Below are 72,089 nucleotides of genomic sequence, written 5' to 3' on the forward strand. Positions count from 1 at the left end.
CAGGGCCAGTGATCCCCAGCCTCCAGGCTAGCCTGTACCCTCTGTAGGCTCCACAGGACTCAGGGTAGTGGTCTGTAGCCTCAGGCTGGCCTGCCCTAAGAACTCAGGGTAGTGGTCTGTAGCCTTCAGAGCTAGCCCTGTACCCTCTGTAGGCTCCACAGGACTCAGGGTGAAGTGGTCTGCTGGCCTGAGACTAGCTGTACCCTCTGTAGGCTCCCCAGGACTCCCAGGAGGTGATGGTTTGTAGCCTCCCAGGCAAGCCTGCCCTCTGTAGGCTACACAGGACTCAGGGTAGTGAGTTGTAGCCTCCAGGCCAGCCTGTGCCTCATGGGCTCCACGGGACTCAGGGTAGTGGTCTGTAGCCTCCAGGCTAGCCTGTACCCTCTGTAGGCCTACCCCTCAGGACCTCCAGGGGTAGTGGTCTGTAGCCTCCAGGCTAGCCTGTACCCTCTGTGAGCTACACAGGACTCAGGGGTAGTGGTCTGTAGCCTCGAGGCTTGCCTGGCCCTGTAGGCTCCACAGGACTCAGGGTAGTGGTACGCAGCCTTCAGGCTAGCCTGTACCCTCTGGGCTACGCAGGACTCAGGAGTAGTGGTCTGTAGACTCAGGCCCGCTGTACCCTCTACCACAGGACTGGGGTAGTGGTCTGGCCTCCAAGCTAGCCTGTACCCTCTGTAGGCTACACCAGGACTCAGGGGTAGTGGTCTGTCGGCCTTCAGGCTAGCCTGTACCCTCTGTAGGCTACCCACCTGGGACTCAGGGGGTAGTGGTCTGTAGCCTCCAGGCTAGCCTGTGCCCTCTGTGGCTCCCCGGGACCTCAGGGTAGTGGTCTGTAGCCTCAGGCTAGCCTGTGCCCTCTGTTGTTCCCCACGGGACTCAGGGGTGGTGATGCTGTAGCCTCCAGGCTTAGCCTACACCCTCTGTAGGCTACACAGGACTCAGGAGTAGTGGTCTGTAGCCTCCAGGCTGGCCTATGTACCCTCTGTAGGCTCCACAGGACTCAGGGGTAGTGGTCTGTAGCCTTCAGGCATGGCCTGGCACCTCTGTAGGCTCCACAGGACTCAGGAGTAGTGGTCATAACAGCCTCCCAGGCTAGCCTGTACCCTCTGTAGGCTTACACAGGACTCAGGGTGGCTGGTCTGGCCTCAGAGGCTGGCTGCACACCCTCTGTGGGCTACACACAGGACTCAGAGTGGTCTGTAGCCTCCAGGCTAGCCTGTACCCTCTGTGGGCTCCACCCAGGACTCAGGGGTAGTGGTCTGTGGCCTTCCAGGCTGGCCTGTACCACTGAGCCCACACAGGACTCAGAGGTGAGTGACGAGTGCCGCAGCCTCCAGGCTTGCTTTGCACCCTGTAGGCTCCACCAGGACTCGGGGTAGTGGCCTGTAGCCTCCAGGCCTAGCCTGTACCCTCACAGGCTACACCAGGACTCAGGGTAGTGGTATGTAGCCTCCAGGCTAGCCTGTACCCTCTGTAGGCTACACACAGGACTCAGGGGTAGTGGTCTGTGGCCTCCAGGCTAGCCTGCTTCACCCTCTGTAGGCTCCAACAGGACTCAGGGAGTAGTGGTCTGTAGCCTCCAGGCTAGCCTGGCACCCTCTGCTGGGCTCCCGGGACTCAGGGGTAGTGGTCTGTAGCCTCCAGGCTAGCCTGTGGCACCAGCCCTCTGTGGAGGCTGCACACAGGACTCGGGGGTAGTGGTCTCGTGGCCCACTCCCAGGCTAGCCTGTAGCCCTCTGTAGAGTCTGGACTCAAGTGGTCTGTCGCCTCCAGGCTAGCCTGTACCCTCTGTAGGCTCCACGGGACTCAGGGAGTGGTGGTCTGTAGCCTCCAGGCCTAGCCTGGGCCCTGCTGTAGGCTACACAGGACTCAGGAGTGAAGTGGTCTACTCAGCCTCCAGGCTAAGCCTGTACCCTCTGTAAACACAGGACGCTCAGGGGGAGTAGTGGTCTGTAGCCTCCAGGCTAGCCTGTGCTTGCCCTCTGTGTAGGCTCCACAGGACTCAGGGGGTAGTGGTCTGTAGCCTCCCAGGCCCATAGCCTGTACCCTCTGTAGGCTCCACAGGACTCCAGGGTAGTGGTCCTGTGGCCTCCAGGCTAGGCTGTACCCTCTGCCTAGAGCTCCCACAGGACTCCAGGGGTAGTGGTCTGTAGCCTCCAGGCTGGCCTGGCACCCTCTGTGGGCTCCACCAGGACTCCAGGGTAGTGGTCTGTAGCCTCCCAGGCTAGCTGCCTGTGCCCTCTGCTAGGCCCCACTGGGACTCCAGGGGGTGGTGGTCTGTAGCCCCCCAGGCTAGTTCCCTCTGTAGGCTACCCACAGGACTCAGGGGGTGGTGGTCTGTAGCCTCCAGGCTGGCCTGCACCCTCTGTAGGCTCACAGGACTCAGGGTAGTGGTCTGCTTAGCTCCAGGCTGGCCTGCCCTCTACACAGGACTCAGGGAGGTAGTGGTCTGTGGCCTCCAGGCTAGCCTGTGCACCCTCTGTAGGCTACACAGGACTCAGGAGGAGTAGTGGTCTGTAAGCCTCCAGGCTGGCCTTGTACCCTCTGTAGGCTCCACAGGACTCAGGGTAGTGGTCTGTGGCCTCCCAGGCTAGGCTGCACCCTCTGTGGGCTCCACGGGACTCAGGGGTAGTGGTCTGTAGCCTCCAGGCTGGCCTGTACCCTCTGTAGGCTACACAGGACTCAGGGGGGTGTGATGGTGCCCTGCCTCCCCTGGCTGCCGCCCCCTCCTCTGTAGGCTCCCACAGGACTCAGGGAGTAGTTTGGTCTGTAGCCTCCAGGCTAGCCTGTGCCCTCTGTAGGCTCCACGGGACTCAGGGTGTGTGGTGCCCTAGCCTCCAGGGCTGCTACTGACCCTCTGTAGGCTCCCACAGGACTCAGAGTGTTTGGTCTGTAGCCTCCAGGCTAGCCTGTACTACCCTCTGTAGGCTACACAGGACTCGGGGGGTAGTGGTCTGTGGCCTCCAGCTGGCTTCTGTGCCCTCTGCTTGGGCTGCACGGGACTCAGGGTAGTGGTCACGTAGCCTCCAGGCTAGCCTGTACCCTCTGTAGGCTCCCACAGGACTCTGGGGGTAGTGGTCTGTAGCCTCCAGGCTGGCTGACCCTCCGTAGGCTCACCCCACAGACTCAGGGGGTAGTGGTCTGTAGCCTCCCAGGCTGGCCTGTCCCCTCTGGAGGCTCCTCGGACCGGGTAGTGGCCTGTAGCCTCCCAGGCTAGCCTGGCATAGCACTCTGTGGGCTCCCCTACAGGACTCAGGTGGTTGTGGTCTGTAGCCTCCAGGCCACGGCCTGTACCCCTCTGTTGGACCTGCACACGGACTCAGGGGGGTAGTGGTCACCTGTAGCCTCCAGGCTAGCCTGTATGCCCTCTGTAGGCTCCACAGGACTCCCAGGAGTGAGTGGTCTGTAGCCTCCAGGCTAGCCTGTGCCCTCTGTGGCTACACAGGACTCCGGGGTAGTGGTCTGTAGCCTCCAGGCTAGCCTGTACCACTCTGTAGGCTCCACAGACTCCAGGGTAGTGGTCTGTGGCCTCCAGGCTGGCCTGTGTACCCTCTGTATGGCTCCACCCAGGACTCAGGGGTAGTGGTCTGTAGCCTCCAGGCTGGCCTGTACCCTCTGTAGGCTACACAGGACTCAGGGGGTAGTGGTCTGTAGCCTCCAGGCTAGCCTGTACCCTCTGTCGGCTACACAGGACTCAGGGGTGGCGTGGTCTCTTATGCCTCCAGGCTAGCCTGTACCCTCTTACACACAGGACTCAGGGAGTAGTGGTCTGTGGCCTCCAGGCTAGCCTGTACCCTCTGTAGGCTACCCACAGGACTCAGGGGAGTAGTGGTCTGTAGCCTCCAGGCTGGCCTGTATACCCTCTTTAGGCTCCACAAGGACTCAGGGGGTAGTGGTCTGTAGCCTCCAGGCTAGCCTTTACCCTCTGTAGGCTACACAGGACTCAGGGTAGTGGTCTGTAGCCTCCAGGCTAGCCTGTACCCTCTGTAGGCTCCACAGGACTCAGGGGGTAGTGGTCTGTAGCCTCCAGGCTAGCCTGTACCCTCTGTAGGCTACACAGGACTCAGGGGGTAGTGGTCTGTGGCCTCCAGGCTAGCCTGTACCCTCTGTAGGCTACACACAGGACTCAGGGGGTAGTGGTCTGTAGCCTCCAGGCTGGCCTGTACCCCTCTGTCAGGCTCTACACAGGACTCAGGGGTGGCGTGGTCCTGTGGCCTCTCAGGCTAGCCTGTACCCCCTCTGTAGGTCCACAGGACTCGAGGGGTAGTGGGTCTGTAGCCTCCAGGCCCTAGCCTGTACACCCTCTCGTAGGCTCACAACCCAGGGGCAGTGGTCTGTAGCCTCCAGCCCTAGCTCTGTAGGCTCCACGGGACTCAGGGGTAGTGGTCTGTGTCAGGGTGGCCCTGTACCCTCTGTGGAGGCTCCACAGGACTCAGGGTAGTGGCCTGTAGCCTCCAGGCCTAGCCTGTTACCCTCTGTAGGCTACACAGGACTCAGGGGTAGTGGTATGGCAGCCTCCAGGGCTAGCCTGTACCCTCTGTGGGCTACACAGGACTCAGGAGGTAGTGGTCTGTAGCCTCCAGGCTGGCCCTCGTACCCCTCTGTAGGCTACACCGGGACTCAGGAGTGGTGGTCACTGCGGCCTCCAGGCTAGCTGTACCCTCTGTAGGCTCACAGGGACTCAGGGGTAGTGGTCTGTAGCCTCCAGGCTAGCCTGTTTACCCTCTGTAGGCTAACCAGGACTCAGGGTAATGGTCTGTAGCCTCCAGGCTAGCTCTGTACCCTCTGTAGGCTACACAGGACTCAGGGTAGTGGTCTGTAGTCCAGGTTAGCCTGTACCCTCTGTAGGGCTCCACAGGACCAGGGGTAGTGGTCTGTAGCCTCCAGGCTCTTTAACCTCTGTAGGCTACACAGGACTCAGGGGTGTGGTCTGTAGCCTCCAGGCCAGCCATTGTCCCTCTGTAGGCTCCACAGGACTCAGGGGTAGTGGTCTGTAGCCTCCAGGCTGGGGGGCTGTACCCTCTGCTACACAGGACTCAGGGGTAGTGGTCTAGCCTTCAGGCTAGCCTTGTACCCTCTGTGGCTCCACAGGACTCAGGGGGTGTGTGGTCTGTGCCTCCAGGCTAGCCTGTACCCTCTGTAGGCTCCACAGGACTCAGGGGGTAGTGGTCTGTACCTCCAGGCTGTTGACCTCTGTAGGCTAACACAGGACTCAGGGGTAGTGGTCTGTAGCCTCCAGGCTAGCCTGTACCCTCTGTAGGCTACAGGACTCAGGGGTAGTGGTCTGTAGCCTCCAGGCTGGCCTGTAGACCCTCTGTAGGCTCCACAGGACTCAGGGGTAGTGGTCTGTAGCCTCCAGGCTAGCCTGTACTCTGTAGGCTCAACACAGGACTCAGGGGTAGTGGTCTGTGCCTCCAGGCTAGCCTGTCCTCTGTAGCTACACAGACTCAGGGTGACGTGGTCTGTGAGCCCCAGGCGCTACCCTGCTTGAGGCGCACACGGGACTCAGGGGTAGTGGTCTGCTAGCCTCCAGGCTAGCCTGCCTCTGTAGGCTCACAGGACTCAGGGTAGTGGTCTGTAGCCTTAGGCTGGCCTGCCTCTGCTACTCAGATAGGGTAGTGGTCTGTAGCCTCCCAGGCTAGCCTGTACCCTCTGTAGGCTACCCAGGACTCAGGGGTAGTGGTCTTTCAGGCTAGCCTGTACCCTGTAGTGGCTCCACGGGACTCAGGGGTAGTGGCCTGTAGCCTCCAGGCTAGCCTGTACCCTCTGTAGGCTACACAGGACTCAGGGTAGTGGTCTGTAGCTCAGGCTAGCCTGTACCCTCTGTAGGCTACACAGGACTCAGGGGTAGTGGTCTGTAGCCTCCAGGCTAGCCTGTACCCTCTGTAGGCTCCACAGGACTCAGGGGTAGTGGTCTGTAGCCTCCAGGCTAGCCTGTACCCTCTGTGACTACACAGGACTCAGGGTAGTGGTCTGCTAGCCTCCAGGCTGGCCTGTTTACCCTCTGTAGGCTCCACAGGACTCAGGGGTAGTGGTCTGTAGCCTCCAGGCTAGCCTGTACCCTCTGTAGGCCTACACACGGACTCAGGGTAGTGGTCTGTAGCCTCCAGGGCTAGCCTGTACCCTCTGTAGGCTCCACGGGACTCAGGGGTAGTGGTCTGTAGCCTCCAGGCTAGCCCCTGTACCCTCTGTAGGCTACACAGGGACTCAGGGGTAGTGGGTCTGTAGCTCCAGGCTGGCCTGTACCCTACAGGACCTTGGGTAGTGGTCTGGCCTCCAGGCTAGCCTGTACCCCTCTGTAGGCTACACAGGACTCAGGGTGTGGTCTGTAGCCTCCCAGTCCTGTACCCTCTGTAGGCACAGGACTCAGGGGTAGTGGTCTGTAGCCTCAGGCTAGCCTGTACCCTCTGTAGGCTCAGCACAGGACTCAGGGGTAGTGGTCTGTAGCCTCCAGGCTAGCCTGCCTCTGTAGGCTACACAGACTCAGGGGTAGTGGTCTGTAGCCTCAGGCTGGCCTGACACCCTCCTGTAGGCCCCACAGGACTCAGGGGGTAGTGGTCCTGTAGCCTCCAGGCTAGCCTGTACCCCTCTGTAGGCTCCACACAGGACTCAGGGTAGTGGTCTGTAGCCTCCAGGCTAGCCTGTACCTCTGTAGGGGCTACACAGGACTCAGGGTAGTGGTCTGTAGCCTCAGGCTGAGCCTGTACCCCTCTGTAGGGAACTACACAGACTCAGGGTAGTGGTCTGTAGCCTCCAGGCTAGCCTGTACCTCTGGGCTACACAGGACTCAGGGGTAGTGGGTCTAGGTAGCCTCCAGGCTAGCCTGTACCCTCTGTGGGCTCCACAGGACTCAGGGTAGTGGTCGTGTAGCCTCCAGGCTAGCCTGTACCCTCTGTAGGCTCCACAGGACTCAGGGGGTGGGTCTGTAGCCTCGCAGGCTAGCCTGCACTCTGTAGGCTACACAGGACTCAGGGGTAGTGGTCTGTAGCCTCCAGGCTAGCCTGTACCCTCTGTAGGGGCTCCACAGGACTCAGGGTAGTGGTCTGTAGCCTCCAGGCTAGCCTGTACCCTCTGTAGGCTCCACAGGACTCAGGGGTAGTGGTCTGTAGCCTCCAGGCTAGCCTGTACCCTCTGTAGGCTACACAGGACTCAGGGGTAGTGGTCTGTAGCCTCCAGGCTGGCCTGTACCCTCTGTAGGCTACACAGGACTCAGGGGTAGTGGTCTGTAGCCTCCAGGCTAGCCTGTACCCTCTGTAGGCTACACAGGACTCAGGGGGTAGTGGTCTGTAGCCTCCAGGCTAGCCTGTACCCTCTGTAGGCTACACAGGACTCAGGGTAGTGGTCTGTAGCCTCCAGGCTAGCCTGTACCCTCTGTAGGCTACACAGGACTCAGGGGTAGTGGTCTGTAGCCTCCAGGCTAGCCTGTACCCTCTGTAGGCTACACAGGACTCAGGGGTAGTGGTCTGTAGCCTCCAGGCTAGCCTGTACCTCTGTAGGCTCACAGGACTCAGGGGTAGTGGTCTGTAGCCTCCAGGCTAGCCTGTACCCTCTGTAGGCTCCACAGGTACTCAGGGTAGTGGTCTGTAGCCTCCAGGCTAGCCTGTACCCTCTGGCACAGGACTCAGGGGTAGTGGTCTGTAGCCTCCAGGCTAGCCTGTACCCTCTGTAGGCTAGCACAGGACTCAGGGGTAGTGGTCTGTAGCCTCCAGGCTAGCCTGTACCCTCTGTAGGCTCCACAGGACTCAGGGGTAGTGGTCTGTAGCCTCCAGGCTAGCCTGTACCTCTGAGGCTCACAGGACTCAGGGGTAGTGGTCTGTAGCCTCCAGGCTAGCCTGTACCCTCTGTAGGCTACACAGGACTCAGGGGTAGTGGCCTGTAGCCTCCAGGCTAGCCTGTACCCTCTGTAGGCTACACAGGACTCAGGGGGTAGTGGTCTGTAGCCTCCAGGCTAGCCTGTACCCTCTGTACGTGCTCCACAGGACTCAGGGGTAGTGGTCTGTAGCCTCCAGGCTAGCCTGTACCCTCTGTAGGCTACACAGGACTCAGGGGTAGTGGTCTGTAGCCTCCAGGCTAGCCTGTACCCTCTGTAGGCTCCACAGGACTCAGGGGTAGTGGTCTGTAGCCTCCAGGCTAGCCTGTACCCTCTGTAGGCTACACAGGACTCAGGGGTAGTGGTCTGTGCCTCCAGGCTAGCCTGTACCCTCTGTAGGCTCCACAGGACTCAAGGGTAGTGGTCTGTAGCCTCCAGGCTAGCCTGTACCCTCTGTAGGCTCCACAGGACTCAAGGGGTAGTGGTCTGTAGCCTCCAGGCTGGCCTGTACCCTCTGTAGGCTACACAGGACTCAGGGGTAGTGGTCTGTAGCCTCCAGGCTAGCCTGTACCCTCTGTAGGCTCACAGGACTCAGGGGTAGTGGTCTGTAGCCTCCAGGCTAGCCTGTACCCTCTGTAGGCTCCACAGGACTCAGGGGTAGTGGTCTGGTAGCCTCCAGGCTAGCCTTGTACCTCTGTAGGCTACACAGGACTCAGGGGGTAGTGGTCTGTACCCAGGCGTTAGCCCGCCCCCTCTACAGGACTACCAGGGGTAGTGGTCTGTAGCCTCCAGGCTAGCCTGTACCCTCTGTAGGCTACACAGGACTCAGGGGTAGTGGTCTGTAGCCTCCAGGCTAGCCTGTACCCTCTGTAGGCTACACAGGACTCAGGGGGTAAGTGGTCTGTAGCCTCCAGGCTAGCCCTGTACCTCTGTAGGCTCCACAGGACTCAGGGGTAGTGGTCTGTAGCCTCCAGGCTAGCCTGTACCCTCTGTAGGCTACACAGGACTCAGGGGTAGTGGTCTGTAGCCTCAGGCTAGCCTGTACCCTCTGTAGGCTCCACAGGACTCAGGGTAGTGGTCTATAGCCTCCAGGCTAGCCTGTACCTCTCTGTAGGCTCCACAGGACTCAGGGGTTAGTGGTCTGTAGCCTCCAGGCTAGCCTGTTACCCTCTGTAGGCTCCACAGGACTCAGGGTAGTGGTCTGTAGCCTCCAGGCTAGCCTGACACTCTGTAGGCTCCACAGGACTCAGGGGTAGTGGTCTGTAGCCTCCAGGCTAGCCTGTAACCTCTGTAGGCTCCACGGGACTCAGGGGGTAGTGGTCTGTAGCCTCAGGCTAGCCTGTACCCTCTGTAGGCTACACAGGACTCAGGGTAGTGGTCTGTAGCCTCCAGGCTAGCCTGTACCCTCTGTAGGCTACACAGGGACTCAGGGTAGTGGTCTGTAGCCTCCAGGCTAGCCTGTACCCTCTGTAGGCTACCACAGGACTCAGGGGTAGTGGTCTGTAGCCTCCAGGCTAGCCTGTACCCTCTGTAGGCTACACAGGACTCAGGGGTAGTGGTCTGTAGCCTCCAGGCTAGCCTGTACCCTCTGTAGGCTCCACAGGACTCAGGGTAGTGGTCTGTAGCCTCCAGGCTAGCCTGTACCCTCTGTAGGCTCACAGGGACTCAGGGGTAGTGGTCTGTAGCCTCCAGGCTAGCCTGTACCCTCTGTGAGGCTCACAGGACTCAGGGGTAGTGGTCTGTAGCCTCCAGGCTAGCCTGTACCCTCTGTAGGCTACACAGGACTCAGGGGTAGTGGTCTGTAGCCTCCAGGCTAGCCTGTACCCTCTGTAGGCTACACAGGACTCAGGGTAGTGGTCTGTAGCCTCCAGGCTAGCCTGTACCCTCTGTAGGCTCCAAGGACTCAGGGGGTAGTGGTCTGTAGCCTCCAGGCTAGCCTGTACCCTCTGTAGGCTACACAGGACTCAGGGTAGTGGTCTGTAGCCTCCAGGCTAGCCTGTACCCTCTGTAGGCTCCACAGGACTCAGGGTAGTGGTCTGTAGCCTCCAGGCTAGCCTGTACCCTCTGTAGGCTCCACAGGACTCAGGGGTAGTGGTCTGTAGCCTCCAGGCTAGCCTGTACCCTCTGTAGGCTCCACAGGACTCAGGGTAGTGGTCTGTAGCCTCCAGGCTAGCCTGTACCCTCTGTAGGCTCCACAGGACTCAGGGGGGTAGTGGTCTGTAGCCTCCAGGCTAGCCTGTACCCTCTGTAGGCTACACAGGACTCAGGGGTAGTGGTCTGTAGCCTCACTAGGCTAGCCCTGTACCCTCTGTAGGCTACACAGGACTCAGGGGTAGTGGTCTGTAGCCTCCAGGCTAGCCTGTACCCTCTGTAGGCTAGCACAGGACTCAGGGGTAGTGGTCTGTAGCCTCCAGGCTAGCCTGTACCCTCTGTAGGCTCCACAGGACTCAGGGGTAGTGGTCTGTAGCCTCCAGGCTAGCCTGTACCCTCTGTAGGCTCACAGGACTCAGGGGGTAGTGGTCTGTAGCCTCCAGGCTAGCCTGTACCCTCTGTAGGCTACACAGGACTCAGGGGTAGTGGTCTGTAGCCTCCAGGCTGAGCCTGTACCCTCTGTAGGCTCCACAGGACTCAGGGGTAGTGGTCTGTAGCTCCAGGCTAGCCTGTACCCTCTGTAGGCTACACAGGACTCAGGGTAGTGGTCTGTAGCCTCCAGGCTAGCCTGTACCCTCTGTAGGCTCCACAGGACTCAGGGGTAGTGGTCTGTAGCCTCCAGGCTAGCCTGTACCCTCTGTAGGCTCCACAGGACTCAGGGTAGTGGTCTGTAGCCTCCAGGCTAGCCTGTACCCTCTGTAGGCTCCACAGGACTCAGGGGTAGTGGTCTGTAGCCTCCAGGCTAGCCTGTACCCTCTGCTCCACAGGACTCAGGGGTAGTGGTCTGTAGCCTCCAGGCTAGCCTGTACCCTCTGTAGGCTACACAGGACTCAGGGGTAGTGGTCTGTAGCCTCCAGGCTAGCCTGTACCCTCTGTAGGCTACACAGGACTCAGGGGTAGTGGTCTGTAGCCTCCAGGCTAGCCTGTACCCTCTGTAGGCTCCACAGGACTCAGGGGGTAGTGGTCTGTAGCCTCCAGGCTAGCCTGTACCCTCTGTAGGCTACACAGGACTCAGGGGTAGTGGTCTGTAGCCCTCCAGGCTAGCCTGTACCCTCTGTAGGCTCCACAGGACTCAGGGGTAGTGGTCTGTAGCCTCCAGGCTAGCCTGTACCCTCTGTAGGCTCCACAGGACTCAGGGGTAGTGGTCTGTAGCCTCCAGGCTAGCCTGTACCCTCTGTAGGCTACACAGGACTCAGGGGTAGTGGTCTGTAGCCTCCCAGGCTAGCCTGTACCCTCTGTAGGCTCCACAGGACTCAGGGGTAGTGGTCTGTAGCCTCCAGGCTAGCCTGTACCCTCTGTAGGCTCCACAGGACTCAGGGGGTAGTGGTCTGTAGCCTCCAGGCTAGCCTGTACCCTCTGTAGGCTCCACAGGACTCAGGGGTAGTGGTCTGTAGCCTCCAGGGCTAGCCTGTACCCTCTGTAGGCTACACAGGACTCAGGGGTAGTGGTCTGTAGCCTCCAGGCTAGCCTGTACCCTCTGTAGGCTCCACAGGACTCAGGGGTAGTGGTCTGTAGCCTCCAGGCTAGCCTGTACCCTCTGTAGGCTACACAGGACTCAGGGGTAGTGGTCTGTAGCCTCCAGGCTAGCCTGTACCCTCTGTAGGCTCCACAGGACTCAGGGGTAGTGGTCTGTAGCCTCCAGGCTAGCCTGTACCCTCTGTAGGGCTCCACAGGACTCAGGGGTAGTGGTCTGTAGCCTCCAGGCTAGCCTGTACCCTCTAGGCTCCACAGGACTCAGGGGTAGTGGTCTGTAGCCTCCAGGCTAGCCTGTACCCTCTGTAGGCACAGGACTCAGGGGTAGTGGTCTGTAGCCTCCAGGCTAGCCTGTACCCTCTGTAGGCTCCACAGGACTCAGGGGTAGTGGTCTGTAGCCTCCAGGCTAGCCTGTACCCTCGTATCCACAGGACTCAGGGGTAGTGGTCTGTAGCCTCCAGGCTAGCCTGTACCCTCTGTAGGCTACACAGGACTCAGGGGTAGTGGTCTGTAGCCTCCAGGCTAGCCTGTACCCTCTGTAGGCTACACAGGACTCAGTGGTAGTGGTCTGTAGCCTCCAGGCTAGCCTGTACCCTCTGTAGGCTCCACAGGACTCAGGGGTAGTGGTCTGTAGCCTCCAGGCTAGCCTGTACCCTCTGTAGGCTCCACAGGACTCAGGGGTAGTGGTCTGTAGCCTCCAGGCTAGCCTGTACCCTCTGTAGGCTCCACAGGACTCAGGGGTAGTGGTCTGTAGCCTCCAGGCTAGCCTGTACCCTCTGTAGGCTCCACAGGACTCAGGGGTAGTGGTCTGTAGCCTCCAGGCTAGCCTGTACCCTCTGTAGGCTCCACAGGACTCAGGGGTAGTGGTCTGTAGCCTCCAGGCTAGCCTGTTACCCTCTGTAGGCTACACAGGACTCAGGGGGTAGTGGTCTGTAGCCTCCAGGCTAGCCTGTACCCTCTGTAGGCTCCACAGGACTCAGGGGTAGTGGTCTGTAGCCTCCAGGCTAGCCTGTACCCTCTGTAGGCTACACAGGACTCAGGGGTAGTGGTCTGTAGCCTCCAGGCTAGCCTGTACCCTCTGTAGGCTCCACAGGACTCAGGGTAGTGGTCTGTAGCCTCCAGGCTAGCCTGTACCCTCTGTAGGCTCCACAGGACTCAGGGGTAGTGGTCTGTAGCCTCCAGGCTAGCCTGTACCCTCGTAGGCTCCACAGGACTCAGGGGTAGTGGTCTGTAGCCTCCAGGCTAGCCCTGTACCCTCTGTAGGCTACACAGGACTCAGGGGTAGTGGTCTGTAGCCTCCAGGCTAGCCTGTACCCCTCTGTAGGCTACACAGGACTCAGGGGTAGTGGTCTGTAGCCTCCAGGCTAGCCTGTACCCTCTGTAGGCTCCACAGGACTCAGGGGTAGTGGTCTGTAGCCTCCAGGCTAGCCTGTACCCTCTAGGCCCACAGGACTCAGGGGTAGTGGTCTGTAGCCTCCAGGCTAGCCTGTACCCTCTGTAGGCTACACAGGACTCAGGGGTAGTGGTCTGTAGCCTCCAGGCTAGCCTGTACCCTCTGTAGGCTACACAGGACTCAGGGTAGTGGTCTGTAGCCTCCAGGCTAGCCTGTACCCTCTGTAGGCTCCACAGGACTCAGGGGTAGTGGTCTGTAGCCTCCAGGCTAGCCTGTACCCTCTGTAGGCTACACAGGACTCAGGGGTAGTGGTCTGTAGCCTCCAGGCTAGCCTGTACCCTCTGTAGGCTACACAGGACTCAGGGGTAGTGGTCTGTAGCCTCCAGGCTAGCCTGTACCCTCTGTAGGCTACACAGGACTCAGGGGTAGTGGTCTGTAGCCTCCAGGCTAGCCTGTACCCTCTTACTCCACAGGACTCAGGGGTAGTGGTCTGTAGCCTCCAGGCTAGCCTGTACCCTCTGTAGGCTCCACAGGACTCAGGGGTAGTGGTCTGTAGCCTCCAGGCTAGCCTGTACCCTCTGTAGGCTCCACAGGACTCAGGGGTAGTGGTCTGTAGCCTCCAGGCTAGCCTGTACCCTCTGTAGGCTAACACAGGACTCAGGGGTAGTGGTCTGTAGCCTCCAGGCTAGCCTGTACCCTCTGTAGGCTACACAGGACTCAGGGGTAGTGGTCTGTAGCCTCCAGGCTAGCCTGTACCCTCTGTAGGCTACACAGGACTCAGGGGTAGTGGTCTGTAGCCTCCAGGCTAGCCTGTACCCTCTGTAGGCTACACAGGACTCAGGGTAGTGGTCTGTAGCCTCCAGGCTAGCCTGTACCCTCTGTAGGCTACACAGGACTCAGGGGTAGTGGTCTGTAGCCTCCAGGCTAGCCTGTACCCTCTGTGAGGCTCCACAGGACTCAGGGGTAGTGGTCTGTAGCCTCCAGGCTAGCCTGTACCCTCTGTAGGCTCACACAGGACTCAGGGGTAGTGGTCTGTAGCCTCCAGGCTAGCCTGTACCCTCTGTAGGCTCCACAGGACTCAGGGGTAGTGGTCTGTAGCCTCCAGGCTAGCCTGTACCCTCTGTAGGCTACACAGGACTCAGGGGGTAGTGGTATGTAGCCTCCAGGCTAGCCTGTACCCTCTGTAGGCTCCACAGGACTCAGGGGGTAGTGGTCTGTAGCCTCCAGGCTAGCCTGTACCCTCTGTAGGCTCCACAGGACTCAGGGGTAGTGGTCTGTAGCCTCCAGGCTAGCCTGTACCCTCTGTAGGCTACACAGGACTCACGGGTAGTGGTCTGTAGCCTCCAGGCTAGCCTGTACCCTCTGTAGGCTACACAGGACTCAGTAGGTAGACTCAGGGGTTTAGAAGGCTCAATGTTGCCTACACAAGACAAGACTCAAGGGTTTAGAAGGCTCGATGTTGCCTACACAAGACAAGACTCAAGGGGTTTAGAAGGCTCAATGTTGCCTACACAAGACAAGAGTAACTCTGAGTATGTGAAGGTTCTGCACGGGGTGCTGGGTCAAGCATTCAGATATAAAACAACATCTTTAATACAAACACAACTATACATGAAGCCATGACATTGCTTCATGTAAGTAACACATATCACAAACACACTTCACAATCAATGTTGCCTGTTGTAAACAGCATTTAAATAGCGTACAGCTTTAGTGCCCATTTTAAACAGCATTTAAACAGCGTACTGCTTTAGTGCCCATTTTAAACAGCATTTAAACAGCGTATTGCTTTAGTGCCCATTTTAAACAGCATTTAAACAGCGTACTGCTTTAGTGCCCATTTTAAACAGCATTTAAACAGCGTACTGCTTTAGTGCCCATTTTAAACAGCATTTAAACAGCGTACTGCTTTAGTGCCCATTTTAAACTGTTTTTTAAACAGCGTACTGCTTTAGTGCCCATTTTAAACTGTATTTTAAACAGCATACTGCTTTGGCTGGTTCTTGAGGCTCAGAGATCTCTCTGTCTGTGAGATCACATGTGCTGCTCTGTTGTTTAGCAGTCTGCATTCATGAAGCACATCTGTGGGAGACCAGAATGATCAGATTGTTTAGGTTAGTTAGTTACATTTTCTCCAAGATCGTCAAAACCCTAAATCAGGCATCAGAGTCGTTCCGTGTCATTTCAGCAAGCCATGACACCCACCATATCAGATTGTTCTGAAATCATTTCTGTAGTTAGAAACAGATAAGATTAGCATTCCTGCAACATTATTTTGTTGGAATATAATTAGATCTCTGAGAAATTAAGCTAATTGATTGCACCCAAATTGGGCATTTTAATTTATAGGATTCATATAATATTCAATAAATATCATACCTAACATCCAATTTGGACCAAATATTTTTCTTACAATGAGTTAGACATGAGGAATCCAAAGTAAAGCCACTTAAGGACCCCCCACATTCCACTCCAACACCACCCCAACAACGAGTATACGGTATCAGTTCTCTATGTCTGACAAGTAGTATAGTGGCTTGTGAAATTATTCACCCCTTGGTAAATTTTCCACCCCCAAAATTATTAATGCCCTCCTTGGTCCGGTGAGGTTTTGGTGGGCGGCCCTCTCTTGGCAGGTTTGTTGTGGTGCCATATTCTTTCCATTTTTTATAATGGATTTAATGGTGCTCCGTGGGATGTTCAAAGTTTCAGATATTTTTTTATAACCCAACCATGATCTGTACTTCTCCACAACTTTGTCCCTGACCTGTTTGGAGAGCTCCTTGGTCTTCATGGTGCCACTTGCTTGGTGGTGCCCCTTGATTAGTGGTGTTGCAAACTCTGGGGCCTTTCAGAACAGGTGTATATATACTGAGATCATGTGACACTTAGATTGCACACAAGTGGACTTTATTTAACTAATTATGTGACTTCTGAAGGTAATTGGTTGCACCAGATCTTATTTAGGGGCTTCATAGCAAAGGGGGTGAATCCATATGCACGCACCACTTTTCCGTTATTTATTTTTTAGAATTTTTTGAAACAAGTTATTATTTTAATTTCACTTCACCAATTTGGACTATTTTGTGTATGTCCATTACATGAAATCCAAATAAAAATCAATTTAAATTACAGGTTGTAATGCAACAAAATTTTAAAAATGCCAAGGGGGATGAATACTTTTGCAAGGCACTGTATGGAGCTGCTGCTTGGAGTATTGTTTCTTCATCCTATGTAATGTATTCTCAGTGAATTTGGTGATGTTTTTTTCCCCCTGTTCAGAGAAATTAGTCATTGTAGTTGTACTGTTTCAAATGCTAACTTTTTTGCATTTGTGGCACAAATCCAATGCAAGTCAATGGTACCTACACTGAATATACAAAACATTAAGAAGACCTGCTCTTTCCATGACATAGACTGACCAGGTGAATCCAGGTGAAAGCTCCAATCCCTTATTGCTGTCACCTGTTAAATCCAGTGAGTGACAGCTAACTTGGCTGACTTGACTTGGCTGCAAGTTGAGGACACACAGGCTACACCCCCTAACCCCTCAGCGCGCTGCTCCTAATCTGCAGCTTTTTTGCAGTGAGAACGTGCAGGGAGGTATTTTGCGAACATCTACTTAGGCATATTAAAACACTTAAGATGTTTCAGAGTATCATCCGATCCGACTATCAACTGTCAATTTACGGATACAATTAGGAATATGAGTATGACCATGTCGGCACAGCCCTACTACAGAGGACCATGTTCTACAGAGGACCATGTTCTACAGAGGACCATGTTCTACAGAGGACCATGTTCTACAGAGGACCCTGTTCTACAGAGGACCATGTTCTACAGAGGACCATGTTCTACAGAGGACCCTGTTCTACAGAGGACCATGTTCTACAGAGGACCATGTTCTACAGAGGACCATGTACTACAGAGGACCATGTACTACAGAGGACCATGTTCAACAGAGGACCATGTTCTACAGAGGACCATGTTCTACAGAGGACCATGTTCTACAGAGGACCATGTTCTACAGAGGACCATGTTCTACAGAGGACCATGTTCTACAGAGGACCATGTTCTACAGAGGACCCTGTTCTACAGAGGACCGTGTTCTACAGAGGACCGTGTTCTACAGAGGACCGTGTTCTACAGAGGACCGTGTTCTACAGAGGACCGTGTTCTACAGAGGACCATGTTCTACACACCCCTAGTATTCACCCTCTGAATGGCACACATACACAATCCATGTCTCAACCTGTCTCCTCCCCTTCATCTACACCGATGAAGTGGATTTAACAGGTGACATCAATAAGGGATAATAGCTTTCACCTGGATTCACCTGTTCAGTCTGTCATGGAAAGAGCAGGTGTTCATAATGTTTTGTATGCTCAGTGTAGGTACCATTGACTTGCATTGGATTAGTGCCACAAATGCTAAAATGTTAGCATTTGAAACAGTAAACAACTAAACCAAACCATGGATTGCTGTCATACCTTGTCCATAGACTGCTGACAGGGTGAGGAAACCAACGTGTTTTTGTCATGTGGGTGAACTATCCCTTTAACATGGGGAGGGGGACAGCACCATCTAGCAGTCAGAACCTTGTAATATCAGGATGTAGGAATGGACATAAACCTAATAACTTCAATGACTAATTTCTCTGAACAGGGGGGAAAAAAAAACCACCAAATTCACTGAGAATACATTACATAGGATGAAGAAACAATACTCAAGCAGCAGCTCCATATTATTACAAGGTTCTGACTGCTAGATGGTGCTGTCCCCCCAATACATTACATTGGATGAAGAAACAATACTGCTGCTCTTTAATTATTTCTTTTTTTCTTTTTTCATTTTCATTTTTGTAACTTATCTATTTTTTTACTCTAACTCATTGTTAGAAAAATGTTTGGTCCAAATTGGATGTTAGGTACTATATTTATTGAATATTATATGAATCCTATAAATTAAAATGGTGAATTTGGGTGCAATCAATTAGCTTAATTTTTCAGAGATCAAATAATATTTAAACAAAAGAATGTTGCAGGAATGCTAATCTTATCTGTTTCTAAAAACAGAAAAAATGTCAGAACAATCTGAGATGGTGGGTGTCGAAATCCACTTTCTTGTGCTTTTTGAGGTGGAATGACCCATTAGGAAGATGGGAAGCTATTCAAACGTACATTATTGTATTAGTTCCAGTTAAGTACAGTCTATTTAATATTCATGTAACGTTAATGTATGTAACATTTATAATAACACAATATGGACGTATTCTCACCATTGAATTGTTTGTAGGCCTCGTCTATAATGGCGTTGTTGGATCTCTTGATCTCCCAGAAGTCGTTGTCGACCCAGGGCTTACAGTCAGGCAGCTCTGGTAGCTGGCCATTCCTATAGAAACCATCTGAACAGGGACATAAGAGGACATTCTGGGTCAAACACTATTTTACAGTTTTCAAATATACCTTCAGCAAAGACCATATGGTCACTCCATTTCAATACATTTGGCTGCTCAAAAGTCCAATCTAGTTCTTCTCTGTTCTGAAAATGTAAAATAGTTGCAAGCTAGTAAGAAATACCTTTGATAGTTTCATCAATGTCTTTGCATAATTGATATAAATCGCTCCCACGTCCAACCACTCTTTCACCTAAAACACAACAGTGAGCAGGACAGATCATTGTAACTTGACAAACACTGGACTTTAAAACCTCTATTGAAGCATGTTATTAATACAAATGTCTCACCATCCAACACTGATGTTAGGGAACATCTCCAGCAGAATGTTATTAATATAAATGTCTCACCATCCAACACTGATGTTAGGGAACATCTTCAGCAGAATGTTATTAATATAAATGTCTCACCATCCAACACTCTGATGTTAGGGAACATCTCCAGCAGAATGTTATTAATATAAATGTCTCACCATCCAACACTCTGATGTTAGGGAACATCTCCAGCAGAATGTTATTAATATAAATGTCTCACCATCCAACACTCTGATGTTAGGGAACATCTCCAGCAGAATGTTATTAATATAAATGTCTCACCATCCAACACTCTGATGTTAGGGAACATCTCCAGCAGAATGTTATTAATATAAATGTCTCACCATCCAACACTGATGTTAGGGAACATCTCCAGCAGAATGTTATTAATATAAATGTCTCACCATCCAACACACTGATGTTAGGGAACATCTCCAGCAGAATGTTATTAATATAAATGTCTCACCATCCAACACTGATGTTAGGGAACATCTCCAGCAGAATGTTATTAATATAAATGTCTCACCATCCAACACTCTGATGTTAGGGAACATCTCCAGCAGAATGTTATTAATATAAATGTCTCACCATCCAACACTCTGATGTTAGGGAACATCTCCAGCAGAATGTTATTAATATAAATGTCTCACCATCCAACACTCTGATGTTAGGGAACATCTCCAGCAGAATGTTATTAATATAAATGTCTCACCATCCAACACTGATGTTAGGGAACATCTCCAGCAGAATGTTATTAATACAAATGTCTCACCATCCAACACTGATGTTAGGGAACATCTCCAGCAGAATGTTATTAATATAAATGTCTCACCATCCAACACTCTGATGTTAGGGAACATCTCCAGCAGAATGTTATTAATACAAATGTCTCACCATCCAACACTGATGTTAGGGAACATCTCCAGCAGAATGTTATTAATATAAATGTCTCACCATCCAACACTCTGATGTTAGGGAACATCTCCAGCAGAATGTTATTAATATAAATGTCTCACCATCCAACACTCTGATGTTAGGAACATCTCCAGCAGAATGTTATTAATATAAATGTCTCACCCATCCAACACTGATGTTAGGGGAACATCTCCAGCAGAATGTTATTAATATAAATGTCTCACCATCCAACACTCTGATGTTAGGGAACATCTCCAGCAGAATGTTATTAATATAAATGTCTCACCATCCAACACTGATGTTAGGGAACATCTCCAGCAGAATGTTATTAATATAAATGTCTCACCATCCAACACTGATGTTAGGGGAACATCTCCAGCAGAATGTTATTAATATAAATGTCTCACCATCCAACACTGATGTTAGGGAACATCTCCAGCAGAATGTTATTAATATAAATGTCTCACCATCCAACACTGATGTTAGGGAACATCTCCAGCAGAATGTTATTAATATAAATGTCTCACCATCCAACACTCTGATGTTAGGGAACATCTCCAGCAGAATGTTATTAATATAAATGTCTCACCATCCAACACTGATGTTAGGGAACATCTCCAGCAGAATGTTATTAATATAAATGTCTCACCATCCAACACTGATGTTAGGGAACATCTCCAGCAGAATGTTATTAATATAAATGTCTCACCATCCAACACTCTGATGTTAGGGAACATCTCCAGCAGAATGTTATTAATATAAATGTCTCACCATCCAACACTCTGATGTTAGGGAACATCTCCAGCAGAATGTTTTTGTACGATGAGTTCTTACAGACTGAAAAACAAAAACAACACATTATTAAACCATCTGTACTTCAAGCATTAGTAATTAAAAAAACCACCTAAATGTAATGGGATGACTGACCTGGGTTGGTGTAGTTATAGGTGTTGTCTTTCAGGCGAATATTCTCCAGCTTCCTCAACGACTGAAGGCAGTGGATGTTGTCAATGCTGTTGATAATTAAAAACAGACAACTTTTAATACCTCAAACAGTCTCTAGACTGATCATTCTACAGTGAGAGGTTAAGACAATACATTTAGTTTATTTGCAAATGTAATGCATACAAATTATGTTTACCAGAGCATTCACATTTTAAGAATGTGCACATACACTGCTAACCCAATACTAACCCAATGCTAACCCACTGCTAACCCACTGCTAACCCACTGCTAGCCCACTGCTAACCCACTGCTAACCCACTGCTAACCCACTGCTAGCCCACTGCTAACCCACTGCTAACCCACTGCTAACCCACTGCTAACCCACTGCTAAGACCTGTTAATAGACCTGTTATTAGACCTGTCCTGTTAATAGACCTGTTAATAGACCTGTTATTAGACCTGTTAATAGACCTGTTAATAGACCTGTTATTAGACCTGTTAATAGACCTGTTAATAGACCTGTTATTAGACCTGTTAATAGACCTGTTAATAGACCTGTTATTAGACCTGTTATTAGACCTGTTAATAGACCTGTTAATAGACCTGTTAATAGACCTGTTAATAGACCTGTTATTAGACCTGTTAATAGACCTGTTAATAGACCTGTTAATAGACCTGTTATTAGACCTGTTAATAGACCTGTTAATAGACCTGTTAATAGACCTGTTATTAGACCTGTTAATAGACCTGTTATTAGACCTGTTATTAGACCTGTTAATAGACCTGTTAATAGACCTGTTATTAGACCTGTTATTAGACCTGTTAATAGACCTGTTAATAGACCTGTTAATAGACCTGTTATTAGACCTGTCCTGTTATTAGACCTGTTAATATCAATTTTATTTTATATAGCCCTTCTTACATCAGCTAATATCTCGAAGTGCTGTACAGAAACCCAGCCTAAAACCCCAAACAGCTAGTAATGCAGGTGTAGAAGCACGGTGGCTAGGAAAACTCCCTAGAAAGGCCAAAACCTAGGAAGAAACCTAGAGAGGAACCAGGCTATGAGGGGTGGCCAGTCCTCTTCTGGCTGTGCCGGGTGGAGATTATAACAGAACCATGCCAAGATGTTCAAAAATTTTCATAAGTGACAAGCATGGTCAAATAATAATCAGAATAAATCTCAGTTGGCTTTTCATAGCCGATCATTAAGAGTTGAAAACAGCAGGTCTGGGACAGGTAGGGGTTCCATAACCGCAGGCAGAACAGTTGAAACTGGAATAGCAGCAAGGCCAGGCGGACTGGGGACAGCAAGGGAGTCACCACGGCCGGTAGTCCCGACGTATGGTCCTAGGGGCTCAGGTCTCTCAGTTGGCTTTTCATAGCCGATCATTAAGAGTTGAAAACAGCAGGTCTGGGACAGGTAGGGGGTTTCGTAACCGCAGGCAGAACAGTTGAAACTGGAATAGCAGCAAGGCCAGGCGGACTGGGGACAGCAAGGTGTCAGCATGCCCGGTAGTCTGACGTATGGTCCTAGGGCTCAGGTTCTCAGAGAGAAAGAGAGAACGAGAGAATTAGAGAGAGCATACTTAAATTCACACAGGACACTGGATAAGACAGGAGAAGTACTCCAGGTATAACCAACTAACCCCAGCCCCCGACACATAAACTACTGCAGCATAAATACTGGAGGCTGAGACAGGAGCGGTCCCGGAGACACTGTGGCCCCATCCGAAGAAACCCCGGACAGGGCCAAACAGGAAGGATATAACCCCACCCACTCTGCCAAAGCACAGCCCCCGCACCACCAGAGGGATATCCTCAACCACCAACTTACAATCCTGAGACAAGGCCGAGTATAGCCCACAGAGGTCTCACCACAGCACAAACCAAGGGGGGCGCCAACCCAGACAGGAAGATCACGTCAGTAACTCAACCCCACTCAAGTGACGCACCCCTCCTAGGGACGGCATGAAAGAGCACCAGCAAGCCAGTGACTCAGCCCCTGTAACAGGGGTTAGAGGCAGAGAACCCCAGTGGAGAGGGGAACCGGCCTGGCAGAGACAGCAAGGGCTGTTCGTTGCTCCAGAGCCTTTCCGTTCACCTTCACACTCCTGGGCCAGACTACACTCAATCATATGACCTACTGAAGAGATAAGTCTTCAGTAAAGACTTAAAGGTTGAGACCGAGTCTGCGTCTCTCACATGGGTAGGCAAACTGTTCCATAAAAATGGAGATCTATAGGAGAAAGCCCTGCCTCCCGCTGTTTGCTTAGAAATTCTAGGGACAATTAGGAGGCCTGCGTCTTGTGACCGTAGCGTACGTATTGGTATGTACGGCAGGACCAACTCGGAAAGATAGGTAGGAGCAAGCCCATGTAACGCTTTATAGGTTAACAGTAAAACCTTGAAATCAGCCCTTGCCTTAACAGGAAGCCAGTGTAGGGGAAGCTAGCACTGGAGTAATATGATCACATTTCTTGGTTCTAGTCAGGATTCTAGCAGCCGTATTTAGCACTAACTGAAGTTTATTTAGTGCTTTATCCGGGTAGCCGGAAAGTAGAGCATTGCAGTAGTCTAACCTAGAAGTAACAAATGCATGGATTAATTTTTCTGCATCATTTTTGGACAGAACATTTCTGATTTTTGCAATGTTACGTAGATGGAAAAAAGCTGTCCTTGAAACAGTCTTGATATGTTCGTCAAAAGAGAGATCAGGGTCAAGAGTAACGCCGAGGTCCTAGACCTGTTAATAGACCTGTTATTAGACCTGTCCTGTTAATAGACCTGTTAATAGACCTGTTATTAGACCTGTTAATAGACCTGTTATTAGACCTGTCCTGTTATTAGACCTGTTAATAGACCTGTTAATAGACCTGTTATTAGACCTGTTAATAGACCTGTTAATAGACCTGTTAATAGACCTGTTAATAGACCTGTTAATAGACCTGTTAATAGACCTGTTAATAGACCTGTTAATAGACCTGTTAATAGACCTGTTAATAGACCTGTTAATAGACCTGTTAATAGACCTGTTAATAGACCTGTTAATAGACCTGTTAATATACCTGTTAATAGACCTGTTATTAGACCTGTTATTAGACCTGTTAATAGACCTGTTAATAGACCTGTTAATAGACCTGTCCTGTTATTAGACCTGTTAATAGACCTGTTAATAGACCTGTTAATATACCTGTTAATAGACCTGTTATTAGACCTGTTAATAGACCTGTTATTAGACCTGTTAATAGACCTGTTATTAGACCTGTTATTAGACCTGTTAATAGACCTGTCCTGTTATTAGACCTGTTAATAGACCTGTTAATAGACCTGTTATTAGACCTGTTAATAGACCTGTTAATAGACCTGTTAATAGACCTGTTATTAGACCTGTTAATAGACCTGTTATTAGACCTGTTAATAGACCTGTTATTAGACCTGTTAATAGACCTGTTATTAGACCTGTTAATAGACCTGTTAATAGACCTGTCCTGTTATTAGACCTGTTAATAGACCTGTTAATAGACCTGTTAATAGACCTGTTAATAGACCTGTTAATAGACCTGTTAATAGACCTGTTAATAGACCTGTTATTAGACCTGTTATTAGACCTGTCCTGTTATTAGACCTGTTAATAGACCTGTTAATAGACCTGTTAATATACCTGTTAATATACCTGTTAATAGACCTGTTAATAGACCTGTTATTAGACACTGTTCCTGTCCACAGTATGGATTACATAGTAAATACATGTTTACCTGGATATGAGGTTCCCAGCCACATTTAGGCTCTGTAAACCATCACAGATGGAAATGGCTTCTAAAAACAGACCAATCAGAAAGACATTTAGGCTAGAGGGACACTGTTTACATACCATCAAACAGTGGGCTACCAACACACGCAAACAGTGAAGCAAATGCATCCCATGACAGTTTCACATTGAGTATCTGTACGGTAATAATCTGTACCTAAGTTAGAGATCCTGTTGGCTGACACATTGAGAATCTTTAGTAGTCTCAGAGAGGAGAGAGGACCCAGGTTAGTGATGTTGTTACCAGACAGATCCAGTCTCTCCAGATTGACACACTCCCCGATACAGCCTAGATCATAGATCCCTGGAGAACCCAGACATAAGACAGCCCTGCTGGTTAAACAACAAGCTAGCAAGCCTCAATCATGACCAAGACGAAGCTAGAGAGTATTACTTCTGTCTTGTATTATTATCTAGAGAGAAAGATTAGAAGCTGATGATGTCATCTGATCTTACCAAGACCTCTGAGCTTCAGGAACAGAATAGATTCCAGATCAAACTCTCCGGTCCGGGACTTCAGTAGCACAGCCGTCACCTTGGAGACTCTTTCTGATTCTGGAAGAAGCAGAAGAAGAAGAAGGAGAAGGAGAAGGAGAAGGAGAAGAAGAAGGAGAAGAAGAGTGTGAGTGAGGCAGAAAGAGGAGGATGTCTGCACTGGAACACCTCTTTATTCTTAAAATCAAATCATATTTTATTTGTCACATGCTTCGTGGACAACAGGTGTTGACTAACAGTGAAATGCTTATTTACGGCTCCTTTTCCAACAATGCAGAGTTAAAAATTAGATATTTTTTAAATTAAAAAAAATTGAAATAGTGACACAGTGAATAATGAATAAAAATAACAAGTAAAAATAACATGGCTATATACAGGGAGTAGAAAATAACATGGCTATATACAGGGAGTACCAGTACTGAGTCGATTTGCATGGGTACCAGGTAATTACATGGCTATATACAGGGAGTACCAGGTAATAACATGGCTATATACAGGGAGTACCAGTACTGAGTCGATTTGCATGGGTACCAGGTAATTACATGGCTATATACAGGGAGTACCAGTACTGAGTCAATGTGCAGGGGTAGGAGGTAATTGAGGTATCTACAGTGCCTTCAGAAAGTATTCATACCCCTCGACTTACAGCCCGAATTCTAAATGGATTAAATATTTTTTTCCTCACCCATCTACACACAATATTGATTCCAAGATGGCGTAGCAGTGCGGTCGTGTTTTCTGTAGTGTCCTCATGTAAATATCCAGTTTTTTGTCTTTTTTGTATATATTTCTCAATCTCACTTTCCATCCTTTAACTAAATATACTTTTCTGCAACCGGCCTCACCCAATGTGGAACAGATTCTGTTGTTTCTTCATATATTTTTATCCAGAACCTCTGGTTGAAACTAGCCAGCTAACTAGCTACTTGCTATTACCCACTGTTAGCGGTCTTCACCATTGTCTGTGGCCGTGGCACTACCTACCAGCCAGCTCAATTGTCGGCCAGTCTGCACATCGCGCTATCGAGCCAGAGAATATCGGATTTTCTGCCAGAATCACTGAATCACTGGACCTTAACACCGGACCATCGCAACTAGCTAGCTGCAATTGAATGGCTGTTGTCATTGTTGGCTAATCACCACTGTCGTGAAGCTAACCTCAGTGAGCCTTGAGCTAGCCTCGAGCCAGGCCCATCTCCCAGCTATCTAACTCTCTGTCAACCAAATGCAAATAAATTCATAAAAAATCCTACAATGTGATTTCTGGATTTTTTTTCCCTCATTTTGTCTGTCATAGTTGACGTGTACCTATGATGAAAATTACAGGCCTCTCTCATCTTTTTAAGTGGGAGAACTTGCACAATTGGTGGCTGACTAAATACTTTTTTCCCACTGTATATATTCTTAAATCCCATTCCTTACTAGTTTTGTGTGTATTGGGTATATGTTGTGAAATTGTTAGATATTACTTGGTAGATATTACTGCACTGTCGGAGCTAGAAGCACAAGCATTTGGCTACACCCGCCAATAACATCTGCTAAACACGTGTATGTGACAAATAACATTTGATCCGATTTTGATTTTGATTTGAAAACATGTTTTGGACATTTTTACACATTTATTGAAAATGAAATACAAAATATCTCATTTACATAAGTATTCACACCCCTGAGTCAGTACTTTGTAGAAGCACCTTTGGCAGCGATTACAGCTGTGAGTCTTTCTGGGTAAGTCTCTAAGAGCTTTCCACACCTGGATTACAACATTTGCCCATTATTCTTTTCAAAATTCTTCAAGCTCTGTCAAATTGGTTGTTGATGATTGTCTTGTAAATGGGCAGAGTTCTTAATGTGACATATAGCATCAGGTATGTAATATAAAATAAAATAAAATTCATAAATGTAAGCCACCACAAAACAATTTAATCAATTTAGAATTGTTTCCATGCACAGGAATAATTGGATTTTAACTGATTAAGGCAGTAGGCAGATTATGCAATAGTGATGTAAACTTCTTACTCTGCTTATCTTAACCCTCTATAGTCGATGTCCGCGCCCTGCGGAACTCTAATTAGCATAACAAAAAACATCCCCATAAAAATCTGTCGGTTTAAGCTAGAGATATATATATATATATAGAGAGAGAGATATCTGTCAGTTTAAGCTAGAGATATCTGTCAGTTTAAGCTAGAGATATCTGTCAGTTTAAGCTAGAGATCTAGATGATGGATCAGTTTAAGCTAGAGAAGTTTAAGATTATATATATATATATATATATATATATATATATATATATATATAGAGAGAGAGAGAGAGAGAGAGAGATATCTGTCAGTTTAAGCTAGAGATATGTCAGTTTAAGCTAGATGCGAGCGATGTTTGTCAGACCATGAGACATCCCAAAAATAGGTCTTCTCACAAAATCTAATTAAAATAAAATGTTATTGTTCACGCATATTTAGCAGATGTTATTGTGGGTGTAGCGAAATGCTTGTGTTCCTAGCTCCAACTGTGCAGTAGTATCTAACAATTCACAATACACACAAATCTAAAAGTAAAAGAATGGAATTAAGAAATATATAAATATTAGGACGAGCAATGTCGGAGTGGCATTGACTAAAATACAGTAGAATAGAATACAGTATATATACATATGAAATGAGTAAAGCAGTATGTAAACATTATTAAAGTGACCAGTGTTCCATTATTAAAGTGGCCAGTGATTCCATGTGTCACGATCGTCGGAAGGAGCGGACCAATACGCAGCGCGTGGAGTGAACATGATGACTTTATTTATAAAGCAACCACGTAAAAAACAACAAAAAGACGATAGTGAAGTCCTAACGTAACAATACACTGAACTTGGAACAATAACCCACCAAAACAAAGGTGAAAACTGACAGTTTAAATATGGTTCCCAATCAGAGATAACGAGCCGACAGCTGACACTCGTTACCTCCGATTGGGAGTCATTGACTACAACATACAACACCTAGAAAAACAACCCACAGACCTGCAAACATAGAAATACACCCGACAGAACTACCAACATAGAAAAACACCCAAATCCCCAACAAAACAACATACACTCTAGCTCACATACAAAGTCCTAGAGCCAGAGTGTCACAGTACCCCCTCAAAGGTGCGCACTCCGGGCGCACCAGCATACGCTCTAGGGGAGGGTCTGGGTGGGCGTCTGTCCACGGTGGTGGCTCTGGCCCCGGTCGTGATCCCCACCCCACCACAGTCACAAACTGCTTAGTAGGCAGTACCGGACTAAGGGACAGCACCTGACTAAGGGGCAGCACCGGACTAAGTGGCAGCACCGGACTAAGGGGCAGCACCGGACCAAGGGGCAGCACCGGGCTAAGGGGCAGCACCTGACTAAAGGGCAGCACCGGACTGAGGGGCAGATCCTGGCTGGCTGGCTCAGGCGGATCCTGGCTGGACGGCTCTGGCGGATCCTGGCTGGCGGAAGGCTCTGGCTGATCCTGTCTGGCAGAAGGCTCTGGCTGATCCTGTCTGGCAGAAGGCTCTGGCTGATCCTGTCTGGCAGAAGGCTCTGGCTGATCCTGTCTGGCAGAAGGCTCTGGCTGATCCTGTCTGGCAGAAGGCTCTGGCTGATCCTGTCTGGCAGAAGGCTCTGGCTGATCCTGTCTGGCGGAAGGCTCTGGCTGATCCTGTCTGGCGGAAGGCTCTGGCTGATCCTGTCTGGCAGAAGGCTCTGGCTGATCCTGTCTGGCGGAAGGCTCTGACGGCGTTGGGCAGACGGACAGTTCAGGCCCCGTTGGGCAGACGGGCAGTTCAGACGGCGTTGGGCAGATGGACAGTTCAGACGGGCGTTGGGCAGACGGACAGTTCAGGCCCGTTGGGCAGACGGCAGACTCTGGCCGTCTGAGGCGCATCGTAGGCCTGGTGCGTGGTGCCGGAACAGGAGGTACCGGGCTGAGGACACGCATCTCAGGGCTAGTGCGGAGAGAAGCAACAGGGCTTGCTGGACCCTGGGGAACGCACATGACGCCTAGTGCGAGGGGAGCCGGAACAGGGCATGCTGGACCCTGGGGACTCCCATAACGCCTAGTGCGGGGAGCCGGAACAGGGCATGCTGGACCCTGGGGACTCCCCATAACGCCTAGTGCGGGGAGCCGGAACAGGGCATGCTGGACCCTGGGGACTCACCTCACGCCTAGTGCGGAGAGCAGGAACAGGCCGGGCGGGGCTGGCGGCGCGCACCGTATCCCTGGTGCGAGTGGCCGGAACAGGCCGGGCCGGGCTGGCGAAGCGCACCCCTATCCCTGGTGCGTGAGTAGGAACAGGCCGGGCTGGGCTGGCGACGCGCACCGTATCCCTGGTGCGAGTGGCCGGAACAGGCCGGGCCGGGTTGCGAGGCGCACCGTATCCCTGGTGCGAGGGTAGGAACAGGCCGGGCTGGGCTGGCGACGCGCACCGTATCCCTGGTGCGAGTGGCCGGAACAGGCCGGGCCGGGTTGGCGAAGCGCACCGTATCCCTGGTGCGAGGAGTAGGAACAGGCCGGGCTGGGCTGGCGACGCGCACCGTACCACTTAGTGCGAGGGACCGGAACAGGCCGTACCGCACGGGGAACACACACTACTGGCTGCACCATCGGGACTAGGAACGGGCCGGACCGAACTGGTTACACACCCCAGTACCTCACGCCGTGCCTCAACACTTTCCTTCCCTGCTTTACCCAGTTGCCCCCTTGACCTGGTAGCCCACTGAATCCGTCCCTTCTCTGCCTCCGTCAGCCCCCCTTAACCTGGCAGCCCTCTGACTCTGCCTTGTGGCAGCCTCCTGCTGCTCCGTCGCCCAAGCCATGTGCCCCCCAAAAATTTCCTAGGGTTGCCTCGTCGTCCTTCCGACGATGATGGCCCTGCTGATGCCGTTGCTCCTCTCGCCGTCGCCTCTCCACCGTCTGTCCCATGGTCGGCGATCCATACCATCTAGGATCTCCTCCCAAGTCCAGGACCCTTTACCTTCCACCAGTTCCTTCCATGTCCAGACCCTTTGTTCCTGGACGCGCTGCTTGGTTCCTTTATGGTGGGTTATTCTGTCACGATCGTCGGAAGGAGCGGACCAATACGCAGCGCGTGGGAGGAACATGATGACTTTATTTATAAAGCAACCACGTAAAAACAACAAAAGACGATAGTGAAGTCCTAACGTAACAATACACTGAACTTGGAACAATAACCCACCAAAACAAAGGTGAAAACTGACAGTTTAAATATGGCTCCCAATCAGAGATAACGAGCCGACAGCTGACACTCGTTACCTCCGATTGGGAGTCATTGACTACAACATACAACACCTAGAAAAACAACCCACAGACCTGCAAACATAGAAATACACCCGACAGAACTACCAACATAGAAAAACACCCAAATCCCCAACAAAACAACATACACTCTAGCTCACATACAAAAGTCCTAGAGCCAGAGTGTCACACCATGTCTATGTACAGTGGGGAAAAAAAGTATTTAGTCAGCCACCAATTGTGCAAGTTCTCCCACTTAAAAAGATGAGAGAGGCCTGTAATTTTCATCATAGGTACACGTCAACTATGACAGACAAAATGAGGAAAAAAAATCCTGAAAATCACATTGTAGGATTTTTAATGAATTGATTTGCTAAATATGGTGGAAAATAAGTATTTGGTCAATAACAAAAATTCCTCAATACTTTGTTATATACCCTTTGTTGGCAATGACACAGGTCAAACGTTGGTTTTTACACACTGTTGCTGGTATTTTGGCCCATTCCTCCATGCAGATCTCCTCTAGAGCAGTGATGTTTTGTGACTGTCGCTGGCCAACACAGACTTTCAACTCCCTCCAAAGATGTTCTATGGGGTTGAGATCTGGAGACTGGCTAGGCCACTCCAGGACCTTGAAATGCTTCTTACGAAGCCACTCCTTCGTTGCTCATTTGTCTGCCACGTTTCATCTTCAATGCCCTTGCTGATGGAAGGAGGTTTTCACTCAAAATCTCACGATACATGGCCCCATTCATTCTTTCCTTTACACGGATCAGTCGTCCTGGTCCCTTTGCAGAAAAACAGCCCCAAAGCATGATGTTTCCACCCCCATGCTTCACAGTAGGTATGGTGTTCTTTGGATGCAACTCAACATTCTTTGTCCTCCAAACACGACAAGTGTTTGGCTTAAGCAGGGGGACACGTCTGGCACTGCAGGATTTGAGTCCCTGGCAGCATAGTGTGTTACTGATGGTAGGCTTTGTTACTTTGGTCCCAGCTCTCTGCAGGTCATTCACTAGGTCCCCCCGTGTGGTTCTGGGATTTTTGCTCACCGTTCTTGTGATTATTTTGACCCCACGGGGTGAGATCTTGCGTGGAGCCCCAGATCGAGGGAGATTATCAGTGGTCTTCCATTTCCTAATAATTGCTCCCACAGTTGATTTCTTCAAACCAAGCTGCTTACCTATTGCAGATTCAGTCTTCCCAGCCTGGTGCAGGTCTACAATTTTGTTTCTGGTGTCCTTTGACAACTCTTTGGTCTTGGCCATAGTGAAGTTTGGAGTGTGAATGTTTGAGGTTGTGGACAGGTGTCTTTTATACTGATAACAAGTTCAAACAGGTGCCATTAATCCAGGTAACGAGTGGAGGACAGAGGAGCCTCTTAAAGAAGAAGTTACAGGTCTGTGAGAGCCAGAAATCTTGCTTGTTTGTAGGTGACCAAATACTTATTTTCCACCATCATTTGCAAATAAATTCATAAAATCCTACAATGTGATTTTCTGGAGAAAAAAATCTCATTTTGTCTGTCATAGTTGACGATGTACCTATGATGAAAATTACAGGCCTCTCTCATCTTTTTTAAGTGGGAGAACTTGCACAATTGGTGGCTGACTAAATACTTTTTTCCCCCACTGTATTTAGGGGCAGCAGCCTCTAAGGTGCAGGGGTTGAGTAACCGGGTGGTAGCCGGCTAGTGATGGCTATTTAACAGTCTGATGGCCTTGCGATAGAAGCTGTTTTTCATTCTCTCGGTCCCAGCTTCTGGATGATAGCGGGGTGAACAGTCAGTGGCTCGGGTGCTGTAGGTGTCCTGAAGGGCAGGCAGTGTGCCCCCGGTCAGCTTTTCACCTTCTCCACTGCGGTCCTGTCGATGTGGATGGGGGCGTGCTCCCTCTGCTGTCTCCTGAAGTCCACGATCAGCTCCTTCGTTTTGTTGACGTTAAGAGAAAGGTTATTTTCCTGGCATCACTCCGCCGTCTGTAGCGTCCGAATGGTTTGGACTACAAACTAGTTAAACTATTAACTATTACCCCTCTATGGAAGGATGATACTCTCACGAACACAATGGTTTTCTCTGTTTTTCTCTACGACCCCCACAAGCGTTTTGGGACTCGTCTGAAGTCGGTACAGCCGATCTGCTAACTTCTGTCTGTAGCGTCCGAACAGTTTGGGCTAATTGCAGCAAGCCCCCCCAAAAGGGGTCTTTAAATTCAAAATCAAATAGCAAAATGATCCTTGGTACCTTCTTACGAGATTCCATATAGCTTAGAACCCATGGAGACAACCCTGAGATTCCATAAAGCTTAGTACCCATGGAGACAACCCTGAGATTCCATAAAGCTTAGAACCCATGGAGACAACCCTGAGATTCCATATAGCTTAGAACCCATGGAGACAACCCTGAGATTCCATAAAGCTTAGAACCCATGGTGAAACCCTGAGATTCCATAAAGCTTAGAACCCATGGAGACAACCTGAGATTCCATAAAGCTTAGAACCCATGGTGAAAACCCTAAGATTCCATAAAGCTTAGAACCCATGGAGACAACCCTGAGATTCCATATAGCTTAGAACCCATGGTGAAAACCCTGAGATTCCATAAAGCTTAGAACCCATGGTGACAAACCTGAGATTCCATAAAGCTTAGAACCCATGGAGACAACCCTGAGATTCCATAAAGCTTAGAACCCATGGTGAAAACCCTGAGATTCCATAAAGCTTAGAACCCATGGAGACAACCCTGAGATTCCATATAGCTTAGAACCCATGGAGACAACCCTGAGATTCCATAAAGCTTAGAACCCATGGTGAAAACCCTGAGATTCCATAAAGCTTAGAACCCATGGAGACAACCCTGAGATTCCATAAAGCTTAGAACCCATGGTGAAAACCCTGAGATTCCATAAAGCTTAGAACCCATGGAGACAACCCTGAGATTCCATATAGCTTAGAACCCATGGTGAAAACCCTGAGATTCCATAAAGCTTAGAACCCATGGTGAAAACCCTGAGATTCCATAAAGCTTAGAACCCATGGAGACAACCCTGAGATTCCATAAAGCTTAGAACCCATGGTGACAACCCTGAGATTCCATAAAGCTTAGAACCCATGGTGACAACCCTGAGATTCCATAAAGCTTAGAACCCATGGAGACAACCCCTGAGATTCCATAAAGCTTAGAACCCATGGTGACAACCCTGAGATTCCATAAAGCTTAGAACCCATGGTGAAAACCCTGAGATTCCATATAGCTTAGAACCCATGGAGACAACCCTGAGATTCCATAAAGCTTAGAACCCATGGAGACAACCCTGAGATTCCATAAAGCTTAGAACCCATGGAGACAACCCTGAGATTCCATATAGCTTAGAACCCATGGAGACAACCCTGAGATTCCATAAAGCTTAGAACCCATGGTGAAAACCCTGAGATTCCATAAAGCTTAGAACCCATGGAGACAACCCTGAGATTCCATAAAGCTTAGAACCCATGGTGAAAACCCTGAGATTCCATAAAGCTTAGAACCCATGGAGACAACCCTGAGATTCCATATAGCTTAGAACCCATGGTGAAAACCCTGAGATTCCATAAAGCTTAGAACCCATGGTGAAAACCCTGAGATTCCATAAAGCTTAGAACCCATGGTGACAACCCTGAGATTCCATAAAGCTTAGAACCCATGGAGACAACCCTGAGATTCCATAAAGCTTAGAACCCATGGTGAAAACCCTGAGATTCCATAAAGCTTAGAACCCATGGAGACAACCCTGAGATTCCATATAGCTTAGAACCCATGGTGAAAACCCTGAGATTCCATAAAGCTTAGAACCCATGGTGACAACCCTGAGATTCCATATAGCTTAGAACCCATGGTGAAAACCCTGAGATTCCATATAGCTTAGAACCCATGGTGAAAACCCTGAGATTCCATATAGCTTAGAACCCATGGAGACAACCCTGAGATTCCATATAGCTTAGAACCCATGGTGAAAACCCTGAGATTCCATATAGCTTAGAACCCATGGTGAAAACCCTGAGATTCCATATAGCTTAGAACCCATGGAGACAACCCTGAGATTCCATATAGCTTAGAACCCATGGTGAAAACCCTGAGATTCCATATAGCTTAGAACCCATGGAGACAACCCTGAGATTCCATAAAGCTTAGAACCCATGGTGAAAACCCTGAGATTCCATATAGCTTAGAACCCATGAAAACCCTGAGATTCCATATAGCTTAGAACCCATGGAGACAACCCTGAGATTCCATATAGCTTAGAACCCATGGAGACAACCCTGAGATTCCATATAGCTTAGAAACCATGGTGAAAACCCTGAGATTCCATAAAGCTTAGAACCCATGGTGAAAACCCTGAGATTCCATATAGCTTAGAACCCATGAAAACCCTGAGATTCCATATAGCTTAGAACCCATGGAGACAACCCTGAGATTCCATATAGCTTAGAACCCATGGAGACAACCCTGAGATTCCATATAGCTTAGAACCCATGGTGAAAACCCTGAGATTCCATAAAGCTTAGAACCCATGGTGACAACCCTGAGATTCCATATAGCTTAGAACCCATGGTGAAAACCCTGAGATTCCATATAGCTTAGAACCCATGGTGAAAACCCTGAGATTCCATATAGCTTAGAACCCATGGAGACAACCCTGAGATTCCATATAGCTTAGAACCCATGGTGAAAACCCTGAGATTCCATATAGCTTAGAACCCATGGTGAAAACCCCTGAGATTCCATATAGCTTAGAACCCATGGAGACAACCCTGAGATTCCATATAGCTTAGAACCCATGGTGAAAACCCTGAGATTCCATATAGCTTAGAACCCATGGAGACAACCCTGAGATTCCATAAAGCTTAGAACCCATGGTGAAAACCCTGAGATTCCATATAGCTTAGAACCCATGAAAACCCTGAGATTCCATATAGCTTAGAACCCATGGAGACAACCCTGAGATTCCATATAGCTTAGAACCCATGGAGACAACCCTGAGATTCCATATAGCTTAGAACCCATGGTGAAAACCCTGAGATTCCATAAAGCTTAGAACCCATGGTGAAAACCCTGAGATTCCATATAGCTTAGAACCCATGAAAACCCTGAGATTCCATATAGCTTAGAATCCATGGAGACAACCCTGAGATTCCATATAGCTTAGAACCCATGGAGACAACCCTGAGATTCCATATAGCTTAGAACCCATGGTGAAAACCCTGAGATTCCATAAAGCTTAGAACCCATGGTGAAAACCCTGAGATTCCATAAAGCTTAGAACCCATGGTGAAAACCCTGAGATTCCATATAGCTTAGAACCCATGGTGAAAACCCTGAGATTCCATAAAGCTTAGAACCCATGGTGAAAACCTTGAGATTCCATAAAGCTTAGAACCCATGGTGAAAACCCTGAGATTCCATAAAGCTTAGAACCCATGGTGAAAACCCTGAGATTCCATAAAGCTTAGAACCCATGGAGACAACCCTGAGATTCCATATAGCTTAGAACCCATGGTGAAAACCCTGAGATTCCATAAAGCTTAGAACCCATGGTGAAAACCCTGAGATTCCATAAAGCTTAGAACCCATGGTGAAAACCCTGAGATTCCATATAGCTTAGAACCCATGGTGAAAACCCTGAGATTCCATAAAGCTTAGAACCCATGGTGAAAACCCTGAGATTCCATAAAGCTTAGAACCCATGGTGAAAACCCTGAGATTCCATAAAGCTTAGAACCCATGGAGACAACCCTGAGATTCCATAAAGCTTAGAACCCATGGTGAAAACCCTGAGATTCCATATAGCTTAGAACCCATGGTGACAACCCTGAGATTCCATATAGCTTAGAACCCATGAAAACCCTGAGATTCCATATAGCTTAGAACCCATGTTGAAAACCCTGAGATTCCATAAAGCTTAGAACCCATGGAGACAACCCTGAGATTCCATAAAGCTTAGAACCCATGGTGAAAACCCTGAGATTCCATAAAGCTTAGAACCCATGGAGACAACCCTGAGATTCCATATAGCTTAGAACCCATGGTGAAAACCCTGAGATTCCATAAAGCTTAGAACCCATGGTGAAAACCCTGAGATTCCATAAAGCTTAGAACCCATGGTGACAACCCCTGAGATTCCATAAAGCTTAGAACCCATGGAGACAACCCTGAGATTCCATAAAGCTTAGAACCCATGGTGAAAACCCTGAGATTCCATAAAGCTTAGAACCCATGGAGACAACCCTGATATTCCATATAGCTTAGAACCCATGGTGAAAACCCTGAGATTCCATAAAGCTTAGAACCCATGGTGACAACCCTGAGATTCCATATAGCTTAGAACCCATGGTGAAAACCCTGAGATTCCATATAGCTTAGAACCCATGGTGAAAACCCTGAGATTCCATATAGCTTAGAACCCATGGAGACAACCCTGAGATTCCATATAGCTTAGAACCCATGGTGAAAACCCTGAGATTCCATATAGCTTAGAACCCATGGTGAAAACCCTGAGATTCCATATAGCTTAGAACCCATGGAGACAACCCTGAGATTCCATATAGCTTAGAACCCATGGTGAAAACCCTGAGATTCCATATAGCTTAGAACCCATGGAGACAACCCTGAGATTCCATAAAGCTTAGAACCCATGGTGAAAACCCTGAGATTCCATATAGCTTAGAAACCCATGGAGACAACCCTGAGATTCCTATAGCTTAGAACCCATGGTGAAAACCCTGAGATTCCATATAGCTTAGAACCCATGGAGACAACCCTGAGATTCCATATAGCTTAGAACCCATGGTGAAAACCCTGAGATTCCATATAGCTTAGAACCCATGGTGAAAACCCTGAGATTCCATATAGCTTAGAACCCATGGTGAAAACCCTGAGTGGTTTTTTTCCTCTTCGGCAACGGATTTAGGAAGGACTGGGTGTATTGATACACCATCCAAAGTGTAATGAATAACTTCACCATGCTCAAAGGGTTATTCAGGGTTATTTTGGTTTTTTGTCATCTACCAATAGTGAGTCATTGGAAAACCTCCCTGGTCTTTATGGTTGAATCTGTGTTTGAAATTCACTGCTCAACTGAGGGACCTTACAGATAATTGTATGTGTGGGGTACAGAGATGAGGTAGTCATTAAAAAATAATGTTAAACACTATTATTGCACATACAACTTATTATGTGACTTGTGTACATTTTTACTCGTGAACTTAACAAAGGGGTTGAATACTTATTGACTCAAGATTTTTCAGCGTTTCATTTTTTATTAATTTGTTGAAATTTAGAAAAACATAATTCCACTTTGACATTATGGGGTATTGTGTGTATGCCAGTTAAAAAAAAATCTAAATGCAATCCATTTTAAAATCAGGCTGCCTGTTACACAATAAAAGTCAAGGGGCGTGAATACTTTCTGAAGGCATGCCCTGCACATATAGGTGGGTAGGGTTAAAGAGACTAGCAGCAGCGTATATGTTGACTGTGAAAGTGTTTGTGAGTGTGGCGTCAGTATGCATGTGTGTGCATGTTATGTGTGTGTGGGTGTATGTAGTGTGTGTGTGTGTGTGTTGGAGTGTCCGTGTAAGTGTGTGTGAGTGTGTAGGTAGACTCCAGTGTGTGTGAGTGTGTAGGTAGACTCCAGTGTGTGTGAGTGTGTAGGTAGACTCCAGTGTGTGTGCATAGAGTCAGTGCAAGAGAGTCAGTGCAGGTACCCTCTGTATTGCCTTATGGTCGGGAGGCAGAGCAGTTCGCATACCAGGCGGTGATGCAGCCAGTCAAGATGCTCTCAATGGTGCAGCTGTAGAAATGTTTGGGGATCTGAGGGCCCATGCCAAATCTTTTTCAGCCTACTGAGGGGGAAGAGGCATCGTTGTGCCCTCTTCATAACTGTGTTGGTGTGTGTGGACCATGATAGATCCTTAGTGATGTGGACACTGAGGAACCTGAAGCTCTCAACCCGCTCCACTACTGCCCCGTTCGATGTGAATGAGGGTGTGATCGGTCCTCCTTTTCTTGTAGTCCACGATCAGCTCCTTTGTCTTCCTGAAACACCACACGGCCAGGTCTCTGACCTCCTCCCTATAGGCTGTCTCATCGTTGTCGGTGATCAGGCCTACCACTGTCGTGTCGTCGGCAAACTTAATGATGGTGTTGGGGTCGTGCTTGGCCATGCAGTCATGGGTGAACAAGGAGTACAGGAGGGGACTGAGCACGCACCCCTGAGGGGCCCCTGTGTTGAGGGTCAGCGTGGCGGATGTCTTGTTGCCTACCCCCACCACCTGGGGGTGGCCCGTCAGGGAAGTCCAGGATCCAGTTGCAGAGGGAGGTGTTTAGTCCCAGGGACCTTAGCTTAGTGATGAACTTCGAGGGCACTACGGTGTTGAACACTGAGCTGTAGTCAATGAACAGCATTCTCATGTAGGTGTTCCTGTTGTCCAAGTGGGTTAGTTATAGGGTTGGGCAGTATACCGTATAAAATCCCATCAGTATGATTTTCCAATACCTGCAGTCAATTTGTGCACTAGATAATAGACCAAGCAGATCGCGTTCATCATTTCGCCTGTTAGATTATTTTTCAAGTTTACCAGTACCAGTTTCCCAAAACAGCAGTTTGAGCCAGTCACGTGTGTTTACAAAGAAGCACAAGGTGAGGTGATCAAGTTACACTTACAATTATCCTGATGTTTGCCAGCTATATATCTTATAACTATTAATTTAATTATCTAAGCCAAATAAATTCTCTCCAGCTGGGTTTTGCTAAATTGCTAATGTTAGCTAAGTGGCTAACGTTAGCTTGCAAGCTAAGCGTGTTGGTAGGAGAGCAGCAAAGACAATCCCCTACTGGATTAAGATCCCTGCTGTCTAATATGTGTTTTGTGCTGCGTTTTGAGATATTTGCATAACTTTATGAGCTGGGTTGTCTGTCTTAATAGTAAATGTTTGCATGCGCTCATTACCATTTACCTAGCATCTGCTATGAGGATACCTTAGTACTTGTTAGCATTTTGTTAGCATTCTGGTAAGTGCCGTTTTTTGGGACTTTTTTTACGTTCTAAAAACGTAAAAAGGATGGCCCAGGATGGCCCAGGATGGCCCAGGATGGCCCAGGATGGCCCAGGATGGCACAGGATGGCCCAGGATGGCACAGGATGGCCCAGGATGGCACAGGATGGCCCAGGATGGCCCAGGATGGCCCAGGATGGCACAGGATGGCAGAGGATGGCCCAGGATGGCCCAGGATGGCACAGGATGGCCCAGGATGGCCCAGGATGGCACAGGATGGCCCAGGATGGCCCAGGATGGCACAGGATGGCACAGGATGGCCCAGGATGGCCCAGGATGGCCCAGGATGGCCCAGGATGGCCCAGGATGGCACAGGATGGCACAGGATGGCACAGGATGGCCCAGGATGGCCCAGGATGGCACAGGATGGCAGAGGATGGCCCAGGATGGCACAGGATGGCCCAGGATGGCCCAGGATGGCACAGGATGGCCCAGGATGGCCCAGGATGGCACAGGCGCGTAGGAAGGTATGGACATCTAACCCCTCGGCTGAGTCCCAAATGGCACCCTATTCCCTACATAGTGCACTACTTTAGACCAGGGCCCAGAGGGAAGAGGGGGCCATTTGGGTTGCAGTCAATGAGTCTTAGTCATTACTGCAGAAGTAGCAGCTGCATGAGGCTGAGATTCTGAGGAACCAAGGCCTCTGTCTCTTCTGCTTAGCCATGAACGAGGTGGCAAACCACGTCTTTAGTTTGCACTCATTTTAATAATAATATCCCACAACACTCCGAGTCAGAACACTGCTACTGCGCTGTCCTGCCTGCATGATCTAAGGAACAGGGTGCTACTACTAAACAGGGTTATACAGACTGTCTGCTACTGTGACTGTATTAGGTTCCTCTGTCTGCTACTGTGACTGTATTAGGTTCCTCTCTGTCTGCTACTGTGACTGTATTAGGTTCCTCTGTCTGCTACTGTGACTGTATTAGGTTCCTCTGTCTGCTACTGTGACTGTATTAGGTCCCTCTGTCTGCTACTGTGACTGTATTAGGTTCCTCTCTGTCTGCTACTGTGACTGTATTAGGTTCCTCTGTCTGCTACTGTGACTGTATTAGGTCCCTCTGTCTGCTACTGTGACTGTATTAGGTTCCTCTGTCTGCTACTGTGACTGTATTAGGTCCCTCTGTCTGCTACTGTGACTGTATTAGGTTCCTCTGTCTGCTACTGTGACTGTGACTGTATTAGGTTCCTCTGTCTGCTACTGTGACTGTATTAGGTTCCTCTGTCTGCTACTGTGACTGTATTAGGTTCCTCTGTCTGCTACTGTGACTGTATTAGGTCCCTCTGTCTGCTACTGTGACTGTATTCGGTTCCTCTGTCTGCTACTGTGACTGTATTAGGTTCCTCTGTCTGCTACTGTGACTGTATTAGGTTCCTCTGTCTGCTACTGTGACTGTATTAGGTTCCTCTGTCTGCTACTGTGACTGTATTAGGTTCCTCTGTCTGCTACTGTGACTGTATTAGGTTCCTCTGTCTGCTACTGTGACTGTATTAGGTTCCTCTGTCTGCTACTGTGACTGTATTAGGTTCCTCTGTCTGCTACTGTGACTGTATTAGGTCCCTCTGTCTGCTACTGTGACTGTATTAGGTTCCTCTCTGTCTGCTACTGTGACTGTATTAGGTTCCTCTGTCTGCTACTGTGACTGTATTAGGTTCCTCTGTCTGCTACTGTGACTGTATTAGGTCCCTCTGTCTGCTACTGTGACTGTATTAGGTTCCTCTGTCTGCTACTGTGACTGTATTAGGTCCCTCTGTCTGCTACTGTGACTGTATTAGGTTCCTCTGTCTGCTACTGTGACTGTGACTGTATTAGGTTCCTCTGTCTGCTACTGTGACTGTATTAGGTTCCTCTGTCTGCTACTGTGACTGTATTAGGTTCCTCTGTCTGCTACTGTGACTGTATTAGGTCCCTCTGTCTGCTACTGTGACTGTATTCGGTTCCTCTGTCTGCTACTGTGACTGTATTAGGTTCCTCTGTCTGCTACTGTGACTGTATTAGGTTCCTCTGTCTGCTACTGTGACTGTATTAGGTTCCTCTGTCTGCTACTGTGACTGTATTAGGTTCCTCTGTCTGCTACTGTGACTGTATTAGGTTCCTCTGTCTGCTACTGTGACTGTATTCGGTTCCTCTGTCTGCTACTGTGACTGTATTAGGTTCCTCTGTCTGCTACTGTGACTGTATTAGGTTCCTCTGTCTGCTACTGTGACTGTATTAGGTTCCTCTGTCTGCTACTGTGACTGTATTAGGTTCCTCTGTCTGCTACTCTGACTGTATTAGGTTCCTCTGTCTGCTACTGTGACTGTGACTGTATTAGGTTCCTCTGTCTGCTACTGTGACTGTATTAGGTTCCTCTGTCTGCTACTGTGACTGTATTAGGTTCCTCTGTCTGCTACTGTGACTGTATTAGGTTCCTCTGTCTGCTACTGTGACTGTATTAGGTTCCTCTGTCTGCTACTGTGACTGTATTAGGTTCCTCTGTCTGCTACTGTGACTGTATTAGGTTCCTCTGTCTGCTACTGTGACTGTATTAGGTTCCTCTGTCTGCTACTGTGACTGTATTAGGTTCCTCTGTCTGCTACTGTGACTGTATTAGGTTCCTCTGTCTGCTACTGTGACTGTATTAGGTTCCTCTCTGTCTGCTACTGTGACTGTATTAGGTTCCTCTGTCTGCTACTGTGACTGTATTAGGTTCCTCTGTCTGCTACTGTGACTGTATTAGGTTCCTCTGTCTGCTACTGTGACTGTATTAGGTTCCTCTGTCTGCTACTGTGACTGTATTAGGTTCCTCTCTGTCTGTAGCCACCAGACAGCTACATCCTAGGAAGCCTGACCCTTGCCTGAGTTGTCTCACTGTGAGTTGTCACATTGTCTAAATGAATCAGCAGGGGAGAACCAATAGGCCTGCTTCCAAAATAGCACCCTAAACCCTATGCAGTGCACTACTTATAACCAGGGTCCACAGGGCTCTGGTGTAAAGTAGTGCACTATATAGGGAATAGGGTGTCATAGGGCCCTGATCTAAAGTAGTGCACTATATAAGGAATAGGGTGTCATAGGGCTCTGGTCTAAAGTAGTGCACTATATAAGGAATAGGGTGTCATAGGGCCCTGATCTAAAGTAGTGCACTATATAGGGAATAGGGTGTCATAGGGCTCTGGTCTAAAGTAGTGTACTATATAGGGAATAGGGTGCCATAGGGCCCTGATCTAAAGTAGTGCACTATATAAGGAATAGGGTGTCATAGGGCTCTGGTCTAAAGTAGTGCACTATATAGGGAATAGGGTGTCATAGGGCCCTGATCTAAAGTAGTGCACTATATAAGGAATAGGGTGTCATAGGGCCCTGGTCTAAAGTAGTGCACTATATAGGGAATAGGGTGTCATAGGGCTCTGGTCTAAAGTAGTGTACTATATAGGGAATAGGGTGCCATTTGGGACGTACACTCGGTGTCTGAGGGGTCCCAACCATTCCATCTCTCTAACAGGTCGTAGGGGGGCAGCTGTGCGAAATCTGAATATTCCTCAGAGGAGTTATTCGTGATTGTCCTTGTGTTGGCATTGGTGTGCCAGACATACCATTTTACATTATGAAATGGAAATGTACTTATTCAATTGACTTGATATCTACCCATCTGTCTTCATACCCTGTGGCTGCTGTTGATTCCTCAACAAGTGATGTCTCTTAACTATTTAGCTTTCTAGCTAACTGAATGTAATGGCTCCAGAAGAGAGTGGTGACTATTCTGACTCGGGGCGTAGGTAGCAGGTAGCTTGGTTAAATGTAACAAAATTACCAAGCAAAGACAGAGGAATTAATGAATGATCAATGAGTGACGGTGGACGAATATATCCCTGATGGCATAATATTGAACTAACGTTAACCAAGAACATGTTGTTTTAAGTCCATGATGGTTCAGCAAATGTACAGTAGCTAGCTAATGTAAACGAAATACCTTAGCTTGCTTGGCTTATCTGATGGTGGTGCAGTAGCATAACGTCAGCAGGCTACCACGGAGTAGCCAGCCATCTATGAACTTACCTTGATCTTTCATGTCTCTCTTTGAATCCATCCTTCTATAGCTAGGTTAGTTAGCTCATGTATTGTACTGAACATAGAACTGGATAATGATTTCTTTGGGAATTTTGAGGGAAATTGTAATCGGTCCTTAATTTTGCAGGACAGCTGACGACGGTATCACAGAACAATTATAGAAAATATTTGCCGGTAAGTTATGCTTGCTAGCCAGTACAGAGCTCAGTTAGGGTTTTAGCATAGCACGGTGGCTAACAATGCCACAAAGGAATCCGCATAGTACGAAGCTACTCAGTTATAACCGAAGGCGAAACACAATACATTGTATTATTGTGTTCCAATATGCGAAAATCCAAATAAAAAAACGTTGACCTGACCAAAGACAGTACAGTATGAAGATAGGCTAAAAGTCCAATACATATCCCCCGATCACACTTGTAGGCGATGTCATGGCGATGTCATGCGTAGAAACACGTCAAATCAAAGGCACTCCTTCGATATAAAGTTGTTTTTGACGAAAATGAAAACGTGTCAGTTTGTCACTTTCACGAGGTTGGAGTAATAACATGATCAACTACTTAAGACATTGTCTCGAATCTAGGTTGTGCCTTTAGATTTCGAGAAAATTAACAACTATAAGGAATCCTTTTTTCACTTCCCAAACCCCAGCCTGGGCCGTTCTGTCTGTTTCCAAAGCGTTCCCGGAAGTCTCAAGATGTTGCGCCTCTGGATTTAGAAACTCTGTGACCTGACTCTGTGGAAGAAGACTCCCAGAAGTCATGACCTGTGCGAAAATAGCCACAATAAGGATTAGCTACAACATTGGAATTTGCGGTTCGCCTTCAAAATAAAAGGCCCAGTTTCAAACGGATCCATAGTGGACTAATGGGCATATTTGGATTAGATAATGCTAAACAAGGTCGGAATGTTGTTACATAACTTAAAAAATAAATACAATAATTAATTAATTTGACAATAAACAAAAATATTTTTAAACAGTTCAAATCCCACTGTGGATGTATTAGACTGCATAATAACTTTTTGGGAATACATATATGCACTGCACAGCCTTACTTATGGAGTGTGCACCCATGAAATGGGGTATCAGCCTTTTCAGTGACACACAAGATTAGAAATGTCAAAGAGTTTACACAAATAGGCGTCATAGCTTTTATTGCAGGACTTTGACTGTGGCTCACCTCCTCAGTCAGTCTATTGTGTGTATTGGACATTCATACTGACTGCACAGCCTTACGTATGGAGTGTGCACCCATGAAATGGGGTATAAGCCTTTTCAGTGACACACACAGATTATAATTCCAAGGAGTTTACACAGATATTTCACGCAAATCGTAAATGTTTTTTCAACACACGCTGTCAATTCACGGCCACTTTCTGGAACTAGAAAACGGAGGCTACGAATGATATCTTGGAATTCTACTAATACATGGGGGAAAGTACGATTTAGCTTTTCTGCAGATGAAACAGGAACAATATTTAGGTCAGAATGAAAGGTGTTCTCTGAATTTTCATCGCTTGCGTGGGTGTGAGACAGCCGCCACCTGTCGTGGTAGCTATATGTTGTTGTCGGGTTTCATCCTCTCATCGTTGGTGGACAGCAGCCGGTGCTGAAACTGAAACGGCCGAATGCGTCGGCAGCTCTGAGTTTCGGACCTATTCGGACTTCTGTCTGTCTGTAGGCTACTTCTGCTGCTTCAACAACTGACAGCACTGAGCATTGTCCTCCTTTTTCACTTCTTCTGCATTTCAATACTTTTTCGAGTATTTATGGATTACAACATCTCCCTCGAATACACCAACTCTTTCCAGAGTTGAATTCTTTGGACACTGAACATCTATGCTGGAGTCGTAATTATAGTCTGATCACGTCGTGTAAATGCCCTAAATGACTAGAATTGAGAAAACGTATCGAACTTCCGGAATGTGATGAATCTGTACAAGAGGAAAATTACTAGACTAAGATGGGTAATAAGCAAACGATATTTACTGATGAACAGCTAGATGCTTACCAGGGTAAGAAAGAGCCCGTACGTGCGGACACATTTTTACATTTATTTTGCCGTGTAGTTTGATCATTGCAATGCATCTTTATGTTCAGAAATTCCGCTGTGATCAATGATGAAAATTATCAACCTGTTGTTGTCCCTCAGAATAAATGTAGATCAATCATTGATGTAATGAAAAATATATATACCAGTTTAGTGAAAATGCTTAATAACACAGCAATGCATTGGGTTATGTAATGTATTGCTTCTTTTACCCTATAGAGAAGAAAGTCCTATTTTCGATTGTGGACACAAATATTAGGGAAGGATATTATGAAATACTCCTGCTCACTTAACTTGCCCATGAGACAGCATCTAGTTTTCACATAGGCTTTGCTATAAATAAGGACACATAGGTCAGCTTCAAATACATATAAACTCAGCAAAAAAGAAACTTCCCTTTTCAGGAACCTGTCTATAAAAGATAATTCGAAGAAATCCAAATAACTTCACAGATTTTCAATGTAAAGGGTTTAAAAACTGTTTTCCATGCTTGTTCAATGAACCATGAACAATTAATGAACATGCACCTGTGGAACGGTCGTCAAGACACTAACAGCTTACAGACGGTAGGCAATTAAGGTCACTGTTATGAAAACTTAGGACACTAAAGAGGCCTTTCTACTGACTCTGAAAACACCAAAGAAAGATGCCCAGGGTCCCTGCTCATCCTGCGTGAACATGCCTTAGGCATGCTGCAAGGAGGCATGGAGGACTGCAGATGTGACCAGGGCAATAAATTGCAATGTCTGTACTGTGAGACGCCAAGACAGCGCTACAGGAGACAGGACGGACAGCTGATCATCCTGCCCAGTGGCAGACCACGTGTAACAACACCTGCACAAGACTGGTACTTCCGAACATCACACCCGCAAGGGACAGGTACAGGATGGCAACAACAACTGCCCAAGTTACACCAGGAACGCACAATCCCTCCATTAGTGCTCAGACTGTCCGCAATAAGCTGAGAGAGGCTGGACTGAGGGCTTGTAGGCCCTGTTGTAAGGCAGGTACTCACCAGACATCACTGGCAACAACGTCGCCTATGTCAGGGAACTTGCAGGTGCCTTGGTGGAAGAGTGGAGTAACATCTCACAGCAAGAACGGCAAATCTAGTACAGTCCAGAGGAGGAGATGCACTGCAGTACTTAATGCAGCTGGTGGCACCCAGATACTGACTGTTACTTTTGATTTTGACCCCCCCCTTTGTTCAGGGACACATTATTCCATTTATGTTAGTCACATGTCTGTGGAACTTGTTCAGTTTATGTCTCAGTTGTTGAATCTTGTTATGTTCACTACAAATATTTACACATGTTAAGTTTGCTGAAAATAAACGCAGTTGACAGTGAGAGGACATTTCTTTTTTGCTGAGTTTACTGCTCAGATTGACAGTTTGCTTCATATTAAAATATCTTATACCATTTAGCTGCATTTGTAATGCATAGGGAGCTACCTATCAGTTTTTCCAACCCAGGGTATGTTATAGATCATGGAGGTCTACTGCAAGGCTGGATAACTTCCCCACGCTAAAAAGCAAGGGGCTTATATTATAATGGTAGAGTGGTTACATGTAGCAAGGTCATGTCAGGTAAATAGCTGTTTTGCTTTGTCCCTCTCTTTAATAAAGAACACACAGCACTTTGCTAAGATAACTTGTCTGCTAGAAGAATAGATAACTGTCTGCTAGAAGAATAGAGGTAACTGTCTGCTAGAAGAATAGATAACTGTCTGCTAGAAGAATAGATAACTGTCTGCTAGAAGAATAGATAACTGTCTGCTAGAAGAATAGATAACTGTCTGCTAAAAGAATAGATAACTGTCTGCTAGAAGAATAGATAACTGTCTGCTAAAAGAATAGATAACTGTCTGCTAGAAGAATAGATAACTGTCTGCTAGAAGAATAGATAACTGTCTGCTAGAAGAATATGGATAACTGTCTGCTAGAAGAATAGATAACTGTCTGCTAAAAGAATAGATAACTGTCTGCTAGAAGAATAGATATCTTGTCTGCTAGAAGAATAGATAACTGTCTGCTAAAAGAATAGATAACTGTCTGCTAGAAGAATAGATAACTGTCTGCTAGAAGAATAGATAACTGTCTGCTAAAAGAATAGATAACTGTCTGCTAGAAGAATAGATAACTGTCTGCTAGAAGAATAGTACAGTGGGGAAAAAAAGTATTTGGTCAGCCACCAATTGTGCAAGTTCTCCCACTTAAAAAAGATGAGAGAGGCCTGTAATTTTCATCATAGGTACACGTCAACTATGACAGACAAATTGAGGAGAAAAAATCCAGAAAATCACATTGTAAGGATTTTTAATGAATTTATTTGCAAGTTATGGTGGAAAATAAGTATTTGGTCACCTACAAACAAGCAAGATTTCTAGCTCTCACAGACCTGTAACTTCTTCTTTAAGAGGATCCCTGTCCTCCACTCGGTTACCTGTATTAATGGCACCTGTTTGAACTTGTTATCAGTATAAAAGACACCTGTCCACAACCTCAAACAGTCACACTCCAAACTCCACTATGGCCAAGACCAAAGAGCTGTCAAAGGACACCAGAAACAAAATTGTAGACCTGCACCAGGCTGGGAAGACTGAATCTGCAATAGGTAAGCAGCTTGGTTTGAAGAAATCAACTGTGGGAGCAATTATTAGGAAATGGAAGACATACAAGACCACTGATAATCTCCCTCGATCTGGGGCTCCATGCAAGATTCACCCGTGGGAGTCAAAATGATCACAAGAACGGTGAGCAAAAATCCCAGAACCACACAGGGGGACCTAGTGAATGACCTGTGAGAGCTGGGACCAAAAGTAACAAAGCCTACCATCAGTAACACACTACGCCGCAGGACTCAAATCATGCAGTGCCAGATGTGTCCCCTGCTTAAGCCAGTACATGTCCAGGCCCGTCTGAAGTTTGCTAGAGTGCATTTGGATGGTCCAGAAGAGGATTGGGAGAATGTCATATAGTCCGATGACTTTTGGTAAAAACTCAACTCGTCGTGTTTGGAGGACAAAGAATGCTGAGTTGCATTTAAAGAACACCATACCTACTGTGAAGCATGGGAGTGGAAACATCATGCTTTGGGGCTGTTTTTCTGCAAAGGGACCAGGACGACTGATCCGTGTAAAGGAAAGAATGAATGGGGCCATGTATCGTGAGATTTTGAGGAAAACCTCCTTCCATCAGCAAGGGCATTGAAGATGAAACGTGGCTGGGTCTTTCAGCATGACAATGATCCCAAACACACGCCAGGGCAACGAAGGAGTGACTGGTAAGAAGCATTTCAAGGTCCTGGAGTGGCCTAGCCAGTCTCCAGATCTCAACGCCATAGAAAATCTTTGGAGGGGAGTTGAAAGTCCGTGGTTGCCCAGCGACAGCCCCAAAACATCACTGCTCTAGAGGAGATCTGCATGGAGGAATGGGCCAAAATACCAGCAACAGTGTGTGAAAACCTTGTGAAGACTTACAGAAAACGTTTGACCTGTGTCATTGTCAACAAAGGGTATATAACAAAGTATTGAGAAACTTTTTGTTATTGACCAAATACTTATTTTCCACCATAATTTGCAAATAAATTCATTAATAATCCTACAATGTGATTTTCTGGATATTTTTTTCTCATTTTGTCTGTCATAGTTGACATGTACCTATGATGAAAATTCACAGGCCTCTCTCGTCTTTTTAAGTGGGAGAACTTGCACAATTGGTGGTTGACTAAATACTTTTTTCCCCACTGTAACTGTCTGCTAGAAGAATAGATAACTGTCTGCTAAAATAATAGATAACTGTCTGCAAAAAGAATAGATAACTGTCTGCTAAAAAGAATAGATAACTGTCTGCTAGAAGAATAGATATATGTCTGCTAGAAGAATAGATAACCGTCTGCTAGAAGAATAGAGTAACCGTCTGCTAAAATAATAGATAACTGTCTGCTAAAAGAATAGATAACTGTCTGCTAAAAGAATAGATAACTGTCTGCTAAAAGAATAGATAACTATCTCTAGAAGAATGATTAAATGTCTGCTAGAAGAATAGATAACTGTCTGCTAGAAGAATAGATAACTGGTCTGCTAGAAGAATAGATAACTGTCTGCTAAAAGAATAGATAACTGTCTGCTAAAAGAATAGATAACTGTCTGCTAGAAGAATAGATAACTGTCTGCTAGAAGAATAGATAACTGTCTGCTGAAGAATAGATAACTGTCTGCTAGAAGAATAGATAACTGTCTGCTAAAAGAATAGATAACTGTCTGCTAGAAGAATAGATATCTTGTCTGCTAGAAGAATAGATAACTGTCTGCTAAAAGAATAGATAACTGTCTGCTAGAAGAATAGATACTGTCTGCTTGAAGAATAGATAACCGTCTGCTAAAAGAATAGATAACTGTCTGCTAGAAGAATAGATAACTGTCTGCTAGAAGAATAGATAACTGTCTGCTAGAAGAATAGATAACTGTCTGCTAAAATAATAGATAACTTTGTCTGCTAAAAGAATAGATAACTGTCTGCTAAAAGAATAGATAACTGTCTGCTCGAAAGAATAGATAACTGTCTGCTAGAAGAATAGATAACTGTCTGCTAGAAGAATAGATAACTGTCTGCTAAAATAATAGATAACTGTCTGCTCAAAAGAATAGATAACTGTCTGCTAAAAGAATAGATAACTGTCTGCTAAAAGAATAGATAACTGTCTGGGCTAGAAGAATAGATAACTGTCTGCTAGAAGAATAGATAACTGTCTGCTAGAAGAATAGATAACTGTCTGCTAGAAGAATAGATAACTGTCTGCTAAAAAGAATAGAGTAACTGTCTGCTAAAAGAATAGATAACTGTCTGCTAAAAGAATAGATAACTGTCTGCTAGAAGAATAGATAACTGTCTGCTAAAAGAATAGATAACTGTCTGCTAGAAGAATAGATAACTGTCTGCTAAAAGAATAGATAACTGTCTGCTAGAAGAATAGATAACTGTCTACAGAAGAATAGATAACTGTCTGCTAGAAGAATAGATAACTGTCTGCTAGAAGAACAGATAACTGTCTGCTAGAAGAATAGATAACTGTCTGCTAGAAGAATAGATAACTGTCAGCTAGAAGAATAGATAACTGTCTAAAGAATAGATAACTGTCTGCTAGAAGAATAGATAACTGTCTGCTAGAAGAATAGATAACTGTCTGCTAGAAGAACAGATAACTGTCTGCTAGAAGAATAGATAACTGTCTGCTAGAAGAATAGATAACTGTCTGCTAGAAGAACAGATAACTGTCTGCTAGAAGAATAGATAACTGTCTGCTAGAAGAATAGATAACTGTCTGCTAGGGAAGAATAGATAACTGTCTGCTAGAAGAATAGATAACTGTCTGCTAAAAGTGAATAGATAATCTGTCTGCTAGAAGAATAGATAACTGTCTGCTAGAAGAATAGATAACTGTCTGCTAGAAGAATAGATAACTGTCTGCTAGAAGAATAGATAACTGTCTGCTAGAAGAATAGATAACTGTCTGCTAAAAGATAGATAACTGTCTGCTAGAAGAATAGATAACTGTCTGCTAGAAGAATAGATAACTCGTCTGCTAGAAGAAAAGCCGTGGGAAGTAGGGGGTGCTGAGGCACCTGAAAACTCCAACAAAATATAGCCCCCAAAAAAATATTCTCACAAAAGCAGTGCACTGGGCCTTTACTAGTCCTGTATTAACGGACCTATATAGCAGTCTGTAACACTGGTCCTTTACTAGTCCTGTATTAACGGACCTATATAGCAGTCTGTAACACTGGGCCTTTACTAGTCCTGTATTAACAGACCTATATAGCAGTCTGTAACACTGGGCCTTTACTAGTCCTGTATTAGTGGACCTATATAGCAGTCTGTAACACTGGGCCTTTACTAGTCCTGTATTAACAGACCTATATAGCAGTCTGTAACACTGGGCCTTTACTAGTCCTGTATTAACAGACCTATATAGCAGTCTGTAACACTGGGCCTTTACTAGTCCTGTATTAGTGGACCTATATAGCAGTCTGTAACACTGGGCCTTTACTAGTCCTGTATTAACAGACCTATATAGCAGTCTGTAACACTGGGCCTTTACTAGTCCTGTATTAGCGGACCTATATAGCAGTCTGTAACACTGGTCCTTTACTAGTCCTGTATTAGTGGACCTATATAGCAGTCTGTAACACTGGGCCTTTACTAGTCCTGTATTAGCGGACCTATATAGCAGTCTGTAACACTGGGCCTTTACTAGTCCTGTATTAGCGGACCTATATAGCAGTCTGTAACACTGGTCCTTTACTAGTCCTGTATTAGTGGACCTATATAGCAGTCTGTAACACTGGGCCTTTACTAGTCCTGTATTAGTGGACCTATATAGCAGTCTGTAACACTGGTCCTTTACTAGTCCTGTATTAACAGACCTATATAGCAGTCTGTAACACTGGTCCTTTACTAGTCCTGTATTAGCAGACCTATATAGCAGTCTGTAACACTGGGCCTTTACTAGTCCTGTATTAGTGGACCTATATAGCAGTCTGTAACACTGGGCCTTTACTAGTCCTGTATTAACGGACCTATATAGCAGTCTGTAACACTGGGCCTTTACTAGTCCTGTATTAGTGGACCTATATAGCAGTCTGTAACACTGGGCCTTTACTAGTCCTGTATTAGTGGACCTATATAGCAGTCTGTAACACTGGGCCTTTACTAGTCCTGTATTAGTGGACCTATATAGCAGTCTGTAACACTGGGCCTTTACTAGTCCTGTATTAGTGGACCTATATAGCAGTCTGTAACACTGGGCCTTTACTAGTCCTGTATTAGCGGACCTATATAGCAGTCTGTAACACTGGGCCTTTACTAGTCCTGTATTAGTGGACCTATATAGCAGTCTGTAACACTGGGCCTTTACTAGTCCTGTATTAGTGGACCTATATAGCAGTCTGTAACACTGGGCCTTTACTAGTCCTGTATTAGCGGACCTATATAGCAGTCTGTAACACTGGTCCTTTACTAGTCCTGTATTAGTGGACCTATATAGCAGTCTGTAACACTGGGCCTTTACTAGTCCTGTATTAGTGGACCTATATAGCAGTCTGTAACACTGGGCCTTTACTAGTCCTGTATTAACGGACCTATATAGCAGTCTGTAACACTGGGCCTTTACTAGTCCTGTATTAACAGACCTATATAGCAGTCTGTAACACTGGGCCTTTACTAGTCCTGTATTAGCGGACCTATATAGCAGTCTGTAACACTGGGCCTTTACTAGTCCTGTATTAGTGGACCTATATAGCAGTCTGTAACACTGGTCCTTTACTAGTCCTGTATTAGTGGACCTATATAGCAGTCTGTAACACTGGGCCTTTACTAGTCCTGTATTAGCAGACCTATATAGCAGTCTGTAACACTGGGCCTTTACTAGTCCTGTATTAGTGGACCTATATAGCAGTCTGTAACACTGGGCCTTTACTAGTCCTGTATTAGCGGACCTATATAGCAGTCTGTAACACTGGGTCCTTTACTAGTCCTGTATTAGCGGACCTATATAGCAGTCTGTAACACTGGCCTTTACTAGTCCTGTATTAGCGGACCTATATAGCAGTCTGTAACACTGGTCCTTTACTAGTCCTGTATTAGCGGACCTATATAGCAGTCTGTAACACTGGTCCTTTACTAGTCCTGTATTAGTGGACCTATATAGCAGTCTGTAACACTGGGCCTTTACTAGTCCTGTATTAACAGACCTATATAGCAGTCTGTAACACTGGGCCTTTACTAGTCCTGTATTAACAGACCTATATAGCAGTCTGTAACACTGGGCCTTTACTAGTCCTGTATTAGTGGACCTATATAGCAGTCTGTAACACTGGTCCTTTACTAGTCCTGTATTAGTGGACCTATATAGCAGTCTGTAACACTGGTCCTTTACTAGTCCTGTATTAACAGACCTATATAGCAGTCTGTAACACTGGTCCTTTACTAGTCCTGTATTAACAGACCTATATAGCAGTCTGTAACACTGGGCCTTTACTAGTCCTGTATTAACAGACCTATATAGCAGTCTGTAACACTGGTCCTTTACTAGTCCTGTATTAGTGGACCTATATAGCAGTCTGTAACACTGGGTCCTTTACTAGTCCTGTATTAACAGACCTATATAGCAGTCTGTAACACTGGTCCTTTACTAGTCCTGTATTAGTGGACCTATATAGCAGTCTGTAACACTGGGCCTTTACTAGTCCTGTATTAGTGGACCTATATAGCAGTCTGTAACACTGGTCCTTTACTAGTCCTGTATTAGTGGACCTATATAGCAGTCTGTAACACTGGGCCTTTACTAGTCCTGTATTAACAGACCTATATAGCAGTCTGTAACACTGGGTCCTTTACTAGTCCTGTATTAGTGGACCTATATAGCAGTCTGTAACACTGGTCCTTTACTAGTCCTGTATTAACAGACCTATATAGCAGTCTGTAACACTGGTCCTTTACTAGTCCTGTATTAACAGACCTATATAGCAGTCTGTAACACTGGGCCTTTACTAGTCCTGTATTAGCGGACCTATATAGCAGTCTGTAACACTGGTCCTTTACTAGTCCTGTATTAGCGGACCTATATAGCAGTCTGTAACACTGGGCCTTTACTAGTCCTGTATTAGTGGACCTATATAGCAGTCTGTAACACTGGGCCTTTACTAGTCCTGTATTAGCGGACCTATATAGCAGTCTGTAACACTGGTCCTTTACTAGTCCTGTATTAACGGACCTATATAGCAGTCTGTAACACTGGGCCTTTACTAGTCCTGTATTAGTGGACCTATATAGCAGTCTGTAACACTGGGCCTTTACTAGTCCTGTATTAGTGGACCTATATAGCAGTCTGTAACACTGGCCTTTACTAGTCCTGTATTAGCGGACCTATATAGCAGTCTGTAACACTGGGCCTTTACTAGTCCTGTATTAACAGACCTATATAGCAGTCTGTAACACTGGGCCTTTACTAGTCCTGTATTAGTGGACCTATATAGCAGTCTGTAACACTGGGCCTTTACTAGTCCTGTATTAGTGGACCTATATAGCAGTCTGTAACACTGGGCCTTTACTAGTCCTGTATTAGCAGACCTATATAGCAGTCTGTAACACTGGGCCTTTACTAGTCCTGTATTAACAGACCTATATAGCAGTCTGTAACACTGGGCCTTTACTAGTCCTGTATTAACAGACCTATATAGCAGTCTGTAACACTGGGCCTTTACTAGTCCTGTATTAACAGACCTATATAGCAGTCTGTAACACTGGGTCCTTTACTAGTCCTGTATTAGTGGACCTATATAGCAGTCTGTAACACTGGTCCTTTACTAGTCCTGTATTAACAGACCTATATAGCAGTCTGTAACACTGGGCCTTTACTAGTCCTGTATTAACAGACCTATATAGCAGTCTGTAACACTGGGCCTTTACTAGTCCTGTATTAGCGGACCTATATAGCAGTCTGTAACACTGGTCCTTTACTAGTCCTGTATTAGTGGACCTATATAGCAGTCTGTAACACTGGGCCTTTACTAGTCCTGTATTAACAGACCTATATAGCAGTCTGTAACACTGGTCCTTTACTAGTCCTGTATTAGTGGACCTATATAGCAGTCTGTAACACTGGGCCTTTACTAGTCCTGTATTAACAGACCTATATAGCAGTCTGTAACACTGGTCCTTTACTAGTCCTGTATTAGTGGACCTATATAGCAGTCTGTAACACTGGGCCTTTACTAGTCCTGTATTAACAGACCTATATAGCAGTCTGTAACACTGGGTCCTTTACTAGTCCTGTATTAGTGGACCTATATAGCAGTCTGTAACACTGGGCCTTTACTAGTCCTGTATTAACAGACCTATATAGCAGTCTGTAACACTGGTCCTTTACTAGTCCTGTATTAGTGGACCTATATAGCAGTCTGTAACACTGGTCCTTTACTAGTCCTGTATTAGTGGACCTATATAGCAGTCTGTAACACTGGTCCTTTACTAGTCCTGTATTAGCAGACCTATATAGCAGTCTGTAACACTGGGCCTTTACTAGTCCTGTATTAACAGACCTATATAGCAGTCTGTAACACTGGTCCTTTACTAGTCCTGTATTAGCGGACCTATATAGCAGTCTGTAACACTGGGCCTTTACTAGTCCTGTATTAGCGGACCTATATAGCAGTCTGTAACACTGGGCCTTTACTAGTCCTGTATTAGTGGACCTATATAGCAGTCTGTAACACTGGGCCTTTACTAGTCCTGTATTAGTGGACCTATATAGCAGTCTGTAACACTGGGCCTTTACTAGTCCTGTATTAACAGACCTATATAGCAGTCTGTAACACTGGGCCTTTACTAGTCCTGTATTAGTGGACCTATATAGCAGTCTGTAACACTGGGCCTTTACTAGTCCTGTATTAGTGGACCTATATAGCAGTCTGTAACACTGGGCCTTTACTAGTCCTGTATTAGTGGACCTATATAGCAGTCTGTAACACTGGGCCTTTACTAGTCCTGTATTAGTGGACCTATATAGCAGTCTGTAACACTGGTCCTTTACTAGTCCTGTATTAGACGGACCTATATAGCAGTCTGTAACACTGGGCCTTTACTAGTCCTGTATTAGTGGACCTATATAGCAGTCTGTAACACTGGGCCTTTACTAGTCCTGTATTAGTGGACCTATATAGCAGTCTGTAACACTGGGCCTTTACTAGTCCTGTATTAACAGACCTATATAGCAGTCTGTAACACTGGGCCTTTACTAGTCCTGTATTAGTGGACCTATATAGCAGTCTGTAACACTGGTCCTTTACTAGTCCTGTATTAACAGACCTATATAGCAGTCTGTAACACTGGGCCTTTACTAGTCCTGTATTAGCAGACCTATATAGCAGTCTGTAACACTGGTCCTTTACTAGTCCTGTATTAGCGGACCTATATAGCAGTCTGTAACACTGGGCCTTTACTAGTCCTGTATTAGCGGACCTATATAGCAGTCTGTAACACTGGTCCTTTACTAGTCCTGTATTAGTGGACCTATATAGCAGTCTGTAACACTGGTCCTTTACTAGTCCTGTATTAACAGACCTATATAGCAGTCTGTAACACTGGGCCTTTACTAGTCCTGTATTAGCAGACCTATATAGCAGTCTGTAACACTGGGCCTTTACTAGTCCTGTATTAGTGGACCTATATAGCAGTCTGTAACACTGGGCCTTTACTAGTCCTGTATTAGTGGACCTATATAGCAGTCTGTAACACTGGTCCTTTACTAGTCCTGTATTAACAGACCTATATAGCAGTCTGTAACACTGGGCCTTTACTAGTCCTGTATTAACAGACCTATATAGCAGTCTGTAACACTGGTCCTTTACTAGTCCTGTATTAGTGGACCTATATAGCAGTCTGTAACACTGGGCCTTTACTAGTCCTGTATTAGTGGACCTATATAGCAGTCTGTAACACTGGTCCTTTACTAGTCCTGTATTAGCGGACCTATATAGCAGTCTGTAACACTGGGCCTTTACTAGTCCTGTATTAGCAGACCTATATAGCAGTCTGTAACACTGGGCCTTTACTAGTCCTGTATTAGCAGACCTATATAGCAGTCTGTAACACTGGGCCTTTACTAGTCCTGTATTAGTGGACCTATATAGCAGTCTGTAACACTGGCCTTTACTAGTCCTGTATTAGTGGACCTATATAGCAGTCTGTAACACTGGGCCTTTACTAGTCCTGTATTAGCGGACCTATATAGCAGTCTGTAACACTGGGCCTTTACTAGTCCTGTATTAACAGACCTATATAGCAGTCTGTAACACTGGGCCTTTACTAGTCCTGTATTAACAGACCTATATAGCAGTCTGTAACACTGGGCCTTTACTAGTCCTGTATTAGTGGACCTATATAGCAGTCTGTAACACTGGGCCTTTACTAGTCCTGTATTAGTGGACCTATATAGCAGTCTGTAACACTGGGCCTTTACTAGTCCTGTATTAACAGACCTATATAGCAGTCTGTAACACTGGGCCTTTACTAGTCCTGTATTAGTGGACCTATATAGCAGTCTGTAACACTGGTCCTTTACTAGTCCTGTATTAACAGACCTATATAGCAGTCTGTAACACTGGGCCTTTACTAGTCCTGTATTAGTGGACCTATATAGCAGTCTGTAACACTGGGCCTTTACTAGTCCTGTATTAGCGGACCTATATAGCAGTCTGTAACACTGGGCCTTTACTAGTCCTGTATTAGTGGACCTATATAGCAGTCTGTAACACTGGGCCTTTACTAGTCCTGTATTAGTGGACCTATATAGCAGTCTGTAACACTGGGCCTTTACTAGTCCTGTATTAGTGGACCTATATAGCAGTCTGTAACACTGGGTCCTTTACTAGTCCTGTATTAGTGGACCTATATAGCAGTCTGTAACACTGGGCCTTTACTAGTCCTGTATTAGTGGACCTATATAGCAGTCTGTAACACTGGGCCTTTACTAGTCCTGTATTAGTGGACCTATATAGCAGTCTGTAACACTGGTCCTTTACTAGTCCTGTATTAACAGACCTATATAGCAGTCTGTAACACTGGGCCTTTACTAGTCCTGTATTAGTGGACCTATATAGCAGTCTGTAACACTGGTCCTTTACTAGTCCTGTATTAGTGGACCTATATAGCAGTCTGTAACACTGGGCCTTTACTAGTCCTGTATTAACAGACCTATATAGCAGTCTGTAACACTGGGCCCTTTACTAGTCCTGTATTAGTGGACCTATATAGCAGTCTGTAACACTGGGCCTTTACTAGTCCTGTATTAACAGACCTATATAGCAGTCTGTAACACTGGGCCTTTACTAGTCCTGTATTAGTGGACCTATATAGCAGTCTGTAACACTGGGCCTTTACTAGTCCTGTATTAACAGACCTATATAGCAGTCTGTAACACTGGGCCTTTACTAGTCCTGTATTAGTGGACCTATATAGCAGTCTGTAACACTGGTCCTTTACTAGTCCTGTATTAACAGACCTATATAGCAGTCTGTAACACTGGGCCTTTACTAGTCCTGTATTAGTGGACCTATATAGCAGTCTGTAACACTGGGCCTTTACTAGTCCTGTATTAGTGGACCTATATAGCAGTCTGTAACACTGGGCCTTTACTAGTCCTGTATTAGTGGACCTATATAGCAGTCTGTAACACTGGTCCTTTACTAGTCCTGTATTAACAGACCTATATAGCAGTCTGTAACACTGGGCCTTTACTAGTCCTGTATTAACAGACCTATATAGCAGTCTGTAACACTGGGCCTTTACTAGTCCTGTATTAGTGGACCTATATAGCAGTCTGTAACACTGGTCCTTTACTAGTCCTGTATTAGTGGACCTATATAGCAGTCTGTAACACTGGGCCTTTACTAGTCCTGTATTAGTGGACCTATATAGCAGTCTGTAACACTGGGCCTTTACTAGTCCTGTATTAACAGACCTATATAGCAGTCTGTAACACTGGGCCTTTACTAGTCCTGTATTAGTGGACCTATATAGCAGTCTGTAACACTGGGCCTTTACTAGTCCTGTATTAGTGGACCTATATAGCAGTCTGTAACACTGGTCCTTTACTAGTCCTGTATTAGTGGACCTATATAGCAGTCTGTAACACTGGTCCTTTACTAGTCCTGTATTAGTGGACCTATATAGCAGTCTGTAACACTGGGCCTTTACTAGTCCTGTATTAGCGGACCTATATAGCAGTCTGTAACACTGGTCCTTTACTAGTCCTGTATTAGTGGACCTATATAGCAGTCTGTAACACTGGTCCTTTACTAGTCCTGTATTAGTGGACCTATATAGCAGTCTGTAACACTGGTCCTTTACTAGTCCTGTATTAACAGACCTATATAGCAGTCTGTAACACTGGGCCTTTACTAGTCCTGTATTAGTGGACCTATATAGCAGTCTGTAACACTGGGCCTTTACTAGTCCTGTATTAACAGACCTATATAGCAGTCTGTAACACTGGTCCTTTACTAGTCCTGTATTAACAGACCTATATAGCAGTCTGTAACACTGGGCCTTTACTAGTCCTGTATTAGTGGACCTATATAGCAGTCTGTAACACTGGTCCTTTACTAGTCCTGTATTAGTGGACCTATATAGCAGTCTGTAACACTGGTCCTTTACTAGTCCTGTATTAGTGGACCTATATAGCAGTCTGTAACACTGGGCCTTTACTAGTCCTGTATTAACAGACCTATATAGCAGTCTGTAACACTGGGCCTTTACTAGTCCTGTATTAACAGACCTATATAGCAGTCTGTAACACTGGTCCTTTACTAGTCCTGTATTAGTGGACCTATATAGCAGTCTGTAACACTGGTCCTTTACTAGTCCTGTATTAGTGGACCTATATAGCAGTCTGTAACACTGGGCCTTTACTAGTCCTGTATTAACGGACCTATATAGCAGTCTGTAACACTGGGCCTTTACTAGTCCTGTATTAACAGACCTATATAGCAGTCTGTAACACTGGTCCTTTACTAGTCCTGTATTAGTGGACCTATATAGCAGTCTGTAACACTGGGCCTTTACTAGTCCTGTATTAGTGGACCTATATAGCAGTCTGTAACACTGGGCCTTTACTAGTCCTGTATTAACAGACCTATATAGCAGTCTGTAACACTGGGCCTTTACTAGTCCTGTATTAGCAGACCTATATAGCAGTCTGTAACACTGGGCCTTTACTAGTCCTGTATTAACAGACCTATATAGCAGTCTGTAACACTGGGCCTTTACTAGTCCTGTATTAGTGGACCTATATAGCAGTCTGTAACACTGGTCCTTTACTAGTCCTGTATTAGTGGACCTATATAGCAGTCTGTAACACTGGTCCTTTACTAGTCCTGTATTAACAGACCTATATAGCAGTCTGTAACACTGGGCCTTTACTAGTCCTGTATTAACAGACCTATATAGCAGTCTGTAACACTGGGCCTTTACTAGTCCTGTATTAACAGACCTATATAGCAGTCTGTAACACTGGGCCTTTACTAGTCCTGTATTAGTGGACCTATATAGCAGTCTGTAACACTGGGCCTTTACTAGTCCTGTATTAGTGGACCTATATAGCAGTCTGTAACACTGGTCCTTTACTAGTCCTGTATTAACAGACCTATATAGCAGTCTGTAACACTGGGCCTTTACTAGTCCTGTATTAGTGGACCTATATAGCAGTCTGTAACACTGGGCCTTTACTAGTCCTGTATTAGCAGACCTATATAGCAGTCTGTAACACTGGGCCTTTACTAGTCCTGTATTAGTGGACCTATATAGCAGTCTGTAACACTGGGCCTTTACTAGTCCTGTATTAACAGACCTATATAGCAGTCTGTAACACTGGGCCTTTACTAGTCCTGTATTAGTGGACCTATATAGCAGTCTGTAACACTGGTCCTTTACTAGTCCTGTATTAGTGGACCTATATAGCAGTCTGTAACACTGGGCCTTTACTAGTCCTGTATTAGTGGACCTATATAGCAGTCTGTAACACTGGTCCTTTACTAGTCCTGTATTAGTGGACCTATATAGCAGTCTGTAACACTGGGCCTTTACTAGTCCTGTATTAGTGGACCTATATAGCAGTCTGTAACACTGGGCCTTTACTAGTCCTGTATTAGTGGACCTATATAGCAGTCTGTAACACTGGGCCTTTACTAGTCCTGTATTAACAGACCTATATAGCAGTCTGTAACACTGGGCCTTTACTAGTCCTGTATTAGCGGACCTATATAGCAGTCTGTAACACTGGTCCTTTACTAGTCCTGTATTAGCGGACCTATATAGCAGTCTGTAACACTGGGCCTTTACTAGTCCTGTATTAGTGGACCTATATAGCAGTCTGTAACACTGGGCCTTTACTAGTCCTGTATTAACAGACCTATATAGCAGTCTGTAACACTGGTCCTTTACTAGTCCTGTATTAACAGACCTATATAGCAGTCTGTAACACTGGGCCTTTACTAGTCCTGTATTAGTGGACCTATATAGCAGTCTGTAACACTGGGTCCTTTACTAGTCCTGTATTAGTGGACCTATATAGCAGTCTGTAACACTGGGCCTTTACTAGTCCTGTATTAGTGGACCTATATAGCAGTCTGTAACACTGGTCCTTTACTAGTCCTGTATTAACAGACCTATATAGCAGTCTGTAACACTGGGCCTTTACTAGTCCTGTATTAGTGGACCTATATAGCAGTCTGTAACACTGGGCCTTTACTAGTCCTGTATTAGTGGACCTATATAGCAGTCTGTAACACTGGTCCTTTACTAGTCCTGTATTAGTGGACCTATATAGCAGTCTGTAACACTGGTCCTTTACTAGTCCTGTATTAGTGGACCTATATAGCAGTCTGTAACACTGGGCCTTTACTAGTCCTGTATTAGCGGACCTATATAGCAGTCTGTAACACTGGTCCTTTACTAGTCCTGTATTAGCGGACCTATATAGCAGTCTGTAACACTGGGCCTTTACTAGTCCTGTATTAGTGGACCTATATAGCAGTCTGTAACACTGGTCCTTTACTAGTCCTGTATTAACAGACCTATATAGCAGTCTGTAACACTGGGCCTTTACTAGTCCTGTATTAGTGGACCTATATAGCAGTCTGTAACACTGGGCCTTTACTAGTCCTGTATTAACAGACCTATATAGCAGTCTGTAACACTGGTCCTTTACTAGTCCTGTATTAACAGACCTATATAGCAGTCTGTAACACTGGGCCTTTACTAGTCCTGTATTAGTGGACCTATATAGCAGTCTGTAACACTGGGCCTTTACTAGTCCTGTATTAGTGGACCTATATAGCAGTCTGTAACACTGGTCCTTTACTAGTCCTGTATTAGTGGACCTATATAGCAGTCTGTAACACTGGGCCTTTACTAGTCCTGTATTAGTGGACCTATATAGCAGTCTGTAACACTGGTCCTTTACTAGTCCTGTATTAACAGACCTATATAGCAGTCTGTAACACTGGTCCTTTACTAGTCCTGTATTAGTGGACCTATATAGCAGTCTGTAACACTGGTCCTTTACTAGTCCTGTATTAACAGACCTATATAGCAGTCTGTAACACTGGGCCTTTACTAGTCCTGTATTAGTGGACCTATATAGCAGTCTGTAACACTGGGCCTTTACTAGTCCTGTATTAACAGACCTATATAGCAGTCTGTAACACTGGGCCTTTACTAGTCCTGTATTAACAGACCTATATAGCAGTCTGTAACACTGGGCCTTTACTAGTCCTGTATTAACAGACCTATATAGCAGTCTGTAACACTGGTCCTTTACTAGTCCTGTATTAACGGACCTATATAGCAGTCTGTAACACTGGGCCTTTACTAGTCCTGTATTAACAGACCTATATAGCAGTCTGTAACACTGGTCCTTTACTAGTCCTGTATTAACAGACCTATATAGCAGTCTGTAACACTGGTCCCTTTACTAGTCCTGTATTAGTGGACCTATATAGCAGTCTGTAACACTGGGCCTTTACTAGTCCTGTATTAACAGACCTATATAGCAGTCTGTAACACTGGCCTTTACTAGTCCTGTATTAGTGGACCTATATAGCAGTCTGTAACACTGGGTCCTTTACTAGTCCTGTATTAGTGGACCTATATAGCAGTCTGTAACACTGGGCCTTTACTAGTCCTGTATTAACAGACCTATATAGCAGTCTGTAACACTGGGCCTTTACTAGTCCTGTATTAGTGGACCTATATAGCAGTCTGTAACACTGGGCCTTTACTAGTCCTGTATTAACAGACCTATATAGCAGTCTGTAACACTGGGCCTTTACTAGTCCTGTATTAGTGGACCTATATAGCAGTCTGTAACACTGGTCCTTTACTAGTCCTGTATTAACGGACCTATATAGCAGTCTGTAACACTGGGTCCTTTACTAGTCCTGTATTAGCAGACCTATATAGCAGTCTGTAACACTGGGCCTTTACTAGTCCTGTATTAACAGACCTATATAGCAGTCTGTAACACTGGTCCTTTACTAGTCCTGTATTAGTGGACCTATATAGCAGTCTGTAACACTGGTCCTTTACTAGTCCTGTATTAGTGGACCTATATAGCAGTCTGTAACACTGGTCCTTTACTAGTCCTGTATTAGTGGACCTATATAGCAGTCTGTAACACTGGGCCTTTACTAGTCCTGTATTAGCGGACCTATATAGCAGTCTGTAACACTGGGCCTTTACTAGTCCTGTATTAACAGACCTATATAGCAGTCTGTAACACTGGGCCTTTACTAGTCCTGTATTAGTGGACCTATATAGCAGTCTGTAACACTGGGCCTTTACTAGTCCTGTATTAGTGGACCTATATAGCAGTCTGTAACACTGGTCCTTTACTAGTCCTGTATTAGTGGACCTATATAGCAGTCTGTAACACTGGTCCTTTACTAGTCCTGTATTAGTGGACCTATATAGCAGTCTGTAACACTGGTCCTTTACTAGTCCTGTATTAGCAGACCTATATAGCAGTCTGTAACACTGGTCCTTTACTAGTCCTGTATTAGTGGACCTATATAGCAGTCTGTAACACTGGTCCTTTACTAGTCCTGTATTAGCGGACCTATATAGCAGTCTGTAACACTGGGCCTTTACTAGTCCTGTATTAGTGGACCTATATAGCAGTCTGTAACACTGGGCCTTTACTAGTCCTGTATTAACAGACCTATATAGCAGTCTGTAACACTGGGCCTTTACTAGTCCTGTATTAGTGGACCTATATAGCAGTCTGTAACACTGGGCCTTTACTAGTCCTGTATTAACAGACCTATATAGCAGTCTGTAACACTGGGCCTTTACTAGTCCTGTATTAGTGGACCTATATAGCAGTCTGTAACACTGGGCCTTTACTAGTCCTGTATTAGCGGACCTATATAGCAGTCTGTAACACTGGTCCTTTACTAGTCCTGTATTAACAGACCTATATAGCAGTCTGTAACACTGGGCCTTTACTAGTCCTGTATTAGCGGACCTATATAGCAGTCTGTAACACTGGGCCTTTACTAGTCCTGTATTAGTGGACCTATATAGCAGTCTGTAACACTGGTCCTTTACTAGTCCTGTATTAGTGGACCTATATAGCAGTCTGTAACACTGGGCCTTTACTAGTCCTGTATTAGTGGACCTATATAGCAGTCTGTAACACTGGGCCTTTACTAGTCCTGTATTAACAGACCTATATAGCAGTCTGTAACACTGGGCCTTTACTAGTCCTGTATTAGTGGACCTATATAGCAGTCTGTAACACTGGTCCTTTACTAGTCCTGTATTAGTGGACCTATATAGCAGTCTGTAACACTGGGCCTTTACTAGTCCTGTATTAACAGACCTATATAGCAGTCTGTAACACTGGTCCTTTACTAGTCCTGTATTAACAGACCTATATAGCAGTCTGTAACACTGGGCCTTTACTAGTCCTGTATTAACAGACCTATATAGCAGTCTGTAACACTGGGCCTTTACTAGTCCTGTATTAGTGGACCTATATAGCAGTCTGTAACACTGGTCCTTTACTAGTCCTGTATTAACAGACCTATATAGCAGTCTGTAACACTGGGCCTTTACTAGTCCTGTATTAGTGGACCTATATAGCAGTCTGTAACACTGGGCCTTTACTAGTCCTGTATTAGTGGACCTATATAGCAGTCTGTAACACTGGTCCTTTACTAGTCCTGTATTAGAGGACCTATATAGCAGTCTGTAACACTGGGCCTTTACTAGTCCTGTATTAGCAGACCTATATAGCAGTCTGTAACACTGGTCCTTTACTAGTCCTGTATTAGTGGACCTATATAGCAGTCTGTAACACTGGTCCTTTACTAGTCCTGTATTAACAGACCTATATAGCAGTCTGTAACACTGGTCCTTTACTAGTCCTGTATTAACAGACCTATATAGCAGTCTGTAACACTGGGCCTTTACTAGTCCTGTATTAGTGGACCTATATAGCAGTCTGTAACACTGGGCCTTTACTAGTCCTGTATTAGTGGACCTATATAGCAGTCTGTAACACTGGTCCTTTACTAGTCCTGTATTAGAGGACCTATATAGCAGTCTGTAACACTGGGCCTTTACTAGTCCTGTATTAACAGACCTATATAGCAGTCTGTAACACTGGGCCTTTACTAGTCCTGTATTAGTGGACCTATATAGCAGTCTGTAACACTGGTCCTTTACTAGTCCTGTATTAACAGACCTATATAGCAGTCTGTAACACTGGTCCTTTACTAGTCCTGTATTAACGGACCTATATAGCAGTCTGTAACACTGGTCCTTTACTAGTCCTGTATTAACAGACCTATATAGCAGTCTGTAACACTGGTCCTTTACTAGTCCTGTATTAGTGGACCTATATAGCAGTCTGTAACACTGGGCCTTTACTAGTCCTGTATTAGTGGACCTATATAGCAGTCTGTAACACTGGGCCTTTACTAGTCCTGTATTAGTGGACCTATATAGCAGTCTGTAACACTGGGCCTTTACTAGTCCTGTATTAGTGGACCTATATAGCAGTCTGTAACACTGGTCCTTTACTAGTCCTGTATTAGTGGACCTATATAGCAGTCTGTAACACTGGGCCTTTACTAGTCCTGTATTAACAGACCTATATAGCAGTCTGTAACACTGGTCCTTTACTAGTCCTGTATTAACAGACCTATATAGCAGTCTGTAACACTGGGCCTTTACTAGTCCTGTATTAACAGACCTATATAGCAGTCTGTAACACTGGTCCTTTACTAGTCCTGTATTAGTGGACCTATATAGCAGTCTGTAACACTGGTCCTTTACTAGTCCTGTATTAGTGGACCTATATAGCAGTCTGTAACACTGGTCCTTTACTAGTCCTGTATTAGTGGACCTATATAGCAGTCTGTAACACTGGGCCTTTACTAGTCCTGTATTAGTGGACCTATATAGCAGTCTGTAACACTGGGCCTTTACTAGTCCTGTATTAACAGACCTATATAGCAGTCTGTAACACTGGTCCTTTACTAGTCCTGTATTAACAGACCTATATAGCAGTCTGTAACACTGGGCCTTTACTAGTCCTGTATTAGTGGACCTATATAGCAGTCTGTAACACTGGTCCTTTACTAGTCCTGTATTAACAGACCTATATAGCAGTCTGTAACACTGGGCCTTTACTAGTCCTGTATTAGCAGACCTATATAGCAGTCTGTAACACTGGTCCTTTACTAGTCCTGTATTAACAGACCTATATAGCAGTCTGTAACACTGGTCCTTTACTAGTCCTGTATTAGTGGACCTATATAGCAGTCTGTAACACTGGGCCTTTACTAGTCCTGTATTAGTGGACCTACAGTGGGGAAAAAAAGTATTTAGTCAGTCACCAATTGTGCAAGTTCTCCCACTTAAAAAGATGAGAGAGGCCTGTAATTTTCATCATAGGTACACGTCAACTATGACAGACAAAATGAGAAAAAAAAATCAAGAAAATCACATTGTAGGATTTTTAATGAATTTATTTGCAAATTATGGTGGAAAATAAGTAATTGGTCAATAACAAAAGTTTCTCAATACTTTGTTATATACCCTTTGTTGGCAATGACACAGGTCAAACGATTTCTGTAAGTCTTCACAAGGTTTTCACACACTGTTGCTGGTATTTTGGCCCATTCCTCCATGCAGATCTCCTCTAGAGCAGTGATGTTTTGGGGATGTCGCTGGGCAACACAGACTTTCAACTCCCGCCAAAGATTTTCTATGGGGTTGAGATCTGGAGACTGGCTAGGCCACTCCAGGACCTTGAAATGCTTCTTCTAAAGCCACTCCTTCGTTGCCCGGGCGGTGTGTTTGGGATCATTGTCATGCTGAAAGACCCAGCCACGTTTCATCTTCAATGCCCTTGCTGATGGAAGGAGGTTTTCACTCAAAATCTCACGATATATGGTCCCATTCATTCTTTCCTTTACACGGATCAGTCGTCCTGGTCCCTTTGCAGAAAAAACAGCCCCAAAGCATGATGTTTCCACTCCCATGCTTCACAGTAGGTATGGTGTTCTTTGGATGCAACTCAGCATTCTTTGTCCTCCAAACACGACGAGTTGAGTTTTTACCAAAAGTTCTATTTTGGTTTCATCTGACCATATGACATTCTCCCAATCCTCTTCTGGATCATCCAAATGCACTCTAGCAAACTTCAGACGGGCCTGGACATGTACTGGCTTAAGCAGGGGGACATGTCTAGCACTGCAGGATTTGAGTCCCTGGCGGCGTAGTGTGTTACTGATGGTAGGCTTTGTTACTTTGGTCCCAGCTCTCTGCAGGTCATTCACAAGGTCCCCCTGTGTGGTTCTGGGATTTTTGCTCACCGTTCTTGTGATAATTTTGACCCCACGGGGTGAGATCTTGCGTGGAGCCCCAGATCGAGGGAGATTATCAGTGGTCTTGTTTGTCTTCCATTTCCTAATAATTGCTCTCACAGTTGATTTCTTCAAACCAAGCTGCTTACCTATTGCAGATTCAGTCTTCCCAGCCTGGTGCAGGTCTACAATTTTGTTTCTGGTGTCCTTTGACAGCTCTTTGGTCTTGGCCATAGTGGAGTTTGGAGTGTGACTGTTTGAGGTTGTGGACAGGTGTATTTTATACTGATAACAAGTTCAAACAGGTGCCATTAATGCAGGTAACGAGTGGAGGACAGAGGAGCCTCTTAAATAAGAAGTTACAGGTCTGTGAGAGCCAGAAATCTTGCTTGTTTGTAGGTGACCAAATACTTATTTTCCACCATAATTTGCAAATAAATTCATTAAAAATCCTACAATGTGATTTTCTGGAAAAAAAATTCTCAATTTGTCTGTCATAGTTGACGTGTACCTATGATGAAAATGACAGGCCTCTCTCATCTTTTTAAGTGGGAGAACTTGCACAATTGGTGGCTGACTAAATACTTTTTTTCCCCACTGTATATAGCAGTCTGTAACACTGGGCCTTTACTAGTCCTGTATTAACAGACCTATATAGCAGTCTGTAACACTGGGCCTTTACTAGTCCTGTATTAACAGACCTATATAGCAGTCTGTAACACTGGGCCTTTACTAGTCCTGTATTAACAGACCTATATAGCAGTCTGTAACACTGGTCCTTTACTAGTCCTGTATTAGTGGACCTATATAGCAGTCTGTAACACTGGGCCTTTACTAGTCCTGTATTAGTGGACCTATATAGCAGTCTGTAACACTGGGCCTTTACTAGTCCTGTATTAGTGGACCTATATAGCAGTCTGTAACACTGGTCCTTTACTAGTCCTGTATTAGTGGACCTATATAGCAGTCTGTAACACTGGTCCTTTACTAGTCCTGTATTAGTGGACCTATATAGCAGTCTGTAACACTGGTCCTTTACTAGTCCTGTATTAACAGACCTATATAGCAGTCTGTAACACTGGGCCTTTACTAGTCCTGTATTAGTGGACCTATATAGCAGTCTGTAACACTGGGCCTTTACTAGTCCTGTATTAACAGACCTTTATAGCAGTCTGTAACACTGGTCCTTTACTAGTCCTGTATTAACAGACCTATATAGCAGTCTGTAACACTGGTCCTTTACTAGTCCTGTATTAGTGGACCTATATAGCAGTCCGTAACACTGGGCCTTTACTAGTCCTGTATTAACAGACCTATATAGCAGTCTGTAACACTGGGCCTTTACTAGTCCTGTATTAGTGGACCTATATAGCAGTCTGTAACACTGGTCCTTTACTAGTCCTGTATTAACAGACCTATATAGCAGTCTGTAACACTGGTCCTTTACTAGTCCTGTATTAGTGGACCTATATAGCAGTCTGTAACACTGGGCCTTTACTAGTCCTGTATTAGTGGACCTATATAGCAGTCTGTAACACTGGGCCTTTACTAGTCCTGTATTAGTGGACCTATATAGCAGTCTGTAACCCTGGTCCTTTACTAGTCCTGTATTAACAGACCTATATAGCAGTCTGTAACACTGGTCCTTTACTAGTCCTGTATTAGTGGACCTATATAGCAGTCTGTAACACTGGGCCTTTACTAGTCCTGTATTAACAGACCTATATAGCAGTCTGTAACACTGGGCCTTTACTAGTCCTGTATTAGTGGACCTATATAGCAGTCTGTAACACTGGGCCTTTACTAGTCCTGTATTAACAGACCTATATAGCAGTCTGTAACACTGGGCCTTTACTAGTCCTGTATTAACAGACCTATATAGCAGTCTGTAACACTGGGCCTTTACTAGTCCTGTATTAGTGGACCTATATAGCAGTCTGTAACACTGGTCCTTTACTAGTCCTGTATTAACAGACCTATATAGCAGTCTGTAACACTGGTCCTTTACTAGTCCTGTATTAACAGACCTATATAGCAGTCTGTAACACTGGTCCTTTACTAGTCCTGTATTAACAGACCTATATAGCAGTCTGTAACACTGGGCCTTTACTAGTCCTGTATTAACAGACCTATATAGCAGTCTGTAACACTGGTCCTTTACTAGTCCTGTATTAGTGGACCTATATAGCAGTCTGTAACACTGGGCCTTTACTAGTCCTGTATTAGTGGACCTATATAGCAGTCTGTAACACTGGGCCTTTACTAGTCCTGTATTAACAGACCTATATAGCAGTCTGTAACACTGGTCCTTTACTAGTCCTGTATTAACAGACCTATATAGCAGTCTGTAACACTGGGCCTTTACTAGTCCTGTATTAGTGGACCTATATAGCAGTCTGTAACACTGGGCCTTTACTAGTCCTGTATTAGTGGACCTATATAGCAGTCTGTAACACTGGGCCTTTACTAGTCCTGTATTAGTGGACCTATATAGCAGTCTGTAACACTGGGCCTTTACTAGTCCTGTATTAGTGGACCTATATAGCAGTCTGTAACACTGGTCCTTTACTAGTCCTGTATTAACAGACCTATATAGCAGTCTGTAACACTGGTCCTTTACTAGTCCTGTATTAACAGACCTATATAGCAGTCTGTAACACTGGGCCTTTACTAGTCCTGTATTAACAGACCTATATAGCAGTCTGTAACACTGGGCCTTTACTAGTCCTGTATTAGTGGACCTATATAGCAGTCTGTAACACTGGGCCTTTACTAGTCCTGTATTAACAGACCTATATAGCAGTCTGTAACACTGGGCCTTTACTAGTCCTGTATTAACAGACCTATATAGCAGTCTGTAACACTGGGCCTTTACTAGTCCTGTATTAACAGACCTATATAGCAGTCTGTAACACTGGGCCTTTACTAGTCCTGTATTAACAGACCATATAGCAGTCTGTAACACTGGTCCTTTACTAGTCCTGTATTAGTGGACCTATATAGCAGTCTGTAACACTGGGTCTTTACTAGTCCTGTATTAGTGGACCTATATAGCAGTCTGTAACACTGGGCCTTTACTAGTCCTGTATTAGTGGACCTATATAGCAGTCTGTAACACTGGTCCTTTACTAGTCCTGTATTAACAGACCTATATAGCAGTCTGTAACACTGGGCCTTTACTAGTCCTGTATTAACAGACCTATATAGCAGTCTGTAACACTGGGCCTTTACTAGTCCTGTATTAACAGACCTATATAGCAGTCTGTAACACTGGTCCTTTACTAGTCCTGTATTAGTGGACCTATATAGCAGTCTGTAACACTGGGCCTTTACTAGTCCTGTATTAACAGACCTATATAGCAGTCTGTAACACTGGGCCTTTACTAGTCCTGTATTAGTGGACCTATATAGCAGTCTGTAACACTGGGCCTTTACTAGTCCTGTATTAACAGACCTATATAGCAGTCTGTAACACTGGTCCTTTACTAGTCCTGTATTAGTGGACCTATATAGCAGTCTGTAACACTGGTCCTTTACTAGTCCTGTATTAGTGGACCTATATAGCAGTCTGTAACACTGGTCCTTTACTAGTCCTGTATTAGTGGACCTATATAGCAGTCTGTAACACTGGGCCTTTACTAGTCCTGTATTAGTGGACCTATATAGCAGTCTGTAACACTGGTCCTTTACTAGTCCTGTATTAGTGGACCTATATAGCAGTCTGTAACACTGGGCCTTTACTAGTCCTGTATTAGTGGACCTATATAGCAGTCTGTAACACTGGTCCTTTACTAGTCCTGTATTAGTGGACCTATATAGCAGTCTGTAACACTGGTCCTTTACTAGTCCTGTATTAGTGGACCTATATAGCAGTCTGTAACACTGGTCCTTTACTAGTCCTGTATTAACAGACCTATATAGCAGTCTGTAACACTGGGCCTTTACTAGTCCTGTATTAACAGACCTATATAGCAGTCTGTAACACTGGGCCTTTACTAGTCCTGTATTAGTGGACCTATATAGCAGTCTGTAACACTGGGCCTTTACTAGTCCTGTATTAACAGACCTATATAGCAGTCTGTAACACTGGGCCTTTACTAGTCCTGTATTAGTGGACCTATATAGCAGTCTGTAACACTGGGCCTTTACTAGTCCTGTATTAACAGACCTATATAGCAGTCTGTAACACTGGGCCTTTACTAGTCCTGTATTAACAGACCTATATAGCAGTCTGTAACACTGGTCCTTTACTAGTCCTGTATTAGTGGACCTATATAGCAGTCTGTAACACTGGTCCTTTACTAGTCCTGTATTAACAGACCTATATAGCAGTCTGTAACACTGGGCCTTTACTAGTCCTGTATTAGTGGACCTATATAGCAGTCTGTAACACTGGGCCTTTACTAGTCCTGTATTAACAG

The 72,089-nt window shown here is 46.0% G+C and overlaps 1 protein-coding gene across 1 annotated transcript; it reads right to left on the reverse strand.

Annotated features, from left to right (window-relative positions):
- Positions 1–14,397: 14,397 nt before the first annotated feature.
- On the reverse strand, positions 14,398–43,450 carry LOC121531496 (leucine-rich repeat-containing protein 61). Its single transcript, XM_041836734.2, has 9 exons — positions 43,172–43,450; positions 24,724–24,822; positions 24,425–24,571; positions 24,215–24,275; positions 20,439–20,524; positions 20,283–20,348; positions 18,407–18,475; positions 18,106–18,231; positions 14,398–14,909 (listed from the first exon to the last, which is right to left on the reverse strand). Exons 1-9 carry the CDS (start codon positions 43,200–43,202, stop codon positions 14,803–14,805), a joined length of 792 nt encoding a protein of 263 aa, XP_041692668.2. The 5' UTR covers positions 43,203–43,450; the 3' UTR covers positions 14,398–14,802.
- Positions 43,451–72,089: the final 28,639 nt, after the last annotated feature.

This window comes from Coregonus clupeaformis, unplaced genomic scaffold (assembly GCF_020615455.1).
Source record: "Coregonus clupeaformis isolate EN_2021a unplaced genomic scaffold, ASM2061545v1 scaf0433, whole genome shotgun sequence".
NCBI classification, from domain to species: domain Eukaryota; kingdom Metazoa; phylum Chordata; class Actinopteri; order Salmoniformes; family Salmonidae; genus Coregonus; species Coregonus clupeaformis.

Bases quoted from the DNA above. Each gene is read 5' to 3' on its own strand.
- LOC121531496 (XM_041836734.2), bottom strand. From the start codon at position 43,202: ATGGATTCAAAGAGAGACATGAAAGATCAAG. The intron at 24,572-24,723 runs GTAAGATCAGAT...TGGGTTCTCCAG, and splicing joins CCTGAAGCTCAGAGGTCTTG to GGATCTATGATCTAGGCTGT. The intron at 20,525-24,214 runs GTAAACATGTAT...AATTATCAACAG, and splicing joins GCTGGGAACCTCATATCCAG to CATTGACAACATCCACTGCC.